At 39.2% G+C, this 72,089-nt stretch overlaps 2 protein-coding genes across 2 annotated transcripts; one reads left to right on the top strand and one right to left on the bottom strand.

Moving 5' to 3' along the window:
• Positions 1-19,580: 19,580 nt before the first annotated feature.
• Positions 19,581-35,696, bottom strand: LOC131575216 (cytochrome b5). Its single transcript, XM_058830331.1, has 5 exons — positions 35,444-35,696; positions 25,717-25,845; positions 24,062-24,091; positions 21,530-21,564; positions 19,581-20,676 (listed from the first exon to the last, which is right to left on the bottom strand). The coding sequence occupies exons 1-5, from the start codon at positions 35,585-35,587 to the stop codon at positions 20,598-20,600; spliced, it is 417 nt and encodes a 138-aa protein (XP_058686314.1). The 5' UTR covers positions 35,588-35,696; the 3' UTR covers positions 19,581-20,597.
• A 122-nt stretch (positions 35,697-35,818) lies between these two features.
• Positions 35,819-58,131, top strand: C2H18orf63 (chromosome 2 C18orf63 homolog). Its single transcript, XM_058830328.1, has 15 exons — positions 35,819-37,192; positions 39,295-39,464; positions 40,106-40,184; positions 41,614-41,670; positions 42,991-43,102; positions 44,055-44,096; positions 45,033-45,109; positions 46,505-46,614; positions 47,247-47,343; positions 47,439-47,524; positions 48,096-48,279; positions 49,674-50,744; positions 51,770-51,886; positions 53,459-53,552; positions 56,763-58,131. The coding sequence occupies exons 2-14, from the start codon at positions 39,331-39,333 to the stop codon at positions 53,513-53,515; spliced, it is 2,223 nt and encodes a 740-aa protein (XP_058686311.1). The 5' UTR covers positions 35,819-37,192; positions 39,295-39,330; the 3' UTR covers positions 53,516-53,552; positions 56,763-58,131.
• The last annotated feature ends 13,958 nt before the right edge of the window (positions 58,132-72,089 follow it).

Below are 72,089 nucleotides of genomic sequence, written 5' to 3'. Positions count from 1 at the left end.
TAATCTTTATCATCAGAGGGGCAAGTTTTTAAACAACCTCTGAATGAAGGTGAATTATCTTTCACTCAAAATTACCCTTACAAAATTTGTCATCACATACCATATTTTTAACTGCCATGTTTAACAGGGAAAGAAATGATTGCTTTAAAATTCTACTAATTTGAAATTAATCAGTAGATCATCAGCTGCAATAGCAAAGGCAACAGCAATGTTGTAAAATAAGTATTTTCCACGGCTGCAAGAGAGATTTCCTGCAGAAACCTGAAGGGAACTGCACAACAACAGTGCTGTTCTGTACCTTCTCTAGGACATACACAATGTGGAACAGGCATCAGAATCTGTCTTTTGCAAATATCAGCAACCTCACTGCTTACCTTGGTTTCATGTAGGATATTGACTTCTGATATGGTAAAAAATGTTTACAAAAATGCTTTATGTGTATGAAAATTAGGTACCAGTATTAAGGACAACTCATTCTAGCTACAAAAAACATGTATTTTTATTGCTGTTACTTTAAGTATTTTTCATCTGCAGGCACAGACTGTTTTCCCCTTGGGTTTTAGAGGAAACACTCTCCCAAAATCACCATTAACTCATATTGGTCAGCAGCTTATAAATGGGCCATTTGTGTGACTGAACTGCTGCAGTATCTGCTGCCATATTGGAAAGAAAGTTTGATGGCATTTTTCTCATCTGTGTCCCTGGGAGGTGATGCGTTCATTCTGAGCTCCTGCCAAGGCCTGCCTGGGATGACAGTCTCAGAAGAGAATAAATCCCAAAGAAAAAGATTTGCTGGCCTCTTTTTGTACATGATTAATTTGATAGTTTGGAGCATAGAAACATATTCCATTGTGTATTACTAGCAGAAAATTAATAGCCCCTTTCTTTCACCACAAGAGTGTTAGGTGATTGCCTCATGGATTCTGCCCCCTTTCTCAGCTTAATTAGCAGGAATAGTTTAGATGAGAAGCACTTTGTATCTTAAACCTTAGCTGATGATTAATGCTTTTGGGACATTTCAGCATGGTAGTGTTTTAGACTCTCCTCCAAAATATATGAGATGTGTTCACCCTTCTCCAAAACATCTCTGATTCTGTGACATGCAGTGACATGCTACTCATTTATTTGAGCTGCTGATTTTTACAGTTGTGTATGCCTTGCCTTGTAGTACTCTGACACTGGTAAATAAATATCCACTGAACACATTTAACAGCTTTCTTCTTGTTTATCTAAAGCTTTTTTGGTCTGTTCTTGTTGTTCCCTGACACAGGAGTTAATCGATGTGCCAAGCAAAGCTGCTTTGACAATGTAAAGCTGTAAAGTACTTAGGAGTTGATCCGACTTTCCTGGTTTAAGGAAGGCTGCTGCATGCCTTAAGTCAAAATGTCTATAGGATAACAATTCTTGCCTTAAAGGGTCTGAAATCATGCACACTACAGTACACTACAACTGCATAGATGTAGTTTCAGAAAGGTACTGGCACAAAATAGGTATTTTGGGTACCATTCAGTAAAAAAATTAATTTGGCCAAAATGTAAATAATTGTAAATGAAGGTTTATACGTACTTGAAGATATAAGTCTGAACAGATAGGTTTTAAGCGAGTATGAGAATGAAGCTTGGTACCTACCCCATCTCTCAGATGCATTTTGAATCTGCTGAGTTTACAAGGTCAAACAGTTCCTACATAGCCAGCCCTGCAAAGCCTGCCAGAGAGCTGTCAAATTAAGGGGGTTTTGTAGTTTTGTTTTGTTTTGTTTTTTAATCTTAATTAATTAAGTTCCCACAGGAGAAAAGGTTTTTGTTTTTCAGTACCAGCAATTGTATCCTACTCTTTATTAATCCATTTAAACTACACTGAAAACTGTGAAGTGGCTTGAGGGTTTTTGACTGGCTTTCTGATTACAAATAACATCGATTCTCATCCCAAGTGCACTTGCAGTAGAAAAATAATTTGTTTTGAGCACCTTAGTTTATGGGTCTTGCCTACAGTACGGATTTTTTAAGACAAAATTCCCCGGTCGCTGCAAGTAAAACTGAGAAGATACAAAGTCAATATGCTGTTGAAAAAAAAGTGAGGTGCCTTTAAGTTTTGTTTTGGCAATATATCCAAAATTAACATTTGAAGACGTGATCTCACTAGAGGGAAGGTAAAAGATATAATTATAGGTGGGTTTTTTTACATCACTATTGTGATGCTAACAACTCTAAAACAGAGGAATAATTTATTTTAATTGCTAAAATATGCATAATTGATTTCAAATATAGCCTAGATGCAAACTTACTGACACAGAAGACACCATTCTTGTCATGTGCAAAAGAATAATTGCTCTTTAAATATAATTAAAATCCTCAGAGAAACTTATTCAAATATTTTGTGATTTTCAGGTCTTGCTAAAGTGATGCTGATTATTTTTCAGATTCTGCAGCCTTACAGCTTTGGGAGATATTTTTTCTGTGAGTGTTACATGTTCATAGGTATCTCATGATATCACATAGATATCTCATAACCACTGAGATTGAAATTTAAAATTAACAGGATGGTGGGGTTTTTTTTCCAATTGTGATGACCACAGTAGACAGGATATGCGGAGTATCTGGCAACTGTAATGTCCTTCCTTCCTCCACCTCTTTAAATATTTGTTAACACTGTCTTTCTGCACATGCTGAATATTCTGTGAAGAAAACCATATTAAGTAATAAGAGTATGATGTGTGGGTGCAGAGGGAGAGGCAGATTACTTAAGAAGCAAGCTGGAGGGAAGAAATGAGATGATGTCTAATGACTGCAGGTAGACAGCTGGTCCCTGGCATGAGCTGATGCCATCTCTCTCAGCAGGACATGGAGAAATTGGTGGTGGTGACAGATGACAGTGTGAGAAACTGGGTTTCTCAGGGGACTGAGGGAAAGCTGTGTGAGCAGGGGGCAGAGATGACAGCTGAAGGTTGTCCTGGGGACTTTTGGGCACATTGTACCTCCCAGGATCTAGGGATCCACTTTGGTGGACCCTCCAAGGCTGAGGATGTCACCAATAGCAAAGCTGAGGTAGGATGCAGCAAAACTGGGAGAAGTGAGGAAAAAGTGATTTGGGGTAGGCTGTTTATCTGAGTGGAGATGGGGAGAGGAAAGGGATGTAAGAGGGAAGTTATAAAGGTGATCAAGAAAGCAAAAAGGGAAGGATAAGAGATAGGAAGATAAGGTATAGGAACAATGTTATCTGGAGGTAGTTGCAGAGCAGCCCAGGGTTTGGCCACAGGCTCACAGCACTATCCAGGAGGTCTCAGCCCAACCTCCTGCTCACAGCCCCGAAGTCACATTTAGTTGCTGCTGGCTTTGTCCCCTTGAATCTTGAAAAACTGGGGACCATCAATACCACGATGCCTAAACTATTATCGGCTGTCTCACACACACCAAATTTCATCCCGGCATCCACAGCCCAGATGACTGGAGGCAGTGTGGTGCTTCCACCCTCCAAGAAGCTGGACACATTGGGCACGGATCTCCCTTACCAAAGCCGTGCATTATGGCAATGCAACTTTCCAAAACTGTGTTTGGCATGTCCCCAGTGACTATTTGAAAGCATTTTATCCTTTCTGCCCCACTTTGTCCCCATATCTTAGGCCATCTGATGGACACAGACACAGGGCAGGGTTTGCCGGAGGTGAGTGACTGTACAAGTCAGGATCAAAAATTTGCCACTGTTCACCTCACTTGGCATCAAGCCTTTCCTGAAAATCTAAGGATAATGTATAAGAAAGTAGTTTTAACCAGGATACAAGCCATTTATGCAAGCCAGGCTTATGCCTATCCAGCATCTCAACTTCTATAAATTGTGACCAATTGATGACTTAACTCATTAAAAATTTTGGTACCTAATCATGTAATCACTCAGTTCTCTGTATTTGTCAGATTAACCAGGACTAGAGAGGCCCCATTTCCTTGCGTTTCATTTTTGATTGACTGTTTACATAAAAAAAATATGTGATCCCAATGCCACCACTTCATCCCCAGGCAGCAAACTTTGTGATTTAACCACAGGAAATATAATCTGTGCAGCCACAAGGCAGTAAAAGACCTAAAGAGGTCAGTGAGTCTAGGTCCTGCTTCAAAGCTAGGGAAAATTACACATAGAAATAAACTGCCTAACCGGAAGACCTTTGGCTGTTTTAGCTCCATGAACACCCATGCAGGTTCTTCCACCACTACTGCTACTGCAGCGTTGTTGTGGACCTGCAGTCCCCTAATGTCCTCTGATCCTTCCCTGTGCAGTGACCATACTCAGTGACTCCTGCCCATCTGTACCACCTTTCTTTTATCACTTTGATAAAGGTCATCCCTATCTCAAATTTCTCAATGTTTTAATTCTAACCTTGTTCCCCACTGCTCACACCTTGTGGCCAAGAAAATCCATGTAAGAGACACCTCAAGCTAGGTTTAAATTACCTGCTCTCTAATCTGGTGTGAGACACCAGTGAAGGTGTGGCTGGGTTCTCTCCATGTCAACCTCCCACAGGCATTCTGTGCACCCACACAGACTCTACTGGTGCTCTCATGCCCTTCAGAGCATTCTTTTATGAATTTTCCTTTGTAGCTATCTAGTTATTTTTAAAAATAGCGTCAAACTTAGTATTTCCAAAACCTTTTTCCCACTGCCAAATTTACTTGACAGTAGCCAATAATTTCATAATTATTCAGGGGGAATAATACAGACTTCTGATGACAAAAGTGACAGTTCTTTAGAAAATAATAAAAGGTTGGTTAAGTCATTTTGTGTCCACATTTGTTAAATAATTTCTTCATTGGCTTAGAAAAATTAGATGAATCCACTCATATTTCTGCTATAATTTTCAATCTCTTTCATAGAATGGTAACTCTTAAAGTAGTGTCTCAGGCTTGGAGAAGATGAGATATTTTCCAAGTACTAAGAAAACAACAGATCAAAAAGTTACTTGTTCCATCCAAAAATATGTTATAATATTCAATTTAAGAGCTGTTTTCTATCCAAAATACCAAACTAAATGTAGAGGTGTATTTAGTGTAAAACTTTGTTTCTAATTTTAAAGAGTTACTTTAAGGGTAGTTTTTTTGATGGTTGTTGTGTGGGTTTGTTTTGGGTTTTTCTCTCTGGGTGGTTTTGGGGTTTTTTTGCTTGATTGGTTGGTTTGCTTTGCTTGATTGCTGAGATTTTTTTTTTTCATGGTAGAGAGTGCTGTTATTTTCACTTTGACTTCATAATGTTCCAGACAACAATAAGCTTCTAATTCTCTTTTCTTCCCCACCCAAAGTGTTCAAAAGAAGGAAGAAACAACTACTTGTACTGTGCCAGCACATTAGATATGTAGAACAGTCTGTAATTGACATATTTCATCACTAGAGGGAAATCATTACAGTGCTCTTCTCAGTAATGCTGGTAGGCACACTGTTCTCTGGAGCTGCAAAATGAACAAGTTTCAGCTGGGATGCAAAAGACGGTATCTGTCCCAGGCCCTGCTCTGGCCCTCACATCCCTGAGGGTGAGCTACATTCCTATGAGAAAGACAGAAATGAAGGAGAAATGCTAACAAGGGAGCAAACCTGATTTTCAGTGCTGTCTCCTTGGGATTTTATAGCACATTTTAACTTTGACTTCATTTGGTAGAAGTCAAAGTGAATCAATGAGAGAATTTCTAGTGTAAATGTTTAATTTCAAGATAATTTTTGATTTCTGTCTCCAGAAACAACATTTACACTGTTTTTACAGTAACCTTCTGAGGTGAAGCACTACAGAAATAGGTATTGCATATGTATTTGGCATTAATTAGGTATTTAGTCAAATATTCATTTTTAATGGAAGAGTTGCCACAATTCAATTCTTACTTTTTGCCCCTTCTTAAATAGTTCTGCATTCCTAACCTTTCAAATATTTAATCTAAATACCAAGATATTTCAAACACTGAACTTGATGCTATGAATGAAAGAAATAATAAAGAGATTTCTGAGTGATTTCTTGATAGACAAATCCTTACTTTTCCATACATGCTTTCAGAGTTTTTGTTTTGCTTTGCTTTCCTCCCCCTTGCAGTACTACATACCACTAACAGCTTTACTGCTCTGGCATCCTACTCACATTGAAAGATGGAATAAATCTTTCGATTGACACAGAGTTACACTGATTTATACTGGGATCACCCTAAGCTCTGGTCATGCTTCTATATAATTTCTCAATTATATTGTTCCTTTAACTCACTGCAAAGTGATTTTCATCTTCTTACACAACTTTCTTTGAATGCAGTTGAGCATTAGATTACAAAATTTTCAGGCTTCACAGATGACTGCCTGAACCTAAGCCTCATTAAACCCTCAGAGATCAGACTGAAGAAACACTTGCTATAATTCTAATGTCAAACAGCTATCAAAATCCATCCAACTTTTAAAGTTTCTTATTCTGTTCCAAAAACTGGAGCAGCTCTGTGTTTGCATGTTGAAAAACCAACACACAGTAATACACCACGTGTCCTAGGAGGCTTTTTCTCCTGATGGTGTTTCATCTCCTATGAACAAATACTTCAGCAGACATATTACAGACAGATTTAGATGGGTTTTAGGTTCTCTTCCTAGATAACAGCAACTAGCAGAGAGAAGAACAAGATGAAAAGAGGGAGGAAAATAAAATACTATGGAGGTTGTGATCAGGTTGCCAGCAATGGTTGATCAAGTCACACTGGCGGAGACACCAACAACCTGCCTCCACACTCTCTTAGGCTACCACCTCTGTCTTGTTGCTGCAGGTCACTTTTTGCTGTGCAGGCAGGCAGGACTTCTAAATTTACCTGTTTTGGAGTGAGAAATACCAAAACCACAAGAATTCAGGATGGTTTCTAGATTTTTTTTTTTTTCTCCAAGAAATAGGTGCCTTGGGAAAAAGAAATTTAACTTGCAGAAATCTTCAAGTAGTGCCCTCTTACTCACATGGGTCAGCTGCTGTGCAGCTGACTTAATTGTTTTTGATGCTTTAGAATTTAATTCAGAATTTAGAATTTAAATGCTTTAGAATAGCAAGATAAATAACTTTCTCTACTCAGTAATTTTGCCAAAGTGCCATATGACAAATTTCATAGTCATTCGTTCAGTATGAAATTTATATCCTTAGTCTGGAGCCTAGGAGTAACCTCTTTCAGTAATTGTTTGCATGCACATGTATACACAGACTCATAGGAAAAATCTCAGTCAGAAGGATCCTCCTGATCTCATCGACTCTGACCCCTTCTCAAAGCAGGGCCAACATTGAAGTTAGAGTCAATGTTAAAATTAGATCGGATCGCTCAGGGTCATGTCTAGTCAAGTTCTGATTATCTCCAAGGATGGAGATATATGCTCTTTCCATAATAAACAAGTGGCTTAGATCTAGAGCACAGACAGCTCAAGGACTTAACCTTTTCGAGTTTATCTGCAAAATAAATTAAGGACACTAGTGGAGGGGATCATGTAAAAGCATTCACTAGACCCAGACCTGGGCTTCAATTGTAATCTACTGCTCTGATTATTAATTTTGCTTTTTCATTCAACTGCTTTACTCTCACCCTAATATCACAAAAATTGTAGCTATTTTTCCCCTTAGGAGAAAATATTAATTACATTATATATGGGTATGCAATTTAAGGGTTAAAATTAAAATTGTATCAAGATGTTTCCTTTTAGGTTCTCTCTCACCCACAGACACTAAAACACTTTTACTGATTAATAGATTCTAGCAATCAGACAGTCCAAAGTTTTATAGGCAGGACTGAACTCTTTTGCACTTTATCAATGATGAACTTTTTCAGAGAGCTATAAAAGTAATTAGTTAGGCTTTTTAATAAATTACCCAGGGAGAGAAAAATCTTTTTCACCACCTCAGAGTTGTCAGTAAGCAATATAATAAAATCAATGGTGAAAACATAGATTTGTTTCAAAGTAAGCTTCAAAATGTGGCATTTGATCAGTTCCACATTTGTTTTGGAAAGCTATGCAAAATGTTGGAACTTAACATTATAAAATATAATTACTTTAAAAAATAATTGTTTTGAGAAAAAAACCTAGCACAGACAACATTTTAAACACACAAAATATTGAATAGCTATGTTAATTTTTTCAGATAGGTAAGACTCAAGTGAAATACAGGATGAGACTGGAAAACAAAGGCTTCTGTAACTTAAGTCAAAGTAATTTTACATGTTCTTTATCCTGCTAAAGGTCTCTCTGCTCACCAGTGAAGATTGCTGAGCCTGTGGAGACATTGCCCTATCTCCATTCTTCATCCATCACAGTCATGGCCACTGCAAAACTCTCACCTATGAAGATGGGCTTGTACTAATGTGCTGTTTTGTAAACTTGGTTATATACCAAGCTGGCACAAAGCTGACACCTCTAGCAGAATGGGACTGTATCCACCAGTCCCTATATTTCAGAGCTATTAGGATCAGCCATATGCTTTAGAGCATTCTTCCCCAAATGAGGAACAAACTCCAGATTCCTTCTCCCTTTACTTGCCTCGCATCTCTTAGAAGAAAAGTTTAGCCCCACCTTTGTATCACACTGAGCCTCAGCCTGCCTGTGCTCTCAGAAGTTACCAAGGCCATTCCTCCCAGATCATGCCGTCAGGGACTTTACACAGAAGAACATCTATTTTATGGTTCCTATAATCAAGATGTCACTCTGCTCAGCCTGGTTAATTCCTGGGCATTCTCTGGATGCACATATAGGTACTACTGCAGTCATTCAGAAAACTTAAGTCAGATGGGACAGGTTTTTTGTGGATATATAGAGGCAACACCTAGGCATGGCTTTTAGGATCTTTTGCATTTGTCCTGTGCTCAGTCTCCAGCTTCCTAAAGCTAAAACCACAAATGCAGCATCAGTCATAGTCTTACCAAATTATCCCCCACTTAGAAATTGGGTTGATCAAGAAATGAAATAGGATAAAGTTAAGAATATAAGTTACTGAAACAATAGGCAAGATTGTAATTAAATTAATGATTTTTTTCCATCTTGCCCAACCATATTAAAATACACTGTCTGCAAAAACTTGGTCAGCAAACCCAGAAAGGATCCCATGCTTCTTTGCAAAGTTGACGTGACAAGAGGATCCTGGCATGTGACCCATGTTGAACTTAGGCCAAAACAGAGAGAAAAGACCATTATCTGGTATTGCCAGACCAAATTCAACTTGCTGTCTCTGACAGAGGCCAGCATTTTTCAAAACAGTTCCAGCCCTCCCTGCCTCTCTTTGAGGACACCATGATTTGGTGGCTCCTGACATCAGAGAGCCAAAAGGCTTGGGGTTTTAAGTATGGACCTGAGGCTACAGTGAAGGTCCCAGTGCCAAGGACAGGACAAGGGATGAGGTTACAGAGCCATAACTCGAGGGTGTTGAGAAGGCACCCAGGGCTGACCAGCAGGCTGGCACCTACAGCAGTCTCTGAACACGCCTGGACTCACTTTCTTGTGAGGGCTCCCACACCAACCATCCAATGGGGGATGGTTTGCTGGGTCAGGGGCTCATCCTGAGACTATGGTGGAGGTTCAGGAAGAACCTGAGAAAATGTGCATGTGGGGCCATGGACTTAAGCTGGGTGTCACACTGCAAAGCCCAGTGCAGGAAGGTGACTGAGCTGGCCAGGGGTCGCTGGGCTGAGCTGTGAGCTACTCTCTGTAATTAGCATCACAACATTTCAGTGCTTAAGGCTACGCAGGATGCCTAGACCTGGATTAGGTTCGGGATAATTTTTCAGGACAGGGTGGGTACCCAGGTTTAAAAAAAAGTGTTGTCCAGCACACCCTGCAGGCTGCAGCCCCCTAAAGGCAGCACAGCTCCTGCAGGTAACAGGACACAAGGCTTTGCTTTGGCTCTGTAGAGCTTCAGGATGGAAGGTTTGCCTTGCCTGAGTTTGCCTGTACAAGGCTTTCCTTTTACTTGATTTGATTTGTTGCTTTAACAGCCATTTTTCTAATGACCAAGTAGCTACCCTGAACTTGCACTGTTTATCTTCCATAGGTATAACCATGGCTTTTATACAGAGAGTAGCAACATGCAGCTCTTATGTGGAGTGTGAAATTTGTACAGTCTTAGCAGAATGATGCAATGCAGGCCTGGTATGAGAGAAAATGCTGCAAAGGTGGGCTCCTAAGAGGTGCTGTAGAGGAGTACAGGCACAGGATGCTGGAGACAGGGCATGGGCTGATGCTGAGCACTGCAGGGCTACAACCAGCACACCAGTGGTGAGCAAAAGAAGTGCTGATCTGGAAGCTGAACAAAACCCATCTTAGGAGGAATGAAAATTTAAAAAACAAACAAACAAAAAATCCAAGTCTCTAACATAGCTAAAATGTGCCATATATACAAAATTAACCACAAAAGGTGTTGGGAAATACGAGTATGACCTTAAGTGGATCCTAGAGGAGGAGGAAGAAACCACCACCACCATCACCATACTTATCCCATTGAAGAATCCTGAATGCTGTTGCCTGGCCATACCCACTCCCCCCAAGCTGAAGCCATTGGCCCAGAGGAACAGTGGAAGAGTGAGTGGGAGACCAGAGGAAAGGGGAAGAGCCTACACAATGTGTGCATGACAGTTTTGTCTGTATTATTATTATTACTGAGGCTTTCCATAAATAATTTTGAAAAACAAACAAACAAATGAACCTGCAGAATAACAACTTTTCTATTAGTCTAATAAGACTTCAGTTACACCACTGCTGAATTCTTGGCTAAAGCTGGAGTCAGAGTTTGGTTTAAGGTTGGATTCATAGCTCAGGTTTGGAGGGATTTCCAGTAGAGCTTGGGCAGCAAAAGGGTTGTCAGGTGTAGCCAAGTTAAATCCATCACGGTAATCCCTTCATATCTGTAGCTACATTTTTGCATGTATCCCCAACTATAACAAAAGCATTGGTCCCTGTTCAGTGACCCTGTGCAGAGGCAAAGCTCAGTGACCCTTGTAGGCATCAGCTGACAACTTAACCTACCACCACATTTTTAAACTTGTCAGTTGCCTTGGTATATCCCAAATTCCAGCTATGGCCAGGTTGTGGGTAAGGATGATGGCTCAGGCTTGCACACCTGTGAGTAGCAGTAGGCTGGAGCTGAGTCTAACTGGTCCCACCAGCACTCCCACAGGTTCCCAGCTGCTCCACTGCTTCAGCCTGAATCTGGAGGCTTGGAGCTTAGTAAAGGCTGATGCTGGGCCAACAGGCAGGGAAATGGAGAATGGCTTCCCATGGAGACCCCAGAACTGTTCACTGTCCCCAAAGCAGTCTCAGTTTTCCCTTGGGCTTCCTGCTTTCTGGTGTCTCTGAACTTGGCTTAGGTCTGAGGCAATACATAACTGAACATTTTTCCTTCCAATTTGGAGACTGGACCATGACAATGGCTCTTAGGCAACAGAAATAGTTAATTAGGCAGTGAACCTCTGAATGGAGATGCCGTGCAACAGGGTCAATTTAACTCTTGCCTTGGACTCTGTCCCGAGACTGTTGCCTTCACATAGTCCAGAAGGACACAAAGTTCAAGTAAACAAAGGATTATTGGTCTGCTTGGGCAACTGGGAAGGACAGCAAAGGTAAACTGCCTGGATAACCATAAAAAGATTGATTGTTGCCACTAGTGCAGGGCAGGGATAGAGAAAGGATAAGAGGTTTATCCAAGTTTTGTGGTGACAAAAGATAGAAAAGACAACAAGAACAAAGCCTTTTCCTCTTGTATTTATATGAAAATTATTTAACACATAGACATTGAGTTAAAAAATTTACTGAACATGTAGGATGGAAAAGTTTCTTATAATTTCTTCCCTTTTTAAAAAGAAATCAAAACCAAATGTAAAGACCATGCTTAATAAAAAAAAAGAACAATGACTTCATATTCTTTTCTGTTTATACCTGTCAGGTTTAAATATAACTTTCTAAGATTAAAAAGTATTTTTGACCTATCATTACACTGAAAAAAAAATAGATCTTAAAGGGTTTTTCCACATTTTTTTATCATTGTTTTAGTAAATAGTATTTTTTACAGAAGAAAAGACAAATTCAAAATGTTAGCTTCATTATGTCTCTGCAGCTAAGCCCACAGCATGACATAACTATATTCCTCATCCTCACAGAAAACCTTTTTGACAGTTAATCAACAAGACTCCTGCAAGGAACCCAGCATATGGTCCCTTAGCACAACTTCATGATGCCTTGCTTCTAAGGTCACTGAATTTCTCCTCATTAACATCTGCTTGCGTGACACAGCTGATCCTGGCACATCTTCAAAAGAACCCCTCAAAACCCTCAGGGAAGTGCTTGCTCTGAGAGCTTAGCAGCCTTCAGAGGCGCCTGTGAAAGGGAACTTGCAAATAAAGCCACACTAGCAGAAGAAGAAGAATTATAAAAACACAAGAGACAGCCCTGTACCATCACCCTTATGACCCAATCTGCTACAGCCAGGCATGTTTAAAAGCCTTCAGCTGCAGCTTTTAAACCCTTGGCCACAGAGGAGTCACAAATGCCTTCAGCCAACACACCAGCACTGGCAAGCATTGCAAAACCACACAATACATGATATGAATCTTCTGTGGTGGGTGTGCAGGACTTTTTCCTCCTCTGTACCAAGAGACAATAAAATCCACTAGGAATGTAGGAATCTTCCAAAAACTATCCCTGGACACAAGCCAAGCCCTCCATGGGTCAGGGCCCTGTTATTTCAGCAAGGTCAGAGCGAGTTAGCCTGAACATACGGTCAAGAAGCATTTGGCGCCACATTTGTTAATGGCAGAGTTTCCTTTGCCTCTGCCTTTCAGTTAAAGGCACAGCAAAACTGGGGGAGTGGGACTGAGTGGGGTGTTTATACAGATCCCCCAGCTGACCCTGCCCATGGCATGCTCTGCTTGGAATGGAAAAGCTTTGAAAGAAGAAAACACTGCAGCAGAACTCACAAAAGCCATGTAATCCCATATGGTATAGATGTGAAGGAAAAAAAAAATAATGAATCAGCAGAATCTCTTAGAAAACCTTTTGTTTCTTACTGCTCACATTGTCTGGCAACAGAAAAGCTCTACGTTTGAGCTGAGTTCTTTGTCTTAGCTATATATTGACACAGCTACAAAACCCAGACACAGAAGAAGGCATTAAGGACTTGAAAGAATGTGGGAGAGAGCTAAACATTCTTAAGTAAAAATGAGAACAGAAGTTTTCAAAAAGAAAAGAACTGTTGAGTGCTTAGTAGTCACAGATGAGCCTCTAAGTCTGAGAATTTGATTTATAGTAAAAGCTTTCCCTTCTTCGGTTGTTAACATGTATCTCCATATATGCAGCTAGATAAACAATTGGCAGGATTTCAGCAGCACAGAACAATAATCCAGCTAGGCTTTGGCATTAAGCAACCTTAGGATTGATTTTAGATAAGTGAATCTTTACTTTACAAAGTTTACTTTGCTCAAGTGTTTCTAATAAATACTGTCTCTCATGTCTGTGCCTCCAAGAAGTGCAGCTACTTTGGCATTAGGTTTCAAGAAGATTGGAGTATAAATGGAAGAAGGGGGTGAAGGTGACCTTGTTTTACCAGCACAAGGCATCTCATGAATGCAGCTTCACTGGTACAAAATATCTTTAAACTGAGCCAATGGTGCCCATTTCAGAGGGACCAACCTGGTCAATGCAACAAAGCACTGCCAAAATGCTCAGCATGGGGATATACTCTGATGTCTGAGGAGGCTGCAGCAGCCAGAGTGTGGCAGCTTAGCACAGTACAGGAGTAACATGGAAAGAGTCAGAGAGGAAGGCTGCCACTACCCAAAGATAACTTCACAAGTCTTTCACATTTGAAACAGGACCAGTGAAATGTTACAGGACACTCAAAGTGCCATAAGAAAAGCAACTCCTATTTATTAAGAGGAGTTTACAAGAGTTTTCAAATCCGTGTGCTTTGTCTTTGATGCCCATTGTCTGGAGCAAAACTTACTTTCATTTTAGCAATTAAAAACTGTTAAAATTGCACTTAACTGCCTTATTCTTTATTTTTTTTTCTATTGCCAGCAATTTAAAGAGCCCTGTTGATCCCATGCACTTTTCTATTTTGCTATGATACTTCTAATCGCTGAACTGCCTGGTGACATGTTAACTCATAATTAAAAACTAGAGGACCTTTTGGACACAATCCTCAGTATCTGGTGTGTTGGCAAACCTTCCTTTTGTCTTTTAGAGTGGAAATCACATCACACTGTCACCTTGCAAAGTCATAGAATGTACCCTATGAAATTTTTATTACTAGGGTAGAGATATAAAATGCCTGTACTCTCACTTGGGCACATTAAATTGTAATAAGAAGGCTCAGACTATGTCATGAAATGGTGGAAGGGAGAATGGGACAATGATGATAACCAGGGTATATGGTGCACCTTCCACTGAGGTCTGAGCAACCAACACTTGGTTTGATACTACTTTCTGTTTATGCTGTTTATAGTGTAACACATTGACAAAGATATGCTAATTTTGTTGTACACATAGGAGACAAAGAAAAAAAATTATCATATGGTGAGCATCTGCTTGTGGCCTACACATCCTACAAGGATCTGTGGCCTACACAACTGATTTATGCAAAAAGATGCTAAAAATACATATACCTAAGCAAATGTGTTTCTGGAAGGAGACTGTTCTTTTCCAGGGCATTTTGATGGCATTTTGTTGCACAGATGGATTGATCCCTCCAAAATGAATACTGTTGCCTGAATTTAAAGTTTCTTTGAAGTTTTAGATTAAAAATAAACTATGTTTATGATACAGAACATAACTTTTGTGGAAATCTGTTTCCTTCATGATATTCCTGCTCACTGATCTCCAGAGTTAACATCTGAGCCAGGATATGACCAGTGAATAACAGAAATCATGATATTTGTATGACATTTTCAAAATCTGTAAGTCCTTTTTCATTGTTAATAAAAAAAGTATTAAAGTAAATTTAGCCGCCTTCTAATAGCATTGTACTAGTGGATTCAAAATGAGAGTATTAAGGGAAGTTTTCCCAGAAGACAGAATTACCAGAGTGCTGTGTGCCAGAAGAAATAGGATGCTGACACATAGTCCCCTGGCTTGCTTTTCAATAACACTGCACTGCACACAGCTGCAGTGCCTCACAGCGCTCACACCCTGGGGCTCAGTCCCTGCTTACTTTCAAGACACAGTTTGCTGTCTTAATTCATTCCATACTTCTGATTTTTAATTGTGCTGGTAGTTTACTTAGTAAACAAAAGAAAATCTGACATGTACAAATTTGTATTTATGAGGGAATTTACATTCATCTGTTTGCTTGCAAGCTGGATTACTGACACCCTTTTCAACAGCGTTACTAGAACTCCTGAGCACTCCAAAAAAAAATCAGGATCTGTTTGCCCAGGGTTTTCTTTTACACACAGGAGTGAAGTCTGTGCAAAAATGGATTTAAAATACATGGATTTTCAAAGTACAAAAGGAACGTTGTTTGGTGACTTGTTTTTTTAACCCTATGCTGCTTTGTTATTTTAACTGCATAACAGCAGTTGGAAGTAGGAAGGCCATCTTAAGGGATTCATAATGAGCTTGTGATGACTTCAAGAACAAACTGAAAGGTTCTCACATGAAAGTGTGTGACAAGTCTGGAGCTGCATTCTCATGCTTCATGCAAATCAGAAGCAAGGCCCAGCAGAAACCAGTGAGGTTACGCCTACAGGAATGATGAAGACATATCCAAATTCTCTCTAAACTAGGCCAGAGTCTGCCCAGGCTGTAAAACTTTGTCCAAGAACAAGGATAAATATTCAATCAGTTCATCCGTTCCAGTAGAAACAACAGTGCTGGATTCATAGCAGAGAGGAGAGAGTAAAAATCTCTGCACTTAGCAGTTAGGGCACAGAGCTCAGAAAGAAAATCGTGGACAAAAGTCCTTGTTTCACAGGCTGCTTTTTCTTCACCCACCATTCCTGCTCTTCCTCACCCGCTAGCATTTATTTGAAGATACCAATTTATTATATGAAAAAGCATAATTTGTTTTGAAGAGTCTGATCCTGTAGATGTGTGTTATATACAATCTGAGACACAATCCCAGATCAAGACTCTTCTGGGACCTTGAGGCAGGATAATCTTGTCTGCTCAGGCTGGCACATCCAATAGAAGCTGAGCTTCTCAAGCCTGTGATTGTCTTGCTTTCAGCAAAGGAACAATAAATTATCTTGCATGCAACCAAGGCTAAGAGCAGCCCATGACCAGGAGCTGCCTGAGAGCAGCTAGTTAGCTCTAAATCTGCACACCCCAGCTTGTATTCTACTGATTTGTTCATCCATATCCTCATGCCTGAAGATCTCACCATCACAACAAAATATTTAATAACCTGCATTCTCAAATGTCTTTGTGACTACCATAGGGTCAAAAAGTAATTCTACAGAATCACGTAAAAATAAAGATTTTCCCATTCCGACCCTGGAAGTCATGACTGCTCAAATACAAACTTCCCTTGAGTGTTTCTAAGTTGCTTGTCCTCCTCAGATTGATAAAGAAAACATTATCAACTGCAACACTACTCTGAAGACAGATCCAAATACAAGCTGTGAATCCACTCAGTTTACAAATTATGTATTGTTTTGTTTCTAGGGACCAACCAGCCACCCTCCTTCTAAGGCTTCTAAAGCAGCAGGTTAGACTCTTCTTTCATGGCTACCCTCAAGCAGAAAAGACACCTTTTATGGATATGTCTTCAAGCCTTGTTAAGACAAGTGACACTAAAAGCATCAGCTGCCTTCAGAAATCTGTGTCAGGAGAATGATGTTTCCTTTTTGAAAAAGTAATTTAGGAAAGCACACCCCTTGCTTGGCTTACCTTTTTCTCTCTATTCGTGCTCTTCTAAACCTTGAAGGAGATTCCAGAACACATTTCCTGCCGCTGACAGGTAAAACATCTATTAATTTCAAACAATACATAGCTGTATTTATCCAAGACCAAAATAGGTGGGACTCCAGAGACACAGTGGAGTGCTCTCACCCTGCAATAGGATCAATCAGGTTTATCCACAGATCAGGGTATGCAGAAAAAGCTAAAATTTCTGTGGTAGTTGTGCTACTGGGTATAGTTCCTGGACTCTGGAGGTCTGCAGGAGTTCTCTGGGATTCTGCCCAGAAACACCAAAAAAACTTTCCCTGAGGCTTTCCTGCGCATAACTCTTGTTGCCTGACAGTGCTACTTTCAGTGAGCAGGACTGATAGCCAAGGGCAGCACTTAGACTGTGTCTGCCTGACTGCAGCAAACTGTTTAAGCACAGGCACAGCAATTATACTATACAGGAGAAAACTAAAAATATATTTCCTTACATGTGAGACTTCAGTGCAATTATGTCTATTCTGAGCTTTGTTTTAGCAGCATCAACATGGACCATTGCATGTTCCCACTTTTAGAAAGTCACATTTTATGTCCCCACTTTTAAAAGACTTGCAAAGAAAATGTCAAGGATTGCTTTATGCACACTCCTACATGTAAGAAGATTAAGAACAAGTCTAACTAGTTTTTAGAAAGAACAGAAAATCCAGCATTAATCATCTACCAAAATCCACTGTTCCAACATTTTCTCATTAATTCATGTGCTTGTCTGCCCATCTACTTAAAAACTCAAAATATTTCAACGCATAATTAATAAATCACAGGAAGAAATGTAATGAAGTATGAAAGTAAAGTGGAATTCAAGTATGTCATCCATCAATTACTAGCTTCACCATAGATGTGGACAGGCATTAGAGTTAAGCATAGAAGACCATGAGTTCCCTCCTGCTTCTTGTTCCTTCTATGCCAATTCTGAAAGCATTGTCTATATTCAGGACAAAAAGCTGTAATACTATTAATGTTCTATATGTTTTGTACACACTGATATAGCTCATTCATTCCCACTGAGTTTCAGTTAAGTTACTGCCAGCCTTGCAGAAAATACAGGAACAGTTTTACTTCTAATACCCATGAATTTATAAACACTGTTTTACCTTCAGTAGTCAAACATACAGAAAAGAAAAAATAGCACATTTGCATTTTTTCATCTCTTAAGAATATTTTCTTATCAGCTTCCATTTGCCAAGCTTTCACCCCCTCGCCAGCTTCTCTCTAGCACTCTGCAAAATCCTGACTGCAGCATGATGAGTAGGGAAAGGCATCAGACCAGCATGACAGAGCAAGGAAGCTGGAGAAAGGAACAGCAGACTATTTCTTCCTTGTCATCTCAGAGGAAGCAAGTGAACAAGCTGTGCTGGCTTTACTCCACAGACACCAAGAAGCAGCCAAGGCCATCTCCATTTAAGGGGGAGCTCCCCATCCATCACTGTGCATACTTGTGAACAACAGAGAACAGGCAAATAAAGGCCAAAAATGCAATACCCAAATAATTTAAGGCAGTGTAAACATTACAAGGTTGTACAAGTAGACAATAAAAGATGACAACTGATTTAAAGCATTAACACTAAAGCCAGCCTCTTTAAACAAAAACTAGTATTTATTATCAGATGATTAGAGCAAATACTTTCAGATTGGGTCTGTGGACAAAGGATTTTGTTCTGAGAAAAAAAGCAGACTGTCACTGCTTTACTTTTTGCCATCAGACTGTAAAAACATTAATTCACTAACTTTTATAATAGCACATTCATTCCCCACCACACCCATACATTTTTTCTCTTCTCCTATTCATACTCAAAAGATAAAGTCACATAAAAAGTTCTATATGTGACACCTCTAAGGAAAGCAGTTCTAAACTTAAGAGTTTAAAAGGGAAAATAAGCCTGTTAATTTTTTTTCTAATTTAGATCTATCTCCATTTACAAAATCAGTTTACATTTAAAAACATAAAAGGAATGTGTATCTCTGAGGAATAACTTGTATCCACACCAGTGAAGAGGACTGCACATCTACATGAGCATTTTTACTTGTATCAGTTATTGAAGCACTGCCTACTTCTCTAAACTCACCACGCTTCTGGTTCACATTGTGGAAATTCCCTGTACATTCCCTGCCAGACTGAATAGTTTTAGATGGGACTGAGCTTCCATAATTACTCCAGGGAATTGTATAAATATCCAGTATACAGGACCAAAACAGAGCTACATCATATTAAAACTCCAACATGCACAGCATGGGCAAAAAGCATTTCACAGCAAGTGTTTCACATTAGAGATCCACTTTAATTGCACTGCTCTATCTGCTGATGTGGACATCTTATCTGTCTGAAACTCTTGTGGTGGGGGGGGAAGCTAAGCTTTCTAAAGTTGCCCCCCTTTTTTTTTGCCTTGCCTAGATATATGGACTCCAGTGCTGTTTTAAAAATGAAACTTGATTTGTGATTCTAAATACCAACTCTGAGTTATTATATCCTTTTTAAAGGTTATCTATAAAAGTACCAATAAAGCTTGAAGTTTTAAAACTATTTCACCACATTCAGAGGGAAAGCCATGGCAAAAACAGGACAAAAGTTAGTGCTTGATATAAAGTTGATGGGAGCTTCTGTAAGTGCCCTTCTGTGAAGTGCCCCAATAGGAAGTCCCTTTCAAGGCCTTCAAAGAATTTGGAAATGAAGGTGTTTGAGCCAGCAGGTGTAAGCAATTAAACTTTTATTCATAATCATTTACATATGACTAAAAATGTTCACCACAAAATGCAAACTCGTAGTTATCTTGTATTCAGCAGTGAAAACAGTTGCCTCTTCATAGTAAAGCACCAAAGCACATCACAGAAGAGTCAGAAACAGATTTCATTTATCAGTTTTCCCCCTCACAATGTACTTCACAAAGTTGAAGATTCTATGGAAGGCTAAAAGTTCCAGAACAAATTCTCTAATCACCTGAGTGTTTGGCAGTAACAGTACTATTTATTAAAAGCAGTTACTTTTTTCTGCCTTTTTTCAAAAAAAAGAGCTATTTTTCACAAAAATGAGACAGACATCATTGGGCCAAACAGTGAGTTTCATACTTCATCTGAATTTTTCAATGAGAGACAGAAAGCAGAACAGTTTGCTAGTAGGAGTACCTAAAACAACTATAAGAGCAGTTGTCAAAACAATGGAAAAACCCCCAGCTCATTATAGCTGATTGGTAGGGCCCAACCCACATCCAGGTACCCATAAACTCCACTCTGTTTTATTCATTACATTTAACTTGCATTTCATTCATACTACATTTAAAAAGACAACATAATTTTTTTAAGTTAAGTTGTGTACGTGTACACAGTTTTGGTAGTCTTTTAAAGCTGTAAAATGTATACGTCAGGAGAGTCCTAATGACCCTATTACAGATTAAAAAGAAATAACCAGAATCAGTGTTACATAGAAAATAATATTCTACCACAGAAACCAATACAGTTATCAAATAATTCATTAGAGAATACAAGTGTTATACAAAAAGAGAAATGGTGCCTTTTTATCACTTCACAGCAGCATATAAGAAGGCAACGTCAAGAAAAGTGCACAGCAGAAGAGGAATTGTTTTGTTTTCTGAAAAACTTGAATTTTTCTTCAGACATCAGGCTTTTATCCAGGAAAGTATTGGGTTAGGATTGCTTACATTTTCTCCCAGAGAATGTATTCTCTTCTTGCATTAATTCCCAGTAAGGCGCTTATTCTGACATGTAGGAACGATACATCAGGGCCACGATAATCGCTGCTATTGCTGGGATCACCCAGCTGGACCATGAACTAAAGGGAAGTTTTTGAAAAAGCAGTTTAGGAAGTGATAATCAGCAAGTTATAAAAAGAAAAAAAAAGTCATTGCTTAAGAGAAGTCCCTCCTCACTCCAACAAATACTTCAGGGCAACAGAACACCTGGATTGGCCAGTAATATTCCAGACAAGGGAAGAAGCTTGTACAGTAAGGCTTTGTACTAGAGCTTATAGGAAGCTTGCTTACTAGAGAATAGTAAAACCCTAGGCACATTTAAAATCATGCTGTGCTGCCCAGAATGTCATTCATTCAAAAGCCATTTAAGTAGCAGCATCACATGACACTTCTAAGCACCCAAACTCCCCACCCCAAGGGTCACAGAAGAGTCCTCTGAGGTTTCAGCAGTAGGCAATTGTCAGCAGGATATAACTTGACAAAGTTTGATTCAGTGGTATTCCAAAGTGTTTTTCAACCCCCTCCCAATTCTGACCAATCTTCCTCCTTATACACAGACTTCTCTTATTTCCCTTAGATGCAACAGCAGTAGCAAATCTTAAAAGCAAGTCATCCAAATCAGTAAAATAATTGGAAAGGGCACTAAGAGTCTTCCCTTCACATGGCAGACTCCAGAAATAAAGGGCTGTGCAAAACAAACCATTTGGTAAATACTGACACTTGACAATATGAGACAAGTAGCTACTTGGTAAGCTGACATACTGGTAAAGAGGTACATAGATGCCAACTTGGACTTTAAACAGAACAGAAATTTTCATGTACCACCCCCTGATATCTCAGCTTCCAGCAGATAAAATCTGTTCAGCTTTTTAAGTTTCAGAAAATCATAAGGAACTTCAAACATCAAGTTGGACATCAGATGTCATACTGTACCTGGAAGAAGACTGAACAGTGGTAATAAGAGTTTCCTGGAAAGCAAAAAAACAAGAAGATATTTACTTCAGGAAGACAACCTTCTCCATCTTAACTAGTTCCACAGTTTCTCAAAACTCATAATGTGAGACTAATTCAAAAACAACTCAATGAATGCATTTGGGAAGCAACTTTTCCTAATTCCTACAGCAGTTCTGTTGTACTATAAAGCTAGCTAGTAGCAGTTTCTACAGTCAATATTGCATCAAGTTCTTAAAACACTATCAAAAAGAATTTTGCTGCAGGTTTTCTATGACGCTAACTTCAACCTCAGGTTACATTTGAAACATTTCAGTCATCTGTAAGACAAAAATCCTTTCCTTGACTAAAATCAAATTGAAAAAATTTGGAATTAATTCACAAATATTTTTCATATCAAAACAACATAAAGAAAGCTAATAATTTACAACTACAAGGCTTATTAAACTCAGGGGTTTTAGTGTCATATTTCAGACTGTGTAAGAATCAGTCAAATCGTTATTGTTATCAGCTGTTCCTGATACTGATTTGCACTTCTTGTTCAATTTCCACAAAAAAAAAAGCAGCACTACAAGGTCAAACCCCAGCTGGGTACAGGTGCACAACTTATATGAAAACTTATTAATCTGAATAACTCTAATTGTGTATGACTCTAAGTCTATTTTAAAAATCCAAGCATTAAAGCCCTACCATAATTTAGTGGTACAAGATCCATCACAGCAAAATTACTTGCTTTGGTATCAGAACATCAGCAATTAATTTAAAGAAAGATTTTCAACACCCTCTCAGAGGTTCAAGCATACTACTTTTGCAAGCACCCAAATCATCTTAGATTGACTCATACAAATACTGTGTGTAAATGAGTATGACTCATAGACTACATCTATGTTGCTTTTGCGAACACCTCAATGAAAAACTAAGCCCAAAGCCAAACAGCATGGAAGAACTGGTGCCCACATTATCAAGGCTAGCACTGTTTATAACAGACTTACCACATCCAGGCCCAGGGGGATGGCTCCCCTCACATTGAGATAGTAACAGAAATATAGCCTAGCTCATAAAAACTTAATTTTAAACTTTAAGACACTGGACAGGTGCAGTGAAGGTACCTTAAAAACAGTGTGAGGACAAGAAGGACATTTGAAAGCCCAAGGCCTTCTGACAGCTCCTAGAGAGCCAGGGCACAGAACCTCCCTAACCTGTCACATACCACCCAAAGTATAATGCAAATTGAAACTTTCTACAGCCACACATCCTACTGCAGAAAAGCACCCCAACTTCCTTCTGGAATGATGGAGAACAAGTGTAGTGGAGGTAGCTATGTGGATACATCTTAACTCCCACCTGACTATGCACTGGACAAACGAATATTCTAAGTACTTCCGTTTGGTAAATTCCTCTGAGATTAGTGAAAGGATTATCTGCTACAACTTGCACTGAGCAGTCTGTTCTCAGTTGCATTTATCATTACTGCTCTTAAAGCTTAGGTGTAAACTGCCCTGAATGTAAAAAAAATTTGAATAGCAGATATTGTTCTTGGTGGGAAGAAGCTCAGAATTTCAATCACTATTCAGTTTCTTACTTTTATTAGTATACTAGTTCCAGGCCCTAATAAAAAAAAATTAACAATTGCTATAGTGAGCATTTCAATGCACATATATATGTTAGAAAATTATTTTCTTTCTTTCCTTTAACTGATTCATATCATTGGAAGATCTTACAAAATCAATTACTTCTAAGAATACAGGAAGATTAAGATCTTGTTCTTACTAAACTTCATTTAAAAATAATTTCCAATTATTTCCTAAGCATGCTGTTGTACTGGTAAACCCAGTGCAAACATCCTCTATGGATGCTCTACAGTAGCAGAAACTGTACAAATTAATCCCTGAAGCACCTTCTCCCTTAAGTGACATATGAATTTTTTGAATTTGATAGCTGACTGCAAACACAGATTAATGCTAATAAGGATGAAAAAACCCATTAGAAAATAAGTGCAATACTGCATCGACAGGATACACAGTAGAATCTACTGAAATAGTCAGGGAGCAAACAGTAATTTCACCTTGAAAAGGGTTCAGAATTGCAATTTAACTGATTTATAATACATTGAATGCCTCTACATTCTCTATCTATTAGTGTGACCAGTACATTAAGCATCACATTTTTCCTCCCACAAACACGAATTAGTTTAAACTGTTCTGCCAATAAACTGCTTTTCTTAGACAGAACACTAGAAGACCATTGACTGATTCCAGTCACCTTTCCGCTATAGTATAATGTCATCAGACTTAGTAATCCCTTGGTATGAATCCACACAAATTCGAAAACATAACATGTTAAGGGAAGGAATAATCTGAAGAAGTATCAAGAGGTCAAAGAGATTTAAAACCTGAAACAAAGCTTAAACAGAATTATTTCTTTTTCTGGGGGTATACCATTCATACACAAATACTAAGACACTGTCTGTAATGCCCAGGAGAAACAATGAGGCATTTCAAGAAGCACACTTACTGTTGGTTTCTGAAGCTTGGATCTATCATCCTGCAAGAAAAAAAAGCAAGAAACATTTAGTCAAAATCTGGAAGCATTAAAAATAAAACCAAACTCACTCAATTTATCAGTTAATTCAGTCTCCAATCCATTCTGTTAATGTGTAAGTATTTTTCCCTAGATAAAAACAGACTTGCAAGAAAGCAGATGTCAGCGATTGATTTTGAGTTAACATAAACAAGATCGCTTCCTTAAATAATACTTCCCAGTATGCAACGAAGTGAAACCTGAGCCTCCAACAAATTTCACTATTCTTTGTGACCATGTTTTTACCTTACCTTTGTCTCTAGAAAGCATATAACCTTTAGCTTGTACATTGACTGCAACCATATTAATTCTGCTTAGTGTACTTGCACTATAATGTAAAGTCAACTAACTGGTTGTGGTCTAAGGGTCCACTGGTCCAAAGGTCCCAAATTCTAGGGATCCTTCAAAAACTCAAAGTTCTGCTTGGCACAGTCACATTCATTACAAAAAAGCCCAACAGTATATAATCCTGTCAATTCTGTGCTTGTACATTAAACTACCAAGCTGTTGCATATCAAGTGAAAACAAGCACTTGCCAGACAAGGAAGAATTGGACTGATAGACAGGTTAAGAACATTAGTGGTATCAGAAATGGATGGCAAGCCTGCAAAGCCATAAATGTGCATCAGAGCCAAATCACTTCCTATTAGGAAAAGCTACACTAGTAACGTTTATCAAGAGATTACCTGAAACAAACAAGATCAGGAATCTTATTGTGAAATAGGCTAAATCACTCAAGACAGTGATTTTTACCCCAAATGCAAGACAAACATACATGAAAGAAGAGGAAAAGAGGCAGGAATGGGCAGCAAAGTAGAGCAGACAGGCACACTAGCAGCCTAAACCTCAAAACAGTGGTTTTCAACTACTAAGACGAAGAAGGGTTTAACTATGGCTTAGCTGAAGGAAGCCAAGGCAGCAGCTTTGTAGATAGAAAGAAATACTCCAAAACTTGAGACAGCAGAAAGGTGTTCATTAAAAGTATGGGAAATGAGATGGACAGTATAAAAGAGAGGACAACCACAAGTAGGGAACCATGATGCAGCTAAAAATGGCAGGAGCCAGAGAAGGGAAGACAGAGCAACAAACTGGAAGTACAATGCTTACAATGACCATTTTCTAAACATACATATGAAGAGCCAGGATTGCACCTTTCGATGCAGATAGAATCCTGGCAGATATGTAATTACAATGGTGGAAGCATGAAAGCAGTTGTTAAGTAGTCACTGCATACTGGCAAAAGAAAAGGTCTAGACATTCTGACAGACCACCTTCAGGAGTTACAGAGTTTCCTTACAAAGCTGACAGTGTATACCAGAAATGACATGGTTTCATATTCAGTTTATTCAAGAACTAAGCTGTAAGACAATTTAGATCACCAAAAGATGTGACCATCCTTACACTACACTAATCAAATCCCTTCACATTGGGAAAACAATCTCAAACCTAAGTACATCCACAAACAGCTGCAGGACTGGCATCCAATCAAACTAGCAGTTCTTCCTGATTTTGAAGTAATTACCAGACAAGTAATTAGAGGCAAAAGCAGTACAGTAAACACAAAAGTAAGGACACTCTCATATACTCACGGGATGAAGTTCCCCAACAATAAAGGATTCTGACAATGTCCTTGCATCTGTGGAATGGCCAACATCTTCAAAGTTCTCAGTAGCATCTCCTCCAGCTTGCTCCCTAAGGACCTCTTCACCTCCTGGGTGCTGCAATTTTAAATGAGTTTGGATTTGTTACAGAAGTACATTTCACTTTCTAGAAATGGGAATTCTGCATTTTTACATTTCTAAAAAAAAAAAAAATTAAAAAAAACAAAATCAGCTGCTAAACTTTCTAGAGGAAACATAAGTCTTTCTGAATCACTAGAGAGCTTTATGTAGCTCTGAAGCCAAAACCAAGGAAGCTAAGTCTCTATTTCATTGGCAAAGAAGCAATAAGAGGCATTACCCCCTGCAACTAAAGCATTTAGAAAGCTTTGGGGAATCAGTCTGTATTTTAACAGCTAATCTATCATCTGAAGTTACATTCTGTGTTTTTCACTTCTTTAGGAAATGTGTATTTTTATCTAAACAATACGTTTTACAGCAGAAGGATAAAAGCCAAAAAGGTTTAAGCTGCAGCAAGAACATTCCAGGAAGATAAAAAAAATCTGCTGGCAAGAAGCGCAATCAAGCATTGGCAAGATGGCAAGGTGCTAAGGAACCTGACCTTCTGGTTAATCCTGCGGGGAGCTGGGCCAGATAACTTTAAGGGTCCTTTCCAAACAAATTATGGTACAAATACCAAGTAAGACAGCTCCTTTGGAAGTGATTAAGCACAACTGAAAGCCCACTCAAGACCCTTGAATAGCAATTGGTTTTCATAGGCTATGGAATCCTGAAACCACATTGTTGATAAAACCCCTGAGATACAGAGAAGTCATCTCCCAGGAGCTTCTACTACTTCAATCCATCACCATTCCCTCAACATAAACCCCTGTTCTCCATTAACTTTTATTCTTCCCCAGGATGCACTTTGGGGGATTTTATGAAATTTTTATGAAGTACATTTTCATCTATCAAATATCTCTGCCTGAATATACTGCAAGATCACATCTTCTAGTTCAGTGCATTTCCTCAGCTCCAAGTTACTTACTCATATAACAGGTAATGTGCCACAAAAAATCACCACTCAACTTTCAAGCAGGAAAGTACTACATTAACATTGGGAATGATTAGGTAAACAAATTTAGTAGTACTGCCTTGGATTAAGGCAACTATGGAAGAGATATAAGCACTTTACCAGTAGCAGAGGAGATAAAAGGCTTTGGAACCTCAATTCAATTTTCAATGTTTCTGAGTACAAGATACAAAATTACGGAAAATAGTCAAAATTTCTACAATTTAGGATCATCTTGTGGGGAGAACAGCTTACCAAAAAGCCCATAGGTTAAATAAATGACATTTCTACTAGCCTAGGCACTTCAGGTTAGCACTAACTTCAAATACTCCTATTAATCTTGTATCAAAATTTCTCTTGTGACAAAAACAGTGTTTGTTCATGAACCAAACTACTACTATGAATTTCCAGCAGTACCACAACTCCACAACTTGAATCCTCATATTAAATGCAGACATTTCTTTTAACAGATTAAGAAAGTTGAGGAGAAAAAAACCTAAAAAAAACCTCCATAAACGAAAAACCACAGCACTTTTTAAAAAGCCAAGATACCACAGCTATTAGGGTAAAGGATCCCTACCATGACTAAGCAAAAAGATTAAGCAACTGATAGAGAGATTAGACACAGCAAGTGAGCCGAAAAAAGGTTAGAAGAGTACAAGCAGAGTAAAGATTATGCAAGCAACCTGCAAATATGGCACGCTTACCAAATATTGTCCTTGAATCCATGATGGTACATATTAAGGAAAAAGACTGGGCAAAAGCTGAGGGAGCACTCAAGTTCAATGCCTTGAAATGGCACTTGAGAAGCTGAACTTGGGTCTAACTAGCACTCCCAGACACTGCCTCAACTAAATCTTCATAGAATTTTTTCAGCAGTATGGGTTTTGGTTTTTTAAAACCACACCAAAGAATTGCTTCAAAATAGAAAAATATATGTACCAACTTCAGGAAAAAAAGCAGCACAACTCCTTGGAAAACATGCTTAACAAACAAGCATGTTTAACAAACAAGGTATCAACAAGCAGCAAAAGGCCCCGAAGTTAAACCAGCCATAAAGCACCAGCAGCATGTAAACTCTTATTCATGAATTACACTGAAACCAAATGCAAACCAAACCCCACTCATACAAGCACATAAAATACCAGTTACACTGACAAGTCATCAAAATCATATGATTTACACTAGCTAACAAAATCAAATTCACTATCCAGACAAACAAGTGGGTATCTACCAATGTAACTGCATCTACATTGAAATTACTTCATGGAGTACTTTAACAAGCTACTTGCAGATTGCCAGCGACAGAATGATCATGTACTAACTTGTGTTCCCAAATCCCTCCCTTGTGCCACTACAAAGCAATCACGTAGCAGTATGGGCAGCACCACAGAGGAGCTCCAGCTTTTCTCTGTAGAACTAGTTTTTGTCTAATTAGCAAGTGATCCCTCTATCTACAAAACCACAATATTAGTGTCAAGACAGTGACTGCAACCAATCCTCTCTACCAACCCTCTGACTGTCTATCACAGATCAGCTGAAGAGGACAAATTCACCCTGACCTCTGCCACTATAGCTGAAAAACTGACAATTTTTTTTGACATGAGCAAGGCTAAGTACAGAGAATCACACACAGAATTTCAAACTAAGCCATCTACCAGATGACGTTAATAATACCCTACTACACATTGATGAAAGTACTTTGAAACAAAACACTTTGCTTTTAGATGTCACCTCTGCTTAACAATATGAACTTACAAACCTCTGTAAATAACTAGCACATAATACATGCAATTAATGAAAATATTTCACCTCCCCTAATGAAAGAGAGCAACTGTAATGTCTCACACAAAGGGCAAGAGCTGACTTTTCTATCAAGAGATGAGCATCTTTCATGGTTGGATGAGTTTCCCAAAACTTGTTTATACAAGGCCTTTGTTGATGATTCTGCCTGGTAAACAAAGCCTGCTACCAGAACTGCTACTTTAATGAAGATCCTCCGGATAGACCCTGGAACTGAAAAGCCCACAAGGCTATACAGATAGTGAGTCCTAAACCAAAATCCTCCTGATAAAAGTAATTGAAGAGTTCTTGCAGGTAGAACTGTGGTTCAGGGGAAATGAAAAAGCTTTTGATGATAAATTAAGACAGCCTAGCTCATTTCTAGGACATTACCAATAAAATAGATAAGCTAAGTTACATGCATAACAAATGCCTACACAGAGCCAGCACTAGCACAGAGCTCAGACTAATTCCTAACAGCAGTACATTAGAAAGTTTTAGATAAGGCAAATGCGCAGTTAATCTTGCTGGTCTCATCTGGGTCAAAAGTCCAGCTTACCTCATCCTGAATGCCCCCTTTTCTCAGCTTTGCTATGGTCATGCAAATTTCTCAGTGTTCTAGTTCAAGGCTAGTCCATTAAGGCACAGCTACCTTAATTTGCAACTCCTGTGCCCTCCCCCTTCCTATACCGAGGTGATGAAATCTAGGGTCCAATTTAACTTCCAGCAAGACCAGCAAAGGTCTCCATTAGTGGCAGTCTCATAAACTCACATCTCACTTTCTGCCCTACAGGAATGAAAAGCAGAAAGGGGGCAGTGACAGAGCCAGGAGCACTCAGAGAACCTCAGCTGTATTATGCAGAACAGATAGACAAATGCTTGCTTATTTCAAGGCATTTTCATGTAGCCTGAAAAGAGTCCTCCAAATTATTTCTATCATCTATTTAAGTTTAAGGACAGATATTGTCAGCTCACGTAAAATGTCAGGAGCCTAGAAAAGACCTCTCTCTGAAAGTGTATTTTTGAAAACTATCATTAGGCCTTTAGATGAAGAGCAAACAGAATACACAGTAGCTTGGTGCCTGCCCTGATTTCAACTGGGGTAGAGTTGCATTTTCTTCTTGGAGGCTGATACAGTGCTGTGCTTTGGATCCAGGATGAGAATAATCAGTGACAACACACTGACGCTGCAGTTGTCGTTAAGTAGCACTTACCCTAATTCAAGGACTTCTCAATGTCCCATGCTCTGCCAGCAAGAACGTGCATAAGAAACCAGGAAGGAGCACAGCCAGGACAGCTGCTCTGAACTGGTCAAAAGGGTATTCCATACCACAGAATATCATGCTCAGTATACAAACTGGGAGGAGTTGGCTGGGAGCCACAGCTTGCTGCTTGGCAATGGGCTGGGCATGGGTTAGCATCTCTTTTTGTCTCCTTCTTTATAGTAATTATTATTAGTTTTATTTCAGTTATTAAACTGTTCTTATCTCAACCCCCATGTTTTATCTTTTTTTCCATAATTCCCTTCCCCATCACACCAAGGGTCTGTGGGGAGCAATGAAGGGGCTGCAGGGCACTGAGGTTAAACCACAACAGTGCCCATTTCCTCACTTACAAAACAGAGCTTGCAGAGTTTCACATAAAAATGCTAAGAAGTGCTATTTCTAAAAACGTTTTCAAATTCTCCTGCAAGCTTCATCTGAGCTTAAGGAAAAGGAAGTGTTAACACTGGGTTTAATCCTCAGACTGCAAAGCTGTGCAGTAAGAGTTCCCATGGTTCATTGGCAGACTCCAAATGTGCCAATACAGGCATCCTTCAATGCAAGCTGATCATGACTTTAAACATGGAAGGCATTGTGCTACTCCTCCACAACACCAGCACACTGCATGAATGTAACTAATTGCCACACAGGGGAGAGAACATTTTCCATCCTGACACAGTAGAACAATATTTGCTTTTTGCACTTTATTTGATCAGCATTACAAAACACATTTAGTGGGAGCTGTCCATTCTAGGAGTTTAGGAAAAGTGCTATAGAAGCACAAGTTCATACCTAATAGGAAAAAAAAAATATATTTACCAATAACCTTTTTCCCAAATTCTTAAGACCACCAACAACTGAATTAACCTAAGACAAGTCTGTATTAGATTAATATTAAATGCATGCCATAGTTGGTTTCCAGAACAAGAAACTCCTCTCTGGTAGAGATGTTCCTATACATGTCAGCTGTTTTGCCTAGCTTAAGGAATCCAATCAAGTTCCCACAAGAGCCTTACCACAACAGAAAGTAAATCAAGACACAGATCATTCATTTTTATAGGCCCAGCTATTCTTTAGCTCATTAGATTGATGTTAAAACCTGACCAGAGTGATGACTGTATTAAAATTATGGGGAAATACTATAGAGCATTGCCAAACGTACTTTGTCCATTCATTGACATTTAATGTTCCTCATGTATGTAATTATCTACAATACACATTTAGCCATGACATCCTGCTGTGAGTACACATGCATTTCTAGTAGCTATTTTCCTTTAAATGACATAGGACTTTATACTGGTTTCAGCTGGGATACAATTAATTTTCTTGTTAGTAGCTGGTACAGTACAGTGCTTTGGATTTAGCATGAGAATAGTGTTGTTAATGAACTTGGTTGCAGACAAGTAGTGCTCACCTAAGTCAAGGACTTTTCAGTGTTCCACGCTCTGCCAGTGAGGGAGCACAGCCAGGACAGCTGACCCAAACTGGATATTCCATACCATAGAATGTCACACTCCAGCCATAAACTGTGAGGAGTTGACTGTCAGCCACCACTCACTGCTCTTGAACAGGCTGGGCATTGGTCAGTGAGTGGAGAACACACGCATGGTGCACCATTTGTTTCTCCTGGGTTTTATTCTTCTCTCTCTCCTTATCATTACAATTATTGTTACATTTACTTTATTTCCACTATTAAACTGTTCTTATATTGACCCACAAAACTGACCTTTTTCTGATTCTCCTCCCCATGCACCGGGCAGAGGGGAGAGTGTGCCACTGTGTGGTACATGGGTACTCCCTGAGGTTAAACCACAAGACCTGAAGCTAAAGAGAAGGTTTCTCAAATCTTCTGCAATGCAGGTCTGACAGCCTTTAATAACAAATAACATAATAGTTTCTGGTTTCAAGAATACTCTTTCTTGCCAAGAAATTATTAAATTATGCATTTTGGAAGTTGATTTCTTCTCTCAGACTTGGAAAATCAAAGAACATTCAGAGATGAATATTCAAGCTATGAATTTTCCCCAGTATCTGCCACTTAAAAAATAATAATAATAGTAAAAAAAAAAATCAACCTGATTGAAAAAAGTAGTTGCTGAAATCTTCATTAACCCCAAGGATCAGATATCAAAGCAGACAATTGTTTCCTCCTTCAGCACTCTTTCTACATTTCACATGACCTTTTTTAAGCCTTGTTCTTTAGTAAACCAAGCTACTATGGGTCACACCATGCCATGCCTCCACTCCCAACATATGTCACCATCCACAGCCCATTTCCTATCTAACCACAATCAAGCGTTCACAGAGGCTCATTGTTCCCCAAAACCAAAGTTCCACTAAACATTTAGAAGCTCCATGAAGACACAACAGCTGGACAGAGGGAGTACACCCTTTAACTACTCTAATGGAGTGAAATGCAGCATCACACTTTCACTTATTAATCACAAGAGCATCCAAGGTGTCTTCAAGATTGAAGCACAGTAAAGTTGTCAATTTCATTATTAATAAGAAAATATTTCCATAGGTTAATACAGCAGCTGCAAAGATGGCTTACTGGTTTAAGAAACAGGACTGGTTATCTTAGCTGCTCTCATTTCTGCACTCCCCAGTAAACTGATATTTATGTACTACTTGAGAAGAGCATGAGTGAGGTGATGCTTTAGCAGTGAACCCTTTTTAATACAACTAGACTTAAATTTCAGTGGCCGACATTTAAGTCTTAAAATATGTTAAGCTTTTCTACTTCTGAAAGGAATTGTAAGAAATAAACCTGAGTTTAACCAATAATGCTATTGAAACAGATAACATAAAAAAGCCCTTTGAGTAGGGTTTATTGTATTCTGGCATGAATCAGCAAGAGTCTAACTTCACTTTCTCCTCAATTGTCACATGAAAATGCCTCATGGTGTCTGACAGTGTCAGAAGAATTAGCATAAACTTGCTAAGTTAACTAAGTACCAAAAGCATTAAAAAAAAAAAAAAAAAAAAGGTTAAAAAAGTGCCCCATGAAGTATTTTAATCAAAGAGTTCCATAATAAAAACCACCAATATAATGAATATTAAAATGTCAAAGAACTTTCCCTAGAACCGTAGCTTCACTTAAAATATTTTGGGTAACTATTTCCAACAATCTCATTCGTTATCTCGGAATGTCTTCGAAATTTTAGGTCAAAACCAGTCATGTTCTCTTGAAAGCTGTTTAATGTGAGGCTGAAGTCTGACTTAAGTGTATCAGAGTGTCTCAAGACATCCTCGACACTGTCCAAAACCCAACTATTTAAATACTTACAAATGGAATTCTTTTGATATGCTGCCAAATTATCAATGTTGTCCTGAAGGATGAAAATCAGGTTTTCTTGGAGAAATTTACACAAGGTGATGCCTCTTAATATTTACCAATTTCACCATATGTACTGAAGGAAGAGGCTGTGCAAGTACTTCATCTCTAAAGCTCATTAAATTCTGGATTTTTTTTTTTGTCAAGTGGTTTGCTTTTCTTGAGTGGGGTTAGGTTTAGGGTTTTTTTAAGGTGTGGGTCTTTTTGTTTCTGCCCCCTCAATCTGGACAATACATACAAACAATACAATTATGTATCAATCAAAACTGATCAAGTTTCCAAAAGCTAATTCAGTTTTGCAGACTACATGAAAAGCTGTGTTCTTCTCCAGAGCTTCTAAAATTAAATTTGCCCTGACTGCATAACTATACAATGATGTCCATAACTAATGGATGAACATGACCAGGGGCACAGCTAGATGAAAAATAATGAAGGAAGAGTCAGTAGATCAGTTTCACTATCTGCCTTGCTGAAAAGCTGAACAATTTACATTGACACACAGCTTAAGAATGAAATACTACCTGTGTCAACACTGGGTTAGAAAAATTGCTTGTCAACCCTCCTTTGCAAAATGCTCAGTTTCTCCTCTGAATTGCAAGTGTTTACAAGCACAAAAATCAAGATGGGACTACAGAACTACTTAAAATCTGTCACGTCTCTACCCATCTAAACTGTATTCTTTAATAAATTAATGTAAGTCTACCATACACTTTTTAATTGGTCGCTTTTAGGAAGAATTTCTTCACAGAAAGGGTGATTAACCATCGAAAGGGACTGCCAAGAGAGGTGGCAGTCACCACCCCTTTAAGGAAAGGCTGGATGCAGCACGTACTGCCATGGTCTTATTGACACAGTGGTGTTTGGTCAATAACTGGATAAGATCTCAGAGGTCTTTTCCAACTTAATTGATCCTGTGATTCTACCTTTGCTAACTGGGAATACAGAACAAGGGAGAAAACTCAAAATATCTAAATCCCAGTGCCATTCAATTACTGAAAAAAAAAAAGTGGCATGTTTTATTTCTGCATTTCCACTGAAGAATGTTTAAGTCAAATAAACTAAAATGCTTCTTTTTTAACCATGACTATCAATGATTATATCAACTACTCACTGTCTGCCAGAGATCAAGATCAACCACTAACTGGGGAATAAAAAAGCCCAACAAAACATAGCCAAAAAAAATTGAACTTGACTCTAGTGCTCTACACTAGAGATTGAACTGATGCAGCTTTGCAACACCACACTGCATCCCTGCACCAAGCATGTTAGGGCAGCAGTGAGAGCCACCCTAATTTTCTGATCCTGGTTGCCTGTATGAAGTGCCACATCTGCCATGTCTGCAAAAAAAGACCACCCAGATCTTAAGTCTACCCCGGATGTACTTATTTGATAGATACGAACACAAGCCACTGTGACCAAGAGGCTTTACGAAGGACTGGACATAAGGAAGAATTTTTTTACAGTGACAGGAGTGAAGCATTGGCACAGGTTGCCCATAGACGTTGGGAATGCCCCATTCCTGGACGTGTTCAAGGACAGGGGTTGGGAGTAACCTGGTCTACTAGAATGTGCCTCTGCCCTTGGCAGGGGGCTGGAATGAGGTTTAATGCCTATTCTAATCCAAACAATTTTGTGATTCTGTGACTAGTAGAGTAACCCTGTGATATTCTGCACGCTGTGGTACTTCCACCTTGTGGAATTTCTTTCCTGTTCCATAATACAACACACACTACAATAGTTTGAAGAGAGCAGTTGCTGACCTTTTAGTTCACAAGATAATATGGCTCTGGGTCCCAGCTGAGTCTTCACTTTTAATTCTGTTTTCAGTTGGCACACCAAAGCAAGAAGCAAATGGATTCAGCCCCACTCCTGGTACTCAAGATTCACACAACCAGCCCGCCTATCTCAGCCCTCAATAACTGCTCCAGTTTTTTTCCTCCTTGCCCTTATTTACTGGAAATTCAAATTAGAATTAAACCCCGAAAGTTTCAGGCGGGCACAGAGCGGATGACACGGTAGCGTGGCCGGCGTGCACAGCACTCGCGGGTTTCTCCTGCCCGAGAGGCTCCCGGAGCCCGGGCCCGCCCCGCCGCTTTCCTCCAGGGCGCTATCGCGGCCCCGAGGGCGGCTCCCGCCGCGGGCCGGAGCAGGCGGACGGGAACCCGCCAGGGGCACAGTGCGGGGAGCCGAGGAGCCGCCGGCGAGCCCGCCCCGCGGGCCTCCGGTGTCCTCTTCAGCGTCCCGGCAACGCAGACACCCACCCACCTCGTCCAGGAACTTGGTGACATCGTAGATGCGGTGGTGGATGATGATCCAGGTGCTCTGACTGTTGTTGTGCTTCTGCACCTCCTCCAGGCGGTAGTAGCGGCCCCGCCACGGCTCCTTCCCGGTCTCGCTGGATCCCACCATGTCCGGTCCGGTTTGGTCCTTTCCTGTTCTGTCTTATCTTGTTTTGTCCCGCACCTCACTCGCCACAAACTGATATCCCGCACACGGCCGGGGCTCCGCCACAGGCCCTATCACCGCCCGCCACCGCCCCGCCCCTCTTCCCTCCGGCCTCTCATTGGCGGAGAGCAATGCCACTCAAAGCAGACGGGCAGCCTGGGGGCGGCCGTGGCTGCCGGGGGCGGGACTTTGTCGCCGTGCCCCGCCCACTCCGCCGTCCCACGTGACCGGTCGCTGGCGGGGGGGCGGGGCCGGGGCGGTGCTGGGACAGCCCCCGCTGGTGACGGTCGGGCCGCTGCCGCTGCCGGGCGCCGGACGCGCGGCTTCTCTATTGTTCGCTTCCTGGGGTGGTCAGCCCAGCGTTCGCCACCTTTGGCAGCGGCGGGCTGCGGGGCTGCCGGTGTGTGCTGCGACGAGCTAATCGCTGACTTCCAATGTAGAACCACATTGGAATGGTTTGAGTTGGAAGTGACCTTTTAGGTCGTCTGGTTCTAATTCCCCTGCTATGAGGACCCCGAGTCCAACGTAGTTCGAAGTCCGATCCAGCCTGGCCTTGAACCACTTCCAGTACAAGAAAGATAAGGAGGTGCTGGAGAGGGCGCAGCACAGCACAGGGCCTCAAAGATGTTTAGGAGCCTACAGCACTTCATACGGGAAGAGACTCCGGGAGCTGTCAGACTCTTTTCAGTGAGACAGGACGAGGAGCAGTGGCCACAAACTAAAATACAAGAAGTTTCAGATTAACATGAAGACCTTTACACTGAGCGTGGCAAGAGATGGGCCGGTCGGGGCTGCCCAGGGAGGTCGTGGAGTCTCCCTCTCTGGAGACATTCCAGACCGACCTGTACGTGTTCCTGTGAAGCCTGATCAGGTGACCCTGCTTTGGCAGGAGGGTTGGACTAGATGATCTCCAGAGGTCACTTCAAACCCTAATAATCTGTGACTCTGTGACTCAGGCTCCCTGCTGGTCAGCCTGTTTCAGTGCCTCAGCACCCTCGCAGTAAAGATTTGTTTCCTAACATGTAAACTGGATTATCCTCGTGCTTCTGTGCTAAAGCCGGCTGGCGCCCCGGTTCGGCGAAGAGCTGCCTGTGCCCGGCTAAAGCGCCTTTGCCATGGGCAGAGGTAGCGCCGAGAGCGGGCTGAATTACACCCGGACAGAATTCGGCTGTGCCGGGGCTCTGGCCGGCGCTGTGACCACCCGAGCACCCTGCGCTCTCCTGCCGGTGTCCCGACAGGCAGGGGCTGCCCGGGAAGTCACATATCCTCCCTGATCCCGGCAGGCGGCGGTGCCCAAGTGCGGGGGGCGCGCGGCTGCCGCTTTTCCCGCGCAGCCTGTGAGGTGATCCCGGCGGGAGAACCCCTGCCACAGGCGCTTCCTCCCAGCTCCTCAAAACCTCCCGGCTGGGAGAACTCTCCCGCGGGGCTTGGAGCGAGACTTCCCTGTGACACTGCCCTGCTTTGCTGCCAGCTGGGCTGAGGGAACAGGGAGCAGTGCCTTCTCCTTCTCTCGGTGAGGCTTCGGATTTCTGAGAGTCACCATCCTGTTTCCCTTCAGTTTTGGCTGAGGTAAATTTGTTTCCTTTGCTCTTGTCTCAGATGTATTCAGTGGCATTGTCTGTATTTCAGGCCAGTATGGGTCCCCATATCCCTATGTCACATCCATACACAATTTGGGTGCCTCATCAGCAATAGCCCCATGGACACACTCAGGCATGATTATAGGCTGGATTTGCGGGCTTTTTTTGTAGCATAAAACTTCCCCTGTCACCCTTCCTGAAAGCTGGTGCTTAACTTCTGCACCCTGAGCCTGAGTGCAGGACAGCTCCGTACTTCACTGAATGCCACCACCTTCTTCAGATCCTGCCTCGATTTTTCAGTCATCCTGACAGTAAGAGTAGCTACACTCCCTCGGATTGGTGTTGTGCCCAGCTTCAATGAAGAGGTTCTTCATTCCGATTTCCAGGTTGTTATTGAAAATTGCAAATACTGCGGCCAAGCTCTGGGGTTTAGTTGCCTGTTCTGACAGAAAAGTCGGCGATAGCCATTCCCTGACTGATGTTCTATTCAGTTTAGCAGGAGCTCAGCGATGGTTTCAAGTTCACGTGCTGGGATTATTGGCTTGTAAAGGTTTCTCCCACAGCAATTCTCAATGTAGTTTCTTCCACACACGTAAAGTCCTCTTGTACAGAGGGTGGTTGTTTATTTCCAATGATTTATAACCAGTAGTTCTTTCTTAATTGGCAGTTCTGTATTATCTGCTACTTTTCTCTTTCTCCTCTCCCCTGAAGGGAGAAGCTTTTTGCAAGCACTCTGTCCCATTAGCTTTTAAGATGTCTGGGAAGATTTAACTTGGGCTTAATACAGCAAGTTGTTCCCACAGGGGAGTCATCCCCAAAAAGCAAGCAGGGCACTGGAGCGTTGCAGCGTGTGTTTTACAACATCTCTGCCACAAAAATCCCCAATAAACATTACGAAAGCTGAGGACTCGTGTTCTTTTCCATGGTTGCATAAGGACAATATTTTTTTTTTTTTCTCATTTGTTTAAAATTGAGCTTTCCCTTGAGCTGTAGCTTTTGGAATTCTCTGATGAAGTGATAGTCTTGGCTGACGTTTAAAAAAACCCCTACTTTTCATGACTGCCGAAAAAAATTGAAATGTGTTTTCCTTTAAGGGTAAGAAGTACGAAAACATTATTTTCTTTTAAATGACAGTTGTAAAAGTTTTAAATGACAGTAATAAAACCTTGTGATTTTTCTTGGGTATGACAGAGGTTAATCTGTTTAAAGTGTTACACAGTAAAGAAAGCAAAGCAAAATCAGAACAGCAAAGGTATCTTTGACATTGTTCCTCAAAATATGCTTCCAGTTCATAGTTGTTTTATTACAATTTACAAATTTGAATACCAGGTGAATACCTGGAAAATTCATAAAATTTGGGATAAAAATATTTATTGCTGTCTTCACTGAGCCACTAAGACCATTTCCCAAAATTGTTTTAGGGTTTGGAGAGGGGAAAAATATTAAACCAGCTTTTTCTGGTGAGCAGTGTTTGTTCCTGGCTTTCTAACTACCTGTATTTCTTTGAAATACTTTGATTGAAAAAGGTGGTACAGTTAAAAGGTGTATTTTTCTTCAAATAATGAAATGTTAGATTTATTTGGTTTTTTTGTCATGTATAATCTAACTCATTACACTGAGCCTGGCCTGTGCTGCAGGGCAGAGGAGCACACAACAGGCACCCAGCAAGATGGATAATATAAATTCATGTTATTCCCGTTCACATGTTTGTTAGTACTGCATCAAAGAATCATATTCTTAGTCTGAAATTCTGGTTCTTTGGGTTCTTTTCAGTGGTTTTTAGGAAATTCCAAAATGACTGAGTTCCACTGCATGCACTCAGTTAATATGGCAAGGATCATACATGTACTCTGTATTCTTTTGCCCTTGTCTTTACTCTGAATATTTTGGCTCTTGCAAATAATTATTTTTTCAAGTATAATACATTACATATAAAAGAAGGATATTCAGCTGGCTTAGCTGACCAAATTATGTTATATTTTCTCTATATTCTTAATCAAAATATAATTGATTATTAATTTACCTAATAACGTATAAAGCCCTGTAAACAAATACCTGCCTTAAAAAAATGAATTTTTTTTTTATTTTAAGACTCAGGTTCTGCTTTGGGGCAATCAACAACATACCATGAATAGCACCAGACACCAGTCTCTGTTCTTTGTCAGTCTGCCTGAGCTGCAAAAACTCTGTGCTGCTACGGTAACACTGAGTTGTCAGATACCAGAAAGTGAGGCAAGGAGTACACAGATAAAGACTTGCAGGTAAAGAGTTTTGAGGGCTCTTATTTCCAAAAGCTGCTAGTGGTTGTTATTCAAATATTTTATTAGCAGTACTAGAATTAGCTCTAATAAAATCAGCAAAATTCTTATCAGTGGCAAACGGTACAAAAATGTTTAAAATGGGTTTTTATTTTCTTGAGCAGGGGACTCGCTGGCTATTGGGGAACAAAAAAATAAATTTCTATTATGGTTTAAATTTTACAGGCTAAAACTAACTAATCCACGTACTTCAAATAAATAAACAGGCAAAATTAATCTGTTTGCCTGCAAATCTGGGATGCTTCATGTAGGTTGAGACTAAGCAGAAAGATTATTTGGAAAGCAGATGTAGGCTTCTTGGCATTCACCGAGTATTCTGTTGTTCCCTTTAAAAGAAAAGGGGAGAAATGAGAAATTTTGCCAAAAGGAACACTTTTGGAGAACTCCATTTGTGTGCCAAAGGCCTGTAATCTTTGTCCTAGACTGTTATGGGTCACCTAGAGCAAGTAACTTGGACTAGTCCGATTATACTGAACCAATTGAAACTGATAAAGGTGGAATGTACTGTGTTTGTAAAAGGTAAGGAAAATAAATTTAAGCTGAGAAAATAAAATGTTTTTATTTTCTTTCTCACTTTTTCATAGACAATTATTATTCCTGTATCAAGAAGTCCTTTCTGCACCTGTTATGGGGACACTGAATCAAATTTCGGTTGTGATGGCGGTCAGTATCACTGTGTAAATAAGTATCCGTAGTTAGACTGCTGCAGATGAGCAGAGTGCACCTCACTCAAAAGAGAGAAGCAGCACTATGTTTTATTGAGGTAAAATAATAATTTGACAGAGTTGGATGGGTCTGATGGAATTTAGCAAAGTTTTAACAGTGTTCTGACAAGGTTCAGGAAGTTTTATGCCAAGGTTTACCTTAATAATTACACATGGAAGAAACATGAAGAGGGAAACTGAGTTAGAATGACTAACTCTAGAGGGAGACCAGAGGTGCAAAAGAGTAAAGAGGGCCCTCCTGTTGAGACATGAGGTTCAGAGTGGACTCCTTTTTGGGTTTCATTTTTGGAGCATATGTGTGGCTGTAGCCTATCTTTGTCTCATACTCTGATAACATTTCATGTCTAATTGAATTATACCTACAATGTTTATAGTATTTCAGTAGCTGCATGGATTAGTGATTCTTCATAGCATGAATTTAGCATGCTTTCAGTCACTGCAGATCACAGGAAAATAGTCTCTCAACCTCTTGTAAGAAAGGTTCTCTTAATTTCCAGTATAGAATCTCTAAACTTCAGAGGAGTCCCTGCTCCAACAGAATCACCTGCCATGCAGGCCAGCTGTTGTACAGTCTGGCCATTCAGGGTGTGCTCAGATTGGGCTCATCCTGATTTTAATATTTAAAGGGTGAAATAGTTGGCTTCTAATCAGTAATATGGGCAAGACAGATGTCTTTGACTTCATGCTGATAGTTCTTTCTGTACTTTGGTCATCTTGTACTTTTGGGTTTCAAAAACACCTTTTGAAATATTTTTCAAGATACCTTCACTCCCTTGTAGGTGAGCCAGGGACTTTTCAGCTTGCATGTTCATCCCAAAGATGTGAGGCCTGTTGCTTCTTGGTCAGTCTGAACCAGAGTATGGACAGGGTCTGTTGTATTTGTCACGCATACATGTTATGTTTCTCTAAGAAGTGTTTTGTTTGAGGATCAAGGTTAAGTAAAAATATTTCATTTAAAGCAGGCTTTTATTTTTTTGCATTAGTGGTGTAGAAGGGAAACTTAAGTCCTTTTTTTTTTTTTTTAAATGGCCTTTTCAGATGGTGAACCAGTCTGTGGAATGAAATGGATTAAATTGGTAAAGTGTCACCCAACTCATAAAGAGAGAAGCAGGTGCAGAGTTCTGCAGCTTTGTTTTGGGAAGTCTTTGGCTTGCTTGGCTTGTTTGTGAGTGTATCTTTAGCTAGACATGAGATTACAGTATGGCAAACACTTGAGCTAATTTTAGTTTTCTCCTTTAAAACACAGGATAAAGTGTTGGCTTAACTATTCCCTTGCATGGTTTTCAAAGGGAAAGTCACTGTTGTACTAGAATTTAATTTATTCTTAATACCAAGCACTTGATTTATTTTTTTATTGTTACTTTCAGATACCATTTTACGAATCAGGAATATGTCAAGCCTATGTAGAGAGACACAGAGCTACTGTAAGTGCTGAAATGTGACACAGTTCTTTAGACTGTAACACTTGTCTGCAATTGCTGTTGCAAGAGATGAGTATTTTTCATAGTTTGCACTACAGAAGCCGAGTTTCAGGGTTAATAAGTCTGCCCCATAGACAAAATATGTCCTGTGAATTGGAGCATGATAAATATACTTTGTCAAACTCAAAAGTTTTAAGAAGTTTGTGAGAAATACCTCTATATTTCTCTGCTGAAGTGGCTTCCTGTTCCTGCTCAGAGGCATTGAGGACTGACCTCGAGACAACCTTTGGGTCACAGACCTGCAGCTCTCCTGTTGGTGTCATCTCCTTCATCCAGTGGGAATGTTAAGGCAGCTGAACTGTCTCCCCATTCACCTTTGGGTTTACCCAGCCTGTACAGGGCAGTCTCAGGGAAACAAAACAAAAGCATAGAGAAGAAATGGAACCTGAGCTGATATATTTTTAGTCCGTATGATATGCATGTGATTTACTATTGTCTAGTGTGCAACATCTATGGGGTTTATTAATGCATATGTGGATGCATTAAAATTGTTGAGTCAGAAGACTGATTGTAACCAAAGCCAGTCACTCTCATAATTCATTTGCACAGCCAGCTGGGTGTATTTTAATTTGTTCCGAGAAGTGCAAATGCATATGCAGATCAGTAAGACATACACTGTTCAAATATGCTTACCTTAGTGAACTGCTTTATGTTGATATGTGTTGGTCATAAACTGTCAATGTTAGGTTTTCCAACACCAAGCAATTCCTGGCAGGATTCATTAGAAACATCCTTCTAGAGGTGTATTAGTTAACTTTTTAACCTACTGTTGTTAGTTTCTTGACTAGTGCTGATGGTTAAGAGAAAGCTTTGCAGGACAGAAAGGCTAGAGCTATTGGGTGAGCAAAGCTACATTTATATCCTGTGATTGCCAGAAAATGTCTCTGGTCTTGACTTTGACAGCAGAGGTAATATCAGCTTTGGATGTTGTGCCTGTTGTCTGGAGGAAGTTGCGTATCTAGCAAAGTACTCCAGAGGGTTCAATTATCTTTTCCCCAAGTCTATTATCAGCCCAGTGAAAGCACTCTAGGAACTATCGTTCACCTCACTGCAATGGCGCGTGAAATCCAAATGTCTGCATCAAATACCGTGCTACCTTCCTCTTGTAGCTAAGTAGATGAAAGTTAAACATGTGTGGCACATACTAGGATTTTTCTTCAAGATGAAGTAGCAGTGTATTTGCTTAAATATTGACTCAGGCCTTTAAAAAAATCTGTTAAATTATTAAAAATGTATGCTTCTTTTTGTCTCTGTTATTATTAGCTGGAAGCACCGCAAACAGTTACTCCAGCCCTTCTCCAAACCTGTCTCTCCTACACACTTACAGCCAGGCTTGCACCCAGATGGAACAAGGCTGGTCATCTCTTGGTGCAAGGTATTTGACTCACCTGGGTCAGGGATCAAGCATTTAGTTTTCAGTTCATTATTGTAGCATTTATTTTCCATTATTTAAATTCCATAATTATTTAATTCATTATAATAAATTGTTTCGTTCTTTTACCCTATTACTTTTTTTCTTTATTTGCACTTTCATTTTGTTATCCCAGTTCAATGACTCATGTTAATATTCTGAATGGACATGCCAATCACCTTTTCATCTTCTTCCTTATCTTTATAATAGATCAAATATTTATGTCAACTGAATGCAGTGTAGTAGATGAAATCAAATATTGTTGGACAGAGAATGTCTTCTAAAAATTTGGCCTGTTTCTCGGATTTCTCAGTGACACTTCTGCACATGATTTGTAGGCTTTTCTAAACAGAACTGGTTTTCAGTCAGACCCTCTCCTTCTACCAAGCTCTGTCTTTTTTGGATCATAGTTGCTTTGCCTGACATCTCTGCTAACTCCTGTGTAGTATAAATGTGAATTACCAAAGTATAAAAAACTACAGTGTAGCTTGTAATAATTAGAACAATTGTATACATAATTTCAAGTATTTGTTGAGAGAAGTGTGCATGTTGTTATCTTAATTCCAGCCACAATAACAACAGTATTCTCTTCTCAGCATCTTCAAAACATATGGGTCTCAGAATGCAATCAGCCGATTCAGGAGAAGCAGCTGAAGTAGAGGATTAGGAGGAAAAAGTGATGTATAGATTGCTGCCCACTAATTTACTTTTTTATATGTCTCTTTCTTGTAGAAGATGTTAATGAATCAGTGAAAAGTTAATTGATTGAGAGGATTTTCTCTCCTTAGAAGGAACACACCTTTCAACATTTGTGATAGACACAAACAAAACTGTGTGATTTCTCCTTTTTTTTTTCCACATAAAGTCTTTAGAGATATGGTTTAGAATATAATGTCTGTCTATTCTATTTATTAAGGGAAAGACTTTTTGTGTCATTCAGGAAGGCAAAATGCTGTTGGTAAGTACAATATTCTGTTAATGTTAAAGTTGAAAGAGCAAGGTAAAGTTAAGCACTTTCATACTGCCACAATCTTGATATTACCAGTACAGGGTCTTTGGTTTGCATTCTGAAATAACTTCTGTCAAAATACACTTTGTGGCAGGTGGTGTTCTGTCTGAAATTGTTGTCAGCTCAACTGAACATCTGAAAAATTAGTCACAAAATAATTTTTATGCTTTTTATCTACAGCCCTAGATTGACATTTGCCATTTTAAAGTTATAATTATTGCAATTAAATGTACTTGCCTTAAATTGTGAATCTTGCAAGTGATGTGAAAGTTCCATATTAATAGATAGGAAAATGAGCTATAGTGACTGTCCAGTTTGCTGTTCACAAAAGTGAAGTCACAAAGCATGGTGGCTAGCTATTGCAAAAATTACAAAGTAATATTTTTATTCCAGTATAAAAGTTAAAGGTTACATCTGGGGATATTGGAGCCTAAATTTGTAGCAGAGATACATGCTGAGGAACTCAGAGCTGAGTGAAAGTTCTGGAGGTGTGTCTGTAAATGCTCGCCGTGCTCATTTAGTCTTTCCTATTGACAGCTCCTGGATGGAAAATACTGGTCTGAATGACTCAGTGCAGCAAATGGTTATATTAACTACATCTGCTCTGAAAATGGGTGTTTGTTTGTCAAGGACATGAGTATCAAGCACACAGTTGCACAGACAGCCTTGAGTTTCTGAGTTACTGTATGATAGTAATTCTTATTTTTCACAGTTAAAATGCACCTAATTTTAATTTCGGTGCTGAGAAAGTCTAGCCTTTTGATTTTCAAGCACAGCATTTTGACTAACAGTTACCTTAAATAAATATTTGGGTTAGCTTTCTGCCTAAGAGATGAGCTGTAATTCAAAACAGGACATTGTGCTTTTTTTTTTTTTTTAATTTAGTTATAGACCTCAATGTGTCAGAGAGACAACTTTGCATCAGTGTGGAGCCTTGCTCCATTCGGCTTCCACCCCCCAAGGTATGTTTATATTTCTTATGACTGTGTCTGTTTTATTAATCTTCTGTTCTTCTAATTTTCTTTTCTGTTAGGTGAGTTCCAGTTAGCATGGTGAGGATAGAAGTGCTTATTTCTGATTGCACTGAGACATTAACCATATTCATTGACTATCTGCACAGGTTATGAAAGCATAACATGCATATTGTATCTATATTGATTCATTCTAGCAAGCATTGTAAAGCTGAGATTCAAGGCTAAGAGAGATTTCAAAAATACTAACAGAATATAGCAGTGATGTGTCTTTGTGGCTCTAGATTTCCTTCTAGCAGTGTTTTCGAGAGAGCTTTCAGTCACACTGTAGTACACAGACGGTTTTTAGTAACAGGGCAACTACAAGTGAGTTGTCAGCACCATGTTCAAAATCTCTTTTTATAGTTATTATGGAATCTGCTTAATTTCTATGCAGCTTCCAAAATACTGGAGCAACCAGGATTATGCTGCTTGTAAGCTTAATTTATACACTGTTTAAGAAATCATGGCTGAGGTTGACAACTTACTAGTCTTTTTGACAACCGTACCACCTGTGGTGAATATGTCCTTACATGCAGGGCATATTTGTCAGGCTTGCTGGTTTTTTCTAAAATTAATATTTCTCATCCAAGCTCTTCTTTGCTGAAAGAGGAGAATTGGATTTCTTCTGAGACCTGCTTGGGACAGCATAAACATTAAAGCTATCTATAAGAAGCCAGTTCCCAAATGATACAGACCAATGATGGAAAAGATCATGACGTGGCTTTATTACAAGTTTCATCCTTTCAATACTTTTCTAAAACAGAAATGTCCAGATTTTCTTGTCAGTGAATAAATGCAAACCCTCATAGATATTATAGAAAGACAAGATGTTTCTCAAATCTCAGTCTTTGATTGTCCACTACAGTCAAATTCTGACATTATGAAAAAGTATGGTGTTTTTTGACTTCTCAGAGGATGAAACTGCATGTCCCATTGATTGTGTTCCTTGGACATTTGCACATGCTTAGTCAAAGTGACACACACAGTTACTAGAATGCCGAGCATGGGTGTCTGATTTGAACTTTTTAAAAATGTGCATGGAAGTGAGACAGCTCTCAGTTTGAGAAATTAGTTCTATGCTCCTATTAAACCATTTCAAATAAAGTTTAAATCTCACTGAATTCAATAAACTTTAAACCTTGTACTGGCACAGTTTGTGGAAGTGTAGGCTCTAACAGAAGATAGTGTGCAATTTGATGATGGGAATATCAAATTTGTGAGAGCTGATGAAAGAATAATAATATATCAAGTTTCAGTGTATGGTGATACACAATTATTTCTGAAAATTTTATATTTGTACTGCTATAGAATTATTTGCAAATAAACCTTCTTTTCTGTTTTAAGCTGGGAGATTTTGATATTTCAGCAAACACCATAAAGCTGTTTGACAGCAATGAAAATACGGTTATTCAGCAACATTCCATATTAAGTAACTGGTGCTATGTTTTGCCAAGGTAGGAATCTGTTCACATTTCAGCAGAAATAAACATTTCTTGGAATGTTTTCCCTACAGATTGTGAATTTGATGCTAGTGATAAGAACACTTCTGTTTTATGGTCTGTTTTAAATTCAGGTATTTGTTGTTGTTGTTTTTATTATCTCATTGTTAAGGAAAATAAGAAAAATAATCAACAAAACATAAATTACACATATAAATACTATTTTGATTTTAGTAATCTTTGTGTTACTTATATGGTATGCAAGAGCATCAGTTTTTCTCAAATACAGTTTTAGTCGAAAGTCAATTTAAAGAAAAAGTATTTTCACCTTTGCCATGAACTACCTCCATTTTTACCTAATATTTTTCATCATTAAATATAAAAGAAGTAATGATGCTTGTTCATTGCTAGTGAATGTTGAAGAGAAATGGCACTTGTAGTTGTCATGTTCTCTACCATACTTTGGGAAATATTGCTATTGTTATATTATAAACTTATGAGCTAAAGGTATTAGTCCTCAAAACATAAAAATAATCTCTAAATACTTTTAATGCCAAAAATAGGATTTTTTTTCCCGAAAGACCAGTACATTTTCAATTAGATTTTATTACACCCTTTCTAAGTATCCCTTCTTTACCTGTGCACAGCATGAAAATGGGTCAGATCATAAACATCAGCCACATAATTCCTCCAGAATCTCCTTTCCATTCATATAAGGATTTTCAGATGCACTGGAAGAGTCTGGTAAGAAACACGTACACTGCTCTCATTTCTCCCTCCCTTTTTTGTGCCTGATGAGTTTGTCCTTGTAATACCTGTTTGTATTTGGTTTATCCAAGTATGGATATATTCTTCCTGAGGATCTCGAAGAGACAAAAATATACTTGAGTGTTTACTTCAAACCAATAGGGGAAAGGTTCTTTACGTATCCTTTCAGAATATATTTATTACATTTCCTCTCCTACACTTCTAGCAAAGCTCTGCTTTTCATTTTTGAGTATGCCACATTCCCTTCTTTCATAATTTCATAGTAGTCAGTAGAGAAGTGTTTTACTAGACAAATTGAAACAAAAAATTTAGTCAAGTCTCTGTCCCAGTATTGAATAATAGGAAGACAAATAGAACAATTTCCTTCACAGCTTCCATAAATGTGATAATGCCACTTTAAATGTGATGTAAAAGAAAGTGGTGTAGAAGAAAGTTAAATTGTGTAAAAATGTGGCCAACAAAGATTGCTTTTAAAGAGAATTTTCCTGCTAGGAAAGACTAGACTAAAGGTTTCTTATATTGAGTAATCTTTGCTCTAATAGGTTAGTGTGGTATAGATGTGCTGAAGTCCTTTAACTTCATGAAGTTCAGGCCCATAAGGAATTCAGTGCTTTTGTTCACCTTTTAAAAAAACATTTAGACAAACTCATGTTTTCTTCTCAACAAGGATGATTAGTAATTATAGAAATGTAAAGAAACTCGTTGTGTATCCCTGAACACTTACTCAGGTACCCTTTAAGTTGCATCCGAAGTCAGCCAGTGCAGTATTTCCCCAGAACAGATGCAGAAAGTGTAGTGAACTCTTTCCTTTCTGACATGAAGAGAAATTTTTCACAGCTGTGTGGATTTCCAGTAAAGATGACAAGTAAAGCACTTTATGCTACAAAAGAACTCTCCAGGGCTTCAGTGCATGTAAGACTTTTTTTATAAACATATTAATGGCACATACTTTTTCATTGTATGAAGTGATCTTTATCATATTCAGAGCATAGTAAGAGCACAAAACTATGCTTTTCACAACCAACTATCAGTCCTATAACTTTAAATTAATGTGCAAGCTATAGTATTTGCTATTGTGAAGTTATTAACATTATAAATACATAAAAAATGGACTTGATGTTAATTATTTGTTATTAGTATTTGCAGTTCTATAGATTTTTTTTACAGTTTGAGATCCAGAACTTTCTCAAATCTCCATAATAATAATAATAAAAACAGTAATAACAACAACAATAACAACAGTAACATTATTATTATTGTTAGTATTTCAAGGACATGTAATGACAGGACAAGGAGGAATGGCTTTAAACTGACAAAGGGTAGATTTAGATTAGATATTAGGAAGAGATTTTTGCTGTGAGCATGGTCAGGCACTGGAACAGGCTGCCCAAATATGTGGATTCCCCATCCCCAGAAATGTTTGAGGCCAGGGTGGCTGGGGCTTGAGCAACCTGGTCTGGTGAAAGTTGTCCATGCCCATGGCAGTGTGGCTGGGACTAGATGATCTGTTAGGTCCCTTCCAACCCAAACCATTCATGATTCTATTGTTATTATTACTAGCAGTAGTAATAGTAGTACAATTTATTTAAAAAGAGGACTGTGTGGACATAAGCATTTTAAAACACTCAAGATGTAAGATTTACTCCATGTCTGGCTATAGAAAGCAGGCAAGTAATCAAAACTCCTATAATTTGAGGTTGTGACAAAGGTTGAGGCTCAAATTTTTTTGGTAGTAGTGTGTGAAAGAAGAAATGAAGTAATTAATTCTGAACAAAGAATAGTGACAGAAGTTGCAGAGTTTCTAAAATACTATAATCCTCTTTCAGAAAGCAGTTCTTGTTTATGTTTCTCCAGTGATCAAAGCTAGAATGGGTCCTCTGTGTCATCTGCAGTTTTTATAGACATCCAAACTGTCTTTTGCTCAGAATACAGATGCTCTTAGAAGTCTTAAGGGATGAGGAACCCTGTCAGTCAAACCCTCTCCAGAACCCTTCAAAAGGGGTAGACATTATCCAGTTGGAAAGCACTAAACTAAGATAATTACTTTAAGACTTTCCTTCTGAGAAATACGATATTCTACCATATTTTGTAAACAAAGAACTCGGGGAGGATTAAATAAAACCCCTTAATTTATAGTGACAACTAAATAATGTTTTAAAATACAGTCATTGTAATCCAAAACACAAAATTGTATGCATATGTATTGTGATGTGTATTAAGTTGATACCATATAGCGATGCATTAGGTGGCACTATCAGACCGTTAAATCCAGTTTATTCAATTTAGCAGCTCTTGATGTGTTGCAGGAAATGAAACCTAAGCATACAAAATTGGACGGTGAGATGGTTTGTGTAGTATCTCTAACGCAGGCTCCTCCAAGAAAACCGACTTTGCCTGGAATTCCTTCACCGTGCAGTTCGGAAAATAGCCACTGGATGGAGTGTTTGATCCAAGAGCCAGGAACACACAGTTTTTCGAGTAAGACTACAGGAGGGGTTAGCATTGAAGCAACAGAGAAGTCAATGAGCGATAAGCAAATACCTGGCGTGCCAAAGTTAACAACGGCAAAATCTTTAGCACCACCTGTAAACTCAGCCTTTGAATCCACGCCCCCAAAAGTCAGCAAAATTATACCAATTTTCAAAGGAAAGTTGATGCAAATGAATGGAAAGATCACAAGTCAAACAGATAGGAAGAAAAGGGAAAATGCTGAATGGCATTCACCAATAAAAAGTGTGGGTGTTTCATCTTCTATGCTCTCTGTGCACAAATCCAGCATAACTCAGGTTTTCAAACACATTCAAGACGTGCCAGTCAAAACTCCTACTGACAGCAGCGCCCTTCAGGTAAAGAACACAAAGACATACCCAAAACATGGTACACCCATATTTCGATGGAAAACCCAGTCTAGTGGACAAATTACTAGCTCTGATTTTTCTGAAAACTCTGCTTCAGGTAGGAATCCAAGTGAAGTCAATCATAAAAAGGCAAATTCTCTGTTCTTTCTTAAGAATGTTGGGCCAGTGCTTCAGAAGTCAAGCACCAGTCCATGTCTGAATACACATGAAACTCCTACTTCCAGTGCAAGAAGGGGGAAAAAGTTTGCAAGTCAAAATACTACTCAATTTTTTGAGAAACAACACCAGTCAAAGGAAGTGCATTTGCAAATTTGTAAATTAGACAATGAAATGACAAATTCCAGTTTGCCACAGCAACAAACAAAGAGATCAAATAAAGGAGCTGGGTTAAATATTCATGAATCTGTCTTCAGAGATACAGTGTTCATGGCCAAAAGTGAAGCAAACAGAGCAGCATGCCACTATAAGGACTGTACTGCTGAGACAACCAGTCATCATTCCAAACCTAACTTTGAACAGGTACAGTAAAGAACAGGTCTCATTCTCACTGCTTCTCACAAATTCAAAAACAACGTTAAGCAATAAAGAGCATGACTTTCATCATGTTCTACCATCATTCTCAAGATAGTTTTCTAAAATTCTACCATATAACTTAATGTTTTCAGCCACTGCTGCTTTTTTTTTTTTTTTTTTTTTTTTTTTTTTTTTTTTTCCCTGAAAGGGAAGATGATTTACTGTGTTTTGTGAAATTAACACTTCTTTAATCTGGGACTTTTGTGGTGCAGCAATCAGTCTTCCTTTGTTTTAGACATTTTATCCAAGTCTGTGTGAGGTTAACATGATGGCATTTTTTTTTGGTGTTCAGTCTCTCTCCACATAAATCCATATTAATGGAATAATTCCTTCCTTCTGGAAGGAAGTCTCAAACCTCATCAATTGTGTAGTACTGACAACAGTTGTGTGTAAGGCATTGTGCTGTTAGACAAACATGGAAGTTTTGTAAAAACATGTTTAATTACAGTTTCACAAAAAGCACAAGTTGCAACAGGAAAAGAATCCCACTGGCCATGAGGAAAAAAATCTTCAGTGTTAGAACAGCTAGTCAGCTACTAGAACAATTTGCAGAGGGAGGTTTTTGGATTTCTTAGCCTTCCAGGTTTTCAGAACTTGACTGAATGGGGCCCAAAGCAAGGTGATCTATCTTTGAAGTTAGCTCTGTTTTGAGTAAAAGTTATGATTATGTGACAGCTGGAAGTACTTTACCACCTAATATTTCTGTAATTCTCCCTGCATTTCAATTAAATAAATAGTTGACCTGATTTCAGTGCAATTTTTATGAGGATGATATTCCATATATTGGGTACATGGATGAAATGTCTTGGTCTTATCATGCTTTTCATCTATACAATGTAACTTGGTGGGTTATCTCAGCTTTGTGTGATGATGGCACCTTCCAAAAAAGCAGGTAATTTTAAAAGTTCAGGTCTTATTCAAAATGTTGAGGGGTGTTTTTCTAATGAAGGTATAAACTTCTATACTTTAAGATGATTGCAGGGAACGAGTATCTGACATGTGAAACAATGACCTCAAAACCAACTTTGCCAGACATGGAGAGCAACATGGAAGCATCTGTAAAGAAAGGTTGTGCCAGAAGAAGACAGGTAAACCCCCTTACTCCCTTCACACACACATGCACTCCTTAGTCCAGTCCAGAAGGACCTGAATTAAGAGATAAAAAAGATACTTAAAAATTTTTAGTATGTTCCAATTAAAATGGGCAGGCTAAGAAATCTTACTGGATTTCTGGATACCTCCCTGGATAAAATTAACCTTAACCAGGATAAAATTAATAGTAACTATCAGGTATGATACTGTCACTTGAAGAGTTCATGTTGAATGATTCTCTACAGCAAAAGATGCTACTGAAATGTTTAATGATGTTACTGTTTTTGAAGAAGATTTTCTGATTCTGCAGAGAAGTTCTATCCTGCCCAGTATACCTCTAGGCATTCTCAGTGGTTCTGTGAGTTTTTCACCTCAAGAACTTGAATTTAACAACATTCTGTAGAAATTACTTTTTTGTTGTTGTTATGCTTTTAAAGCCAAATACAAGACAATTCTGGATGTTTAACTGTAATTAAAAGAACACAGTCTGTGCTCTCTCTGCAGACCAGAAAAGGCCAGTGCAGCAGCCCCAGGGGCCTGCTGCAGGAACATGCTCATACCCCAGAGCTCGAGCTGCAGCAGGGGAGAGAGGAGTTTGTGTGGGAAGCGCCAGCCCAGCTGCTCTGAGCTGGCCCCATCCAACTGCAGCTGGGAAAGGCCCTTCCACAGGGCCACAACTGAGTCACTGGTTCCAGGCCCAGCACTGCAGTGCTACAGCAGTAGAGTCACTCTCACAAAGAGAAGGAAACCAGCAACTGAAAATAGCTGTTTATAAGAATAACAGCCCTAGGGGTCTGGATATTGAGGGGGGACTTCCACCACAATATGAATTAATGAATTCCTTTACCTGTCACTGGGAATGATTCAGCCACACCAGGGCTTGTGAGCATGGAGAGCTTGTAGCTGGTCTGGCAGCACTGCTGGAATGGGGAAGGGGCACTGCCAGGAGTCACAAGTGCCCCATACATTCCTCGCTCTCCAGGCAAGCTGTGAGTAGCACAGGTGCCTGCCTGAGCCCTGCAAGCTGCTTTTGGGAAGTGTCAGGACACAGCAAGTTCTCACTGCCACATTGCCACTGCAGTGCTGCCACTGCTGGACTCGAGAGTTGGATGTACAGGTCTCAAGAAGTTTCATTGGTGTGTCAGGAATAAGAAAGAGGCTTGTCTGTTAATTGGGGTAGGGATGGACTCTCTGATGCTTATTAGGCTGATTCCTCCTGTCCCCAAATTAAAATATAATGGTGCTAACAGGGGACACTGCTAAACACATCTCTGAAGAGTAAGTCTTTGTCATTACTGATCATCAGAAATGATAGTTGGTTTTGAAAGTCATGGTTATCAGCATATAAAGGGTACTTTCAAAGTAGCTGTGGTCCTAATTATATAGGACTTATAAACATACTTAAAATTATTTATATTGCAAAACAGAAACTTTTATTAATTACTTATTATTCAACTAAGCATTTCACTCAGAAGCAACTTTTTTAGTTGAATTTTTAGCTTACTATTCCTGCTTCATTTGCTTTATTGTTTTTTGCACTTTTCTGTTTGTCTTGTTTTTGTAAGCAGAAAGAAGAAGGTTATTCAAAGTTAAAGAGAGCCAAAAGAAGTAAAACTTCTACTTAAGGTGTTCTGGAGTATTGAAAGAAAACACTACATCTGGGTATGTTTATTCCATATTTAAAATATTTTCTTTTATTTAAATAATATCACATCTGTAATAGTTCCTGCACTTTTGGACGATGATGATGATATCATCTGCCTACAAAGTAATCCCTTTGCTAAAAATAAATGGCTTCTAGAGCAAATTGATGAGGTAACTGATGCAAAGCACACTTTTTTTGTGAAACACACGATGTTAAAAAAAGGCATTTTGTACATACTAGAACTTAGATTTTGACATAAATTTGTACTTTGTCTCATTTTTCTATCAGACTAAAATAAGCCTGTTTTTTGGGCGTCAGAGTTTGACTTGAATCCGAGCTGAAGTTAAAACCAAAAACCATTAACGTGGAGCTGTGTATATTATTTGATATCATTACAAGAAAAGTGGTTAAATGCTCTTCTGTTGCTGAGATCTAATCACAGGACAAAATTGTCTGTCATGAAAATGGAGTAAATTTAGTTTTGTGACAACATATTTCAACCCACATTGTGGGTGGTTGTCAGTAATAGTCTTGCAGGATAAAATAAACTTGTCCTTTGAGCATTCCTTTGAATATCAAGAATGCAGCATTAGTATATAGTATAAGAAGCTCACCAGGTTTAAGGACTGAATGCCTACCACAAGTGATCAGCAGTAAAATGTGCAGGAAAGAGTAGCCTATACAGTTAACTGTTTCAGAGATAAATAGAAGTATATTTATTCAGGTGAAAATACTGATGTAAGCAAGATGGTCACACAGACAGCACAGCACAAAAAAAGAAGTATATTATACAAAGCAAGTAGAAAAACAGAGCAATAAAGATGCAAAATATAAACTGTACGTCTTTTAACCTGGCTTTTAGCTTCAATGGAAGTGGTAACAAGTAGCCAAGTATGAATTTTGTCTGAGAGATTCACTTCATGTCCTTCCTTTCCTTATTGGGATATATTTCCTCCAGTGAACAAGTATATCAGGTGTCTGCTTTTCCTAAAGAAAGTCTCTGGTATGGATAGAAGTTTCCCATCTCCAGCCTTCATGCTTTGGTATTCAGCATATTCTGTCCCTGGGTTTAGCGTTTCATGTCTCCTGCTTCGAGCCAGGCAGTTCAGGCATGGTCCTTCTTCAGAGCTGTTCTGTTCTGGTAATCAGCATAGATATCCACAGGTCCAAAGTCTGTGCTTTGACTGAGGACTAATGAGCAGAAGTGGTGTCTCTGCAAATGGTCAGAACTCTACCTTTTTTTTATTCTGATTTTTTTTCTTATTTATGAATTAAATGCCACAGCATCAAGCTGAGGTAGATAACACTTTAAACCCCAGAGTGAAAACAGTGTCTTCCATACAGTGTTTAAAATAAGATTTCCAAGAATCCCACTGGTAAGGGTTCTTCATTGGTGTTGATGATTGAAAAAAAAAATGGAGCTAAAACAACTTCAGCTGTTGGATTCTTGCCTACAGTTTCGATTCTGAAAAGCTGGGCTCTAAATTCCTTCATTATGTATTACCATACATGCATTCAGAGTGCATGTTTTCATTTGAACACTTGAGAATTACTTGTGAGTTTTCAAATTTACTGTGTAGCAAGATTTATGTGTGAGAAGTTCTTACATTGGAATTCAGTGATGTAGTCAGCAGGAAGGACTTTGTTCTATAATTCATGACAAAAAAACCATTTTTTACAATTTTCTTGCCATAATGGTTAGTTTTCATGACTTATGTGCCAAGTTGCACAGCCTCTTGACTTGTCCAGGAAATCACAGCAAAATCCTATTTTTTTCCTATGTTTTCTTGGAGTGTGTTAATAAAGCAACGTGAGAGAAGTATTTAACATTTTAAGAAGCTGAACATTTGATTCTAATACTAATAAGAGACTCTAATAACATTTTTCATGCTTAGTTCTTTATTAATGGAAGTCACCCTATAATTTTCAAGGTCAAAAACTACTGTGAAAAGCAAATTTTTTTCCTAAGATAAATCAGAAGATCAGCGCTTCCAAAGGACAGCATATACTACTACAGAAAGATGTTTTAAAACAAGGATTTGAAGTATTGCAAATGTTGGTGGAAGAACAGACATTAAAAATGGCAGCACTGAAGCTTCCAAGCTTTTGCCACTGATCTGCAAAACTCTTCCTGTTCTGCTCCTGTATTATAGTGAGATACTGACCTTTGGTTTCAGTTGCCAAATCTCATTTAGCAAATGAGAAGATATAAATTCATCACAGAAAATAACAATAGCAGAATTTCACCTGAAAGTGAAACCTGCTATTACTGTAAGGATGTTGTGTGAATATAAGAGTAAGGTAGGAGGTCCACACAATTGGAATTCTATAAAAAATTCTCAGCAGTTTTGGGCTGAGATCTATCAGACTGTTTCATTTAAAAAGTGCATCCTTCAAGCCAACATTTAGGAATTGATGTTATCATTTGAAGGCTATTCTACAGAAATTTCAACTAAGCTGTCTTTCAAATGTTTTCCTCATGTGAAATAGCAGGCTAAAGTATCATCTTTCCTATGTAGTGAAAATATGTGTTTCATCAAAAAAAATGATTCTGAGAATGTTCAATCTTTCAATGTAGAAGCAATTTCTTTTATGATGGGGGAAAATACCCTAACAAAATCTAGTAGCAGAAATAACCTTTGAACTGCATACATCATTAGGTTGTTGGTGCCTAAATACTTAAGACATACTCCCAAAAAGGGTTGCTATTGTAATATTTTTTTCTGTTATCCTATCCATTTTCCATTGCTATGGGATTGTTTCAGGTTAGGACTTAATTTATTGCATGGTTGACCATTTACAAATGCTAAAGAATGGTATCTTAAGATTCCATCTCTTACTTCCTTGTAGAGCTAAGAATGTGGTTTGGCTGCCTGACCTCAGCCAAAGGTTAAGAAGGTGTGAATAGACTTCTGCAACAGAAGTTCCTACTTCCAACACCACAACTGACAGTGGTATTTTGAGGACTTTAATCTTAAAATGCCCAGATCTAAGAGGATAAATCTGTGCAAAATACCACATATTTATGATGGAGAGAATTCTTTCTTGTTCTGTATAAAAATTCAGACATTTAATCTGAATGCCCTGAACCCCAACTTTGTAAATGGAATGCGAATACAGATGTGGGAATACAGCAATATTTTTTCCTTCATATTAGCCATAGAGTTCTCAGTTGTCTTTTGTTTTCTTCTATGCTCTAAACTTTTTCTGTGTTTTCCTCCATTCAGGTTCCCAAGAGGGCAGTAACATACTTCAGAATCTCTGAACTTTGTGTATTTTGCTGTTTGCCATTGGTAGCTGTTTCTGGATGAATATTTGAGGGTTAAATACAGTCAAATGAATCCATGTATCATCAACTTCTTCAGACAGTTCAGGTTAATAAGCCTCTAATGCATATGAAAAATTAAACTAAATTGTTTAGTTTTTGAATTACATTATGTATGTCCTGCTGCTTGCTTACACAGTTAATAATTCTTCCAAATTATTTTGTTGTTTCTAGTCAGGTTTTTAAAGATAAACTATTTAATTCTTTGTTACAGTGCCTGGGCCAGTTTGATTCATCAGTAAAAAAATCCCAAACAAGTTTTCCTTATCAAGTCAAATGACTGGAGAATAAACAATTTTATTCCTACAGAAATAATTTAAAGGCTGGATTTGAGTCAAGCTTCATTAATTCTCATTGTAATTTTTGATGACTTTTCAGATATGAAACTGCTCTGTAAAATATTTTTTAAAGTTTAGTTCCCAATTCTTCAGGAGTTCTTAGAAAACCTGTAGTTGCCCTTTGAGGAGTTTTGTTGCTCTAAGTGTGACTTCAGTGACCTACTACAATGTGCAGATACAAATATATACACATATGTAAGATTGTTGCCTCATAATCACTGCTTTGGAGTGACTATTATTGTGTTCCCTGGAAAATAAGAATCAAATATCACACTAGCTCCTAAACTCAAATGTTACGTACACTTGTTTTGGACATACACTTGCAAATCTTTTTTTCTGAAGGGGTTGATACAATGGGACTTTGTGCCTTTCATTAAACTTTTTTTTTAGGTTCATATTGCAATACCTGTATTTCTCTTCACTTCATTTCTCCGAGCTGGATTTTGTCCTACTACTATGACAATTTTTGTTTTGTTTTGTTTTGTTTTTTCTTGAATGGTGACTGTCAACATAGTTTTAATATATAATACAAAAACAAACAAACAAAGAAAGAAAAAAACCCCAAACAACAAGCCAAGACAAATACTAAAAGTGCTATATGCTCAGCAAGAAATCAAATTACATTTTCATTTTGTCCAGAAGCTGGTATAAAAGGCTTCTTTTCAAATGCTGTGGTTTAGTTACCTTTCACAGGTTTAACTGTATGTAACTGATCTTTCTCCTGTCTTACTTGGAAAAGCCTATAGAGTAGTTGCATTTCTACCATGCTATATAAATTAGTGCTTTGCCTGATCTGTTTCCTATTGTTGTTTTTAAAATGCTGCTGGTTGCCAGCATTTGTCTTGTATTATCACAGAAGTAATTTTGCACTATTTTTGCATTTTTAAATGTTTATGTCGTTTTGTGTTATCTGTTATAGAACTCAAAATACAGAAAAAAAAATTTATCTCAGCTCCAGTGTGTTCTAGTTAAATAAACTACTGAGTTACTCATCTGTGCTAAATTGCCAGCTATTTCCTGGTCTACACTGTGAGAGAGAACCCTGTTACTCCACCTCACTCACCAACCCACTCCTTGTAAATGCATGGGAAGGTGTTGATAGTGAGCGGAACCGCACTGGGTGCAGGAGTGGTGGTGTTGGAAATGCCACTAGTGGGAAGGAAGGATTAGTGCTGTGACTGCCTTGGGAGGATTTGATGATGCTGAGGGGACCTTTGCTGCTGCCTTACTCTTCACTTTTCATGTGGAAGGGTTGTAAGAGCCCACCTCAGTTTCTGCTTTTGATCAGTTCTTACTAACTGGGCAGAACACCCTCACTTCTGGCAGGTGCCAGAACCTGTCAAAGCACAGGAACCCTCAACATCCAGGATCACATACAGCTTCCACATGTGACATCTGCAGGCTTGGTTTCTCAAGATTAAAGAAACAGATTACTCCACAGGTCCCAAAATATATAAATGTATATAGGAGCAAGTGAAAATGTAAAAGGTTAAAACAATTCCCAGGTGTGAGAAACTGGTGAAGAGGTCAGCTGGCAAAAATTATCTCTTTCCCACTGACATCTGATGAGTTTTATAGTGTTTTATAGCTTTACCATCAGTTCTCAAATCATCTGATTCTATATCTAAGTAGATTCAGATTTACATTTGAGAATGCTTTCTTTGGCCTCTGTATTAGAAGATTCAGCAAATATTTGTTGAGTTGAAGTATTCATGATGAGTTCACCATATTTAGTAAATATGCATTTCCAGAGAGTGATCTTTCCTCACATGTATTCCTAAATTGACACTATTCTTATTCTCCCTCATCTTCACAGATGTAAGCTAGAGGAAATGTTTATGTACTTTAAATTTATGTGTGCTCAAGCCCTCTGTCAAATCTCAATTTAAAAGTTTACAGATTATTTTACAGGTGCTTATGACTGTAGGGAAGCTTGCTGTTTAGTTCCTTTGGTGCCAGCTTTATACCAGCTTGTGATATAAAACCAGATGGTTTAAAAATAATCAGATTAAGATCTCTGGAAGTGTTATGTCACTGTTAACACAAAGTAACTTAACAAATACAGCACTTTAAGAACTTTAGGCTTAATGTAGTCTGCATGTTTTGTTGCACCAACATGCTCATCTTTCCTTCATGGAGAACCAGGTACTGAAGAATTGTGGCATCAAGAAATCTCCTGAACTAGTTCAGGAAAACGTTTTGTTCCAGCCCTGAAAAGCATACAGTATTCTTCTGTCTCTTTAAAAATCTGAGTGGTTCTGTTGACCTATGCACAGCACAGAGCAGCAGCTCAACTTCTCACTTAAAAATTTGCAGCCAGGATGAGCAAATCCGTTTTCCCTGGGATCTCTGCAGAAATGGATGCAAACTCTGAACATCTTAATCCCCCCAGGGTGGTATTAGAATCTGGAACTTTGCTGGAAAAGATGTGAAAATTATTTTCAAAGAGCTTAGAGATCCACCAGGAACACACATAGCTTCTTGCAACCACTTTTTATTGTTCAAAACAGTGACAACAGATTTCTTATTCTACCCACTATGTAAAAGGGATTTAAGCCTGTTCCAGTGGGAGACGTTCAAAAGTAATGAAGGTTAATACGTCTGATCTTCTTGCAGGAAGCTCTTTGTCTGGGAATAAATAATCACTTTCAGAGAGACACTTCTGTTCCATTGTGTTAACAGCTAAATATGTGTGTATATTTATATATAAACATGCACACACATATCTGTGTGTATTAGAGCATCTGTGTGAATATGCACCTACATACACAGATGGCTGTGGTTTATTAGAGATGTTTAAAAAATATGCTGAGTGTGTGTAATGTGAAAAACATTATTCTAATACAGACAGTTCAGATTGGGCAGCAGTTTTGGGAAGTCCTCTGTTGCCAAGTACCAGGGGGTGGTGCAAGAGGGATGATTTTTTCCCTGATTCCCCTGTTCACAATAAAAAATTTAATTTGCAATGACAGGAGAGGCTGCCAAAGCTTAGCTAGGTTTTTACTGGGATGAGCTTAATTTAGCCATCAACTAGGATCTGAATACATCAACAGTAAGAGAAGTGTGCTGATAGCTGCAGATTGCAGTATGGTAATGGCAGGAAATCTTGGGTGATGCCAACTCAGCAGTGAAAGAAAAACTTTGACTTTTCTCTGTGTACCAGGACCTACCTGTTCCAACACTGGTCTGTGCACTGCAGGTGCTTGGGACGTGAAAATGGTCATCTGGGTGGTTCCAAAGCTGAACTTTAACATAAATAAGCACAAAGCATGTTGTTATGTGCTTCTCAGCTTCCACAGTCCAATAAAATACATTTCCCTTAATTATGCATAGTATCACAGCACAGATTTTGGCAAGAGGGAACATTTGTCTTGCAAAGCAGTTGGCCACCTGTCTTAGTACAGCCAGTAAGTACCAGGGATTGGTGACCAGCAGGTTGAGAGAAGGGATTTTCCCCCTCTACTCTGCTCTCATGAGACCCCACCTGAAGTGCTGCATCCAGCTCTGGGCCTACCAAGACAAGAAGCAAGTGGACCTTTTGAAGCGGGCCCAGAGATGAAGATGATCAGAGCGCTGGAGCGTCTCTGTTATGGGGATAGGCTGAGGGAGCTGTGGTTGTTCAGCCTGGAGTAGAGAAGGCTCTGGTTCCTTCCAGCCAAAGGGTACAAGAGAGCGGGAGAGGGACTGTTTACAGAGGGCACGGAGTGACAGGACACAGTCATGGCATTAAACTGAAAGAGGCAGGTTTAGATCAGATGTTCAGAGGAAATTCTTCACTGTGAGATGGTGAGGCACTGGAGAGGGCTGCCCAGAGAACTGTGGGTGCCCCATCCCTTGAAATGTTCCAGGCCAGGTTGGATGGGGCCCTGAGCAATCTGGTCTAGTGGAAGGTGTCCCTGCCCGATGGGAGAGGCAGTTGGAACAAGAGGGTCTTTTTGGTCCCTTCCAACCCAAAACATTCTATGATTCTATGAAATCAGCTTAAACTGCTCAGTGCCAAAGTGTTCTCCAGAATAAAAGTAAGAAGCGTTATTCTCCTGGAAGGTGCAATCAAGAAAGCCCTGTATCTACACATCCAAAAAAGAAAGGTACCTATTTAATTTTTTATGTCGCCTTTTTTATTACATTATGCAGCAGAAATATTTTTATTGCAACTGAAGCTTTGCATCTCTGGGATATTTCAAAGCACATGAGGTAAATGAAACAAAATTAAACCTCTGCTGTAGAGGGAAAAAAAGGGCAGTAAATCATAATTCAAAACTATAGCATGTAGGTCTTAGTCTTCAAAATAAAATCAGAACATTAACTTCATTTATTTTCCATTTATACAATGGAAAATAATATGGGAAGGATTAAAATGGAACCGTGGTAAAGCAGTTAAAATTCTGCAGCTTACTGTTCAGCTTTTAATGCATGTGGCCAGCACAGTAAAGTACTGAAGTATGTGTAAATTCAAACATTTGTTAACCAGGAAAATTCTGTAGCTCTCCTTGTATTGCAAGAGAGACTTAAGTAAGGTTCAGTTCCATAAGTTTGTGTTTACTGGGAGTTTGGATGCTGTGAAGGCTGTCAAAAGCTTTTCATTGTATATTAGATTTTGCAGCTCCTGTAGGAATGCCTGCAGTAAAATGCCACCCAAAGTGATCACATTGTCCTAGGTTATTATTTTTCAGTCTCATACTACTAGTTGAATACTCTGCCTCTGCAGGTTTTTTTAATTTAGAAAGAATAACAATAAAAGCCAAAATCTGCCCATCAGTGAAAGTAAATACATTCCAGTAATGGAAAACACATAGCTCCCAATACCTGGGCACCCAGCCAGCCCAGCTTGGTATTAATCATACATATTCATTAATTCTCATTTAGAGATGAGTCAATTGATGTTAGCAGTATAAGAGCACACAGTGTGAGCCACCATTCAGCTGTAAAGGGAAAAACAACACCAATTTGGGGATTTTGTGTGCACTGGGAATACTGGATAAGCACACATCCCTTGGCCACTGGCACGCCTGCATCTACAGAAGCCCGAGGCTGCAGCTGGGTGAGGGGTGCTGAACCACACTCCCTTGTGCCCTGCACTCCCCTAGCACAGCCAGATCTGCTGTCCTTTGTACCAGAATGCCAATTCTACATATTTTCACAGGCCTTTTCTGGGCTGGAGGGAGCCAGTTGTGTGGGAGTGGGCAAGAAATGGAGTTAAATCACAAACTCTTTTAGAAAGCTGATTTACATGTTTGATATACGACTACAGAGATTAATTTATTTAAAATTACTTAAATTAAAAGGGTAAAAGTTACTTATTTGCTGCATTGTCAGTTAGTGATAATTAGCCTGAGGGAATCTGTCGTGAGAATTATGCTGGGAATTTCAGTACTCTGAACACCTTAACTATTGCAGCTTTATGGAGAAAAGTTCTCATCCACTGGGATCTTTTCAAATATTAATGGAAATCTTAACATGTGCTATAGAAAAAGATTTCTTTTGAAATATTTGGGTTTTTTCCGAACTTCAGTTTAAAAAAAATACTATTTTTATGCTATTATATGGAATTTTAAACTCAGGATGGAGATCTAAAGCAGTCATTTTGACAACTGGAAAGGAGAAGAGAGATCTCACGGAAGGTCTCTGTAGATTAAATAGAAAAAGATACAGAGAAGGAAAGTTTTTTGGTGAACTAAGCCCATTCCTTGCCAAGGGGGAATACGCCCCCCTGGCTGAGTACTCGCCTAGCTGGAATCTCATCTGAACCTACTGTGTTGTGCATCAGTAATGAGATGGCATGGAAAGTATGCATCATTAATTTTTAAGAGAACTACTGTTAGAAGAAAACGATCAGACTTTTGTGAGTGTAATAGACCTGTCAGGGCCACGTTTTAGCGCCAGAACATTTTTATTTTCATGTCTCCAAAGAGCCAGTATCTGTTTAAGTTACAGCAACACTCATTTATTGTGCAGTTTCACACAGTACCCAGGGGAAATCTGATGCAAAGTTTAGCTCCTTCGAATCAACTGCAAATGCCTGCTACTGCATAATCATGGAAAGTATTTTAGAATCATTCAGAATAATAACAGTAGTCTTTTAGTTCATTGCAAAAAAAAAAAAAAAAAAAAAGAAAAAAAAAGTTTAGCATAGAGTGCACCAGGGATTTTTTTTTTTGGTATTTTTTTAACTTAGGCTAAAACACTTATTCAGTAACTCACTATTTTATTAAGATATAATATGTTGCATTTTCAGATATAACAGTCACATAAGCTCAGAAGGTCTGTAAAAATGTAACTCACGTAGCATCAGTGGATGCGGCACTTGCAGTTCTGATGGGCTTATACTCAGGCAGGACAGACACATTTTTGGAGGCACAGACTATGGACAGGAACAGAGAGCTGGTGAGTATCAAAATTTACAACTGATTCTGTGTCACAGCTCCCACTGAGTTCTTTGCACATTTAATCAAGTCTCCCTTTATGATTACAGTGGTACTTCCATTAAAGGCAATTAATTAATCATACTGAATTTGCTGTTGTTTTTGTCACTTTGCTCTCCCACGAGTTTATGCTTGTTCAGTCCAAAGGTGCAGTTCTCTGCATCCATCCATAGGAGGGTCTTCCCCCTTCTGCCTCATGAGCTACAATGTGCTTAGAACTACAGTGTGAATGCACTTTTGGGAATGCTCTACAGAAAGTAATTAATGGGACTGGCTCTCATTCCTAGTGAGTCATGTTTGGGCCAGTAACAATTTTCATATGGTTTATGTTGCTCAATCTTGCTTAATAAGATAGTTGTGATTAAATGTGTTCAGAGTGTCTGAGCCAGGTGCCTTAAGAAAAGGAAATCTAACAAGAATTGAAATAAGCTTTATTTTTCCCACTTTGGTCTTTTGAGATTAAGGTATTTTGTTCATCACCAAACACATTAGATTTATTTTATCTTTTTCTTCTAACATTCCTTCTTGGAGGGAAAAAAATATTATGACTTAAAACTGTGAGCATATGTATTCAGCTCATGTATTTGCCCGTGTCTTTGTTCCTATCTTTTTTACCCTTGGTCTTTTTGCACCAGCTTCTATTGTTTCTTGCTTGTGCTTACAGTGTGCTGTCTCACAAATCTTCCAGCTCACACTTTGTGATGGCATTTTGCTGCTCATTGCTTTTCCCCCTGCTCTGTTCCCAAGCGGGTCACCCACAACTGCAGTTCCTTGGGGTGTCCCTGCCTGAGGTATCCCAGTGCTTGCCCCAGGGTGTCTCTGTGCCTGCCAGCATCTCTCTGGCCAGGAATTTCAGCCCAGCTACGCAGTACCAAGACCATCATCACCTGTGGGCAGACATCCATGGCAGGGCTCTCAGGCTGTGTAACACAGCTGCAGCCTGGGTCAGACAGCAGGACCCTGTCTTCTGTGCCTCAGACTCCCCTTGTATATAGTATCAGAAAAGATCTTAACACAAATGGTCTTTGTTGGAATGCAAACCCTTTGTTGTAATGTGCTGATCCCACTTGGTACCTGGGCTCTGGCCAGCTGGATGTCTCCCATAATGCTCTGATACCAATCCCTCCATTTCCCCATCCCAGGCTTGAAGTGATTGTGCAGTTTTGGTTGATGGTGCTACATGAGTTGCATTGAGATGATCCCTCCTGAGCCAGGGAGGGCCCAGGACCAGCTAACTGTGTCTGTGAGTACATGCCAGAAATCTATTTCTGAGCAGCCCAGTGCATGCCAGAAAACCAGATAGCACCAGCTTCTCTCACAAGGCTTGCTCTCTCCCACAGTCTTACTCCAGTCTGATGTTTTCCTAGTTTCCCATACAGAAATCTCTGTCACTAGTCAGTGGTTTTTTACCCCTGTCTTGGCTTCCACAATTGCATTTGTCCAAACAAAGATCCAGGGAGGACTGAGAAGTTTTTCCAGTTTTTTGCTCTTTCAGTATTTACTTTGAAGAGATCTTTGAAAGAGGGAGTTTGAGATATGTCTTTCAGAGCAGTGGCTTTTCCAGCAAGCAAGATTAAGGGAATATGCTGCTGACTTCAGACAGATAATGTTATTCCCCTGACTGCACCATTACCTTTCTTCCAGCTCCTACAGCCTTTTATGCCCAATGATCTGTGGTCGCTGCCAAAAAGTATGTTCCTCCTGTTGTGTATCTGGATATCTGGAGCCTGATTCTTTAGCATCCCAAGAGGAGGTGACATGCCAACACAACCTCCCCATCCCTGCCAGAGCTAGAGCTGACACGGAAACCATCTAACCAGGAAGGTTCATGGTGGCTGTGCTGGCTGCACTTTAGGCAGTACCAGACCTGCCCAATGAGCAGGTGCACAGAGGACACTAAAAGCTTAGAAATCCCAGGGGAGCTGGATCCATGACTGACACTCATCAGTAGCCCTGCAAGCAGCTAGTTTTCCATACGTAAGATTTGGCCTCAAACTATTCCTAGTACTTGGGGAGTACATTTTATTGCTCAGAGTTTGTGATTAAATGTGGAAGTAAGTTCTCATGCCACTTCATCTCCCATTCATCAGCATGGCTGCATCAAAACTAAGATAAATGATCTTAGAAAGGAGAAAAATACCCTTACAGAATGTATGGAAAACATGTGAATGTTTCTGAAATATGATCAAAACAAAACCCAGATGACTGTAAGAGGTTGCAGTAACCTTATCTTTCCTTTATTCAACCCAACCAGAGCTTAAATCTGCTGCAGGCAGTCTTTAGAAATAGTGCTTAATGCAATGCCAGAGCATCCTGCAGAAAAGGTACAGCACATTAATGTGCGTGGATTGTCTTCCTTTATCTCTGTGAAAAGACTAAATTGGAAAACTGCACTAATGGTAATCGTGTAATTGATTCATTCACAACAATTACCTAAGTGCAGTGTGTTTCTTCCATGGTGGAGAACAAACCAAGAAGTTAGACCATTTAATTAATTATTGAAATAAATCTTGGCCAGTTTGGTTGGTAGGGGTCTTTGAAACTTGAGTTAGAAAGATGACAGTACCTTTCAAGAGTAGTTCTTGGCAGGCTGTTTGGAGGGTTTTTTAATATTTTTACTTTTCCTGCCCTTGACCCTGGCCTCTGCCTGATTTGACATCTCTGTGGGCTCTGCGGTTGGTGGATTGTCTTAGATTGTTGGTATGTCCTTATCTTGCCATCCTTCCCAAGCCAGCCTGTAAACACAGAGCCAGTGGACCCATCTCACAACAGTGGTGTTGGTAGGGCATGGCATTGACAGTCCTTGAATCTCAGGGGACTGTGAAACAGGAGTATTTCAATCAAAGTAGTAAAGCATATCTTAGCACTGAAAGCAAAACTTCCATCAGTTCCAACAGATGCAGACAGATTTTGTAATTCTTCTATCTGCTGTATGTTTATCATTTTTGAGTAATTTCTATTTTTTCTGGATATCTGAGGATTTATTTTCTTTGTCCATCCTGGTTTCAGAGTAGATTTTGGAGAAAAGAAACAGTTTTCTAATGAAAATATAGTTACTGAATGTTATGGCTGGGTCTTTAAGGGGTTATTTTTGGCATAAGTTCTGTTAGAGAAAGGTGAAGCTTTGAGTTTTATTTCATTCTCTTTAGTTCAGACTCTCATCTGGAGTTCCTTTTGAGTTTTCAGTACCATTCTGGCCTACTCCTTATGTAGTGGATTTCTCTAACTTCATAAGCAGACACTTGAGGTAGAAAAGAATGCAGATGTTCATTATACAAAGCAGAAGAACAAATACATAGGGTTTTTTTTTTTATTTTGCCAGTTCTCAGTAATACCTGCCTAGAGAAACATTAAAATAAAACCATATGCTTATAGAGCACTCAATGCCTTTTAAAATTCTATACATAAACACTAATCTGCTGTGGGTTTTGTTTTGTTGTGTTTTTTTGTTTTGTTTTGTTTTTTTTAATTTCAGTTCATTTAATAAATATGCAAAGAGCTTTTCAATTAAAAACGCCAACAAGCATTTTGCTTTAGTGGACACAGTGTGCCAGTTCCTGACGCTGCCTTACCCAAAGCTGTCTTACTTCATGAGAAAGACACTGGAAGCCAGCATCAGGCAGACTTAATTGAGAAACAAGTGAGGGTGATTAGCCACTGGAACAAACCGGGAAGAGAAATGAAGGGCTTTCCACATCTGGATGTCTTCAAATCAACAATCAAATCTCACATGGAAGAAATGAGTAATCAAACAAACAATTTTGGGGCTCAACAAAGGGTAACTGTATAAAAGCCTGTGATCTACAGCAGATTACAGTATTTAACAATTCCTTCTGGATTTAAGCCTGAGTTCGAGGCAAATTGAAGTACTGATAACATGAGTGTGACTTTCTGAACCCTGAATTCCCTTGTGCAGATCTTCAAGTCTGCCAAACTCCAAACATCCAACTATTCAGTGAGTATGGAAATAATTTTCAAAAAGGCCAGTTTTGAAAAGTTGCCAAGAAAATCATGGGCCCACATGTTTCAATAGACATGAGGTGAAAACTCCTCACAGCAGAAAGAAACTGTTTTTATCTTGATGGACCATCAAGCAGTCTGACTGAGATATTTTTTGCTCCCGTCTTTTGCCCAGAAACCCTTTTGATGACCTTAAATGTCAGACTGAGATAATTCTGTTACTCAGTAAGTTGGTCTGGATAGACATCAAATGCAAATGCTGCCAGAATTTGATTGTCTTCATGCTTGACATGTCTAAGGACAGAAAAATGGATTGAGCAAACTGACTGGTAAGCTATCACCAGTTCTCCCAATCTTATTTTCCATCTAAGCATTTACTCGTGTGATAAAAGCATTTTATCATTTGATAAAACTGAGCTGACAGGGTTTAAAGTGCAAGAGCAGATTACCACATGGCAAACAATTAATTCCACGCACTTATTTCATCAGGTGTTTGTGGTGGTGGAGTCTGTGCTCTGACCCCAGCCAACAGACACCCCTCAGGACTGCCCTGGGAGTGCTGCAGGGAGTGTGGGGAGCACAAGTGATCCAATCACCCCTCTGTGGGAATAACTTGGATAGTAAGCAAACTGTCAGTATTTCAAATATCCATATGAACAGTGGCACATCTTCTGTCCATATCTAACAAATTAATAGTAATTAGAGGAGAAAGAATTCAGTGGCTCTTCCCTTAGCCATAAATCTGCGAGATATTAAAAGAGCTTCATCTCTTTCAACCCATTTTTTTACTATTTCTCTTGCAAAATAAGTAGATACATGATTTAATTTCAGGAAAGCACTCTAGCCAGTGGGGTTTTGTTGTTTTTCAAAATTAGAAAATTTGGTTTCTTTGCTGAGTGGATTCCTGTGATCTAAAGCTGCAGTGCCTGTTATCAGTATGCAGCTGCTTGCTTTAAATCGCTAACTTCTGAAACCCTTTCTCAACCATTCCTGAAATAGAATATTTCATATGGAAATAAATGAGTTTGTGAAACCCTTTTAATTATTTTACTTCAGTAAAAAGATTAAAATCTAAATCTCTCTGACTCCACATCTACACTGTAATTCAGAGAATATAAGAGATTTATCATTTTCAAATTCTATATAGAGAACAAGGTCTATTTTTTCCTTTACCCCACACAATTTGAAAGCCCTCAAACCCCCTACCCACCTACTGTGCATATGAGTTGAACATTGTCAAGTACAAATTAAGGATCTTATCTAGCTATTTCTTCTGAGCATAGTCTTACAGAGCTGTGACGGCTGTGTTAGGGAAATCCCAGGCTTGATTCAAAGCCTGCAGAGCACTTCCCAAGTACACAGGGGATCAGGATCTCAGAGGAATAAAAAGGCTCTGAATCTGCAATTATGGGCCATCTCTAATGTGGATCTAAATATATGTATATACATATATATTGCTCTCTCAATTGTAGAAAAAATTTAGTATCACTTAGCAATAGGAAAGCCTGATGTGGTTTTGGAGGGGAGGGTGTACTTGTCTTGAGGGGTTTTTTCAGATCCAGGTTGGTGAGAAAGTAGACATCAAGATTTGAGTTCATATGGTCTTCCAATGCCATTTATTCCCAGGGAACACGTAAGCCTCCTGCCCTTCTCCCAAGGAGTCTGTTCACTGGGAATACATTAGGGAACAAGGGCTTATATGTAGCCTAGGTTACAGCTGGTGAATGCCACACCACTCACCACAGAGCCATGAAAACCTTGATTGCAGTCTGGATCGCTGTAATTAGCACTTTGCATTTGCACTATGCATTTTCAATCAGGTGCGCATTAACACATCAGCTATCAGGAATGAGCAGCACAGAGCGTCAAAATTTTTATAAAGACTTATTCAGAACCAGATGATTTTTAATGTGTGTGATTAGTTGCAACCAAAATTACAGTAATAAATAAAATTATATACAAAACAGAATAGGGGGCTTCTACATAAGAATGAGGCAAATGGTACAACAAACGCCAAATTGATTTCAAATTCTGGTTCAAATAAAATGTTTATAGGCATTTCTTATGCTTTGATCTCAGTACTGAAAAATGTGAAGGTTTTGTTTATTAAAAATATTTTAAAGCTATTAAACTCTGGTAATGTAGGGCATGCATGTATTTGTAAATGCCTTAAAGAGTGACACTGAAATTAGGAGTTTGTTTCATGCAGCATGGTGATGTCATTCACAGCAACCGAGGAATCCCAAATGTTATGGAGACTTCCTTATCTCAAAGTCCCCTTTGCTCAAAATTTCCAGTTCACAAATGGTGGGTCTGTTCTCTGAAAATCATTATTTGAGTTGGGACTTCTACAGTGCCAGTTTTGCAAAAGGGTTTTAGAAACTGTCGGCAAATATGTTTTGAGGCAGCTCACAAATAGGGGCTATTCTTAGGTATCAAAATTTAGGCATTTGCAGGACTGCTCCTTTTCCTGAGAAGCCACATATGAGCAGATTATAGACATTAAGCACAGTAGGTAACTTGGACAAAAAAGATCCATGCCATTTTTGTATTCTTGTGGATGTTTTTCAAAGCAGATACTTTTTTTCCCCAAAATATTTGCTTTGATTAATTTGTATTTCTCATTCTTTAAAAAATTGCTAAAACGTTTCCAAGCAGCTGGCTGTGGAGGCTTTACACTAGAAATGATACTGAAGCACCCTTGAATCCAGTCCTCATGAGCACTGCACTTCTCTAGAGCAATTTATTCCCAAAGTCTTCTGTAGGGTCTGATCAAATGTTTTCTGTTTTCCCTGGCTCTGCTCCATACCTTGGACTAATTTCTGTCACCAGCTCTCTCAGTGGCTTCACCCTGAACAGATTTTCTGCTCAGTTTCTAATTTTTCCCATGTCTCTCAGGCATTCTGGGTTTCCTAATGGAATTAGTCTGTGCCCCCCAGCTGTGATTTAGCTGACTGGAAAAAGGGTTTCTGTTGTCTGTATTTTGTATTTGATATTTAATATTTATTCACCTGTTTCTCCATTTGTTGCATATGTGTTTTAACACATTTCATCACCTGCTTCCCTCTGGAACACTGCCAGATGCCACCTCACCTTTCTAGACTGCAGAGGAAAGGGAATAAGCTTGCAGTGAGCCTGCTCCTGACCCGAGGGAGGCTGTCCCAGGTGCCTGAGCCACCCTATCTCACCTCCAGTCTCTGCAGCTCTAGTGAAGGCTTTGCTGCAACTCCTCTTCCCCCTTCTGAAAGGAGTGAAGGAGAGGCACAGGCATCTCCGTGGAGATCCCCACCACCTGATCTCTTTCCAATGCTGCAGACCGTGGAGATGGTTGGTGCTTTAGAGCTGTCAATGCCAGCACTACCGTGGGTTTCTGTGTGCTTTGCTGGGCAGGCAGGATGCCAGCCCAGGGTGGCAATGCAAGGCATGGTAATGCTGGCAGCTTCGGGGTGAAGATGCTGTCCCAAAGGTCAGGGACATACCTTTCTTCCTGTATTTTTTGTGTGCTGTTTTTGCTTTTATTTTTAGGGAAAGCCAAACCCTCGGGGAATTCACTCTTAGATGTCAACTGCACATTTCTCATTAATAAAAATGAATTTACTCTTCTGCCCTGAGGTAACCAGTAACAAATATGAGGTTATTAATAACAAATGCATATCTCAGAGCACAACTTGACTGTGTAATTTCACTTGCAGCACTAGACGAGATGTTAGTCTGTCACTAGAACCATGCCAGATTGCAACCAGTGAGGATCTGACTGCTAATTTTTCTCTCCCAATAGTATGTACTATTTTGAAAAGAAGTTTTCTCTAATGAAAATTCTATTAATATTATTCTCTTTCACTCTTGTTACCAAAGAAGGCTCCATTTACTTTATTAAAAAATGTTTTTTTCAAATACACTTATTCTGACACTTTCTTGTTCTGGTGATGAGAAAATCTCTGAATATAGGTAACGTATTGTAAAAGATACTTACCAGTTTCACCAGAACTGCTTTTTGTGACAGCATTTGTGGCTTTCCTTATAGCAGAACTGTTAGACGACTATTTTGTCTGACTCAAGAGTTGCTGACACGTCCCGTTTGATAACTGAAGCAACTGCACAGCTGGTTCAAAGTGTTCAGAGCCATGTCCTCAGACCGTGTGAAAAGCCCCAGCTCCATTAACTTCACTGGAGATGTGTCTATTTATAGCGGTTGGCACAGTGGGAAATGCTGCTATTGTCCAAGGAGGGAAGGGGATAAGAAATGCTGGACAGGCAGCCACTGACAAATAGTTTATTTCTGACAACAGAAGAGGAGCAGAATGAAATTCCCATCACTTTTTTCAATACTGCTATTAAATGCTGATCCACTAACTAATGCCACAAATCTTTTTACTCCTACAAGCAGCAGGCTTGCATCACAATTTATAATGTGCTCACAACTTCTGAGAGGCTTTCCAAGGAAGGTCCTAAAGTAACTCTCAGATATTTGCAACAAAATTACAGCAAAGGTCCTCAAGTATTCATCCC

Source organism: Poecile atricapillus, chromosome 2 (genome assembly GCF_030490865.1).
Source record: "Poecile atricapillus isolate bPoeAtr1 chromosome 2, bPoeAtr1.hap1, whole genome shotgun sequence".
Lineage (NCBI taxonomy): Eukaryota > Metazoa > Chordata > Aves > Passeriformes > Paridae > Poecile > Poecile atricapillus.
Note: the sequence above shows the minus strand (reverse complement) of the source record. Positions and strands in the feature narration are given on the sequence as shown.

Excerpts from the sequence above, each read along its gene's own strand:
- LOC131575216 (XM_058830331.1), bottom strand. The coding sequence starts at position 35,587 with ATGGTGGGATCCAGCGAGACCGGGAAGGAGCCGTGGCGGGGCCGCTAC. Across the intron at positions 25,846-35,443 it reads TCACCAAGTTCCTGGACGAG|CACCCAGGAGGTGAAGAGGT; the intron begins GTGGGTGGGTGT and ends TTAAAATTGCAG. Across the intron at positions 24,092-25,716 it reads TTGTTGGGGAACTTCATCCC|GATGATAGATCCAAGCTTCA; the intron begins GTGAGTATATGA and ends TTTTTCTTGCAG.
- C2H18orf63 (XM_058830328.1), top strand. The coding sequence starts at position 39,331 with ATGAATAGCACCAGACACCAGTCTCTGTTCTTTGTCAGTCTGCCTGAG. Across the intron at positions 46,615-47,246 it reads TGGTGCTATGTTTTGCCAAG|CATGAAAATGGGTCAGATCA; the intron begins GTAGGAATCTGT and ends ACCTGTGCACAG. Across the intron at positions 51,887-53,458 it reads GTTGTGCCAGAAGAAGACAG|AAAGAAGAAGGTTATTCAAA; the intron begins GTAAACCCCCTT and ends TTTTGTAAGCAG.